Source organism: Borostomias antarcticus (assembly GCF_949987555.1).
Source record: "Borostomias antarcticus genome assembly, chromosome: 6".
Lineage (NCBI taxonomy): Eukaryota > Metazoa > Chordata > Actinopteri > Stomiiformes > Stomiidae > Borostomias > Borostomias antarcticus.
In genome coordinates, this window is record NC_140239.1 from 2,906,956 (window position 1) to 2,979,044 (window position 72,089).

The following is a 72,089-nucleotide window of genomic DNA, read 5'->3' on the forward strand; positions in this document are numbered from 1 at the left end:
ACACTCCCTTCCTCACTCAGTGAACACGGAATAGACTATTGTGTTTTTCGACAAGTTTAATAAAGCCACTGCTAATTGCCGATTCGGGAGGAGGGGCGTGTCAAATTGTTGCCTATAATTAATTAACCGTCTTTTGTAACGCTCTTTCTTTTTCTATATACTCGTCGTCACTGTAAACGAGGGCAACCTCAGTGTCCTTCGAGTTTAAATAAAGGTCATTGAATTGAATAGAATTTTCTCTTTTTTGGCGTTGCTCTTTATTCTGAGGGGCCCTATCGGTGGCCTATAAATGGCCAACAACTATTAACTATTATTATATCAACTGCAACTCGAATGATTACAACAACTGGTTATGGTTCAGGTTAATGGATAGTTATGGTTGCTGAATGTGTATTGATAGGTAGTTGAACGTTACACATCATCTATAAGGGGCCCTTCAACATGAAGTAGCAGCGTTTTTCTTTTTACTAAAACAAACAAATTGATGTTTGATGCCGTTGCTCCACGTTGTTCTATTTCCTTCTTATTGAACCCTGACACGCTGTGGCCCAATATCCGTTCCCAGAATAATTTATTATGGGCTATATCCGTTTCTCACTCTTCTCAGACGCAGTAAAACGAGCTAGCAGAATCGAATCGATGCCGCCAGTGTCTATAAAAGAGATCAATCCCGTAGCCTTCCTGTCAACACTGGTCTCCTCCTTGTCTTCTTCTCACACACACACACACACACACACACACACACACACACACACACACACACACACACACACACACACACACACACACACTCACAGTGGGGGACACTTTCTTACCCATCTGTTCCCCCTCTCCTGGTCAGATCTTTATCTTGTTTTCATTTGGTTGTATTTTGTTTCCTTCAAATTAAGCATTTATATGAAACTTTTTATGAATGTGGGATAAACCCCTTGAGATGTAACATCTCGTTTACGAGGGGTGTCCCACACAAATACACAACACAACACAAACAGGACAATCCGATGTACAACACTGACAAAACAGAAACAGCATGTGACAAGGACAACAATGAACAACCTTAGTCTCAACATGAAATAAAAACAGAAGAAGAAAGAGGATCAGTCTAAAGAGTGGGGGACACTTCTGACCTATCTGTTCTCCCTCTCCTGGTCAGATCTTTCTCTTGTGTTCGTGTGTGTGTGTGTGTGTGTGTGTGTGTGTGTGTGTGTGTGTGTGTGTGTGTGTGTGTGTGTGTGTGTGTGTGTGTGTGTGTGTGTGTGTGTGGGTGGGGCTTGGAGACAGTGAACTTAAAGAGCTGCACCCCGGGTATGAGAGAGACCTTCTCTCTAAAACTTGACAGAGGCAAGAAATTCCAGCAACCTGATTGAAGATGTGTGTGTGTGTGTGTGTGTGCGTGCGTGTGTGTGCACGTGAATGTGTGTGTGTGCGCGCGTGTGAGTGTGTGTGTGCGTGCATGCCTGTGTGCGTGTGTGGTTTCAGGCATTCCAGCAGCCTGATTGAAGATGTATGTGTGTGTGTGTGGGGGGGGTGTGTGTGTGTGGGGGTGTGTGTGTGAATGCGTGTGTGGTTTCAGGCATTCCAGCAGGCTGATTGTACTGTAGATGTGTGTGTGTGTGTGTGTGTGTGTGTGTGTGTGTGTGTGTGTGTGTGTGTGTGTGTGTGCGTGAATGCGTGTGTGGTTTCAGGCATTCCAGCAGGCTTATTGTACTGTAGATGTGTGTGCGCGTACGTGCGTGTGTGTGTGTTTGTGTGTCTGTGTGTGTGTGTGCGTGTGTGCGTGAGTGCGTGTGGTTTCAGTCATTCCAGCAGCCTGATTGTACTGTAGATGTGTGTGCGCGTACGTGCGTGCGTGTGTGTGTGTGCGTGTGTGCGTGCGTGAGTGCGTGTGGTTTCATTCCAGCAGGCTGATTGAAGATGTGTGTGTAGTTTGGTTGTCATCAAACCTCTGAGGCCAGGGAACACAGCGTCAGGATCCAGAGTCTGTCACTCCACCATCAAAGGCACCTCGTAGAGTGTGTGTGTGTGTGTGTGTGTGTGTGTGTGTGGGTGTGTGTGCCCCCTGCTGTGCACTGTGGGTGGGATGGGAGAGTACACAGGTTCAGGGCTTCTTCCTCTTCTTCTTCTTCTTCTTCCTCTTCTTCCTCCTCTTCTACTTCTTCTGCTTCTTCTTCGTGTGGGCTAGGTGTCGTGTCCTCTCCTGATGGTCCTTCGGGGGGCTGGGTGCTCCAAGGTGGAGCAGAAGGTAGATGGGGCTGTCCAGAGGGAACACCCGTAGCACCAAGATCCTTTATTTACCATTTAAGAGTTAGAACCAAAACCATAGGCTATTATCTCGGCCTTTCTTGTGTCAAAAGGTATTCAGTTATAATGTTTTATTTTTTTTACTTACTTTTTTTTTTTTTACTTACTTATTTTCCTTTTTTCTTGTTCAGGTCAACTGGAAATTAGTAATTTTGTATAGAACGTGTTGACAGATTATTTTACTGGAAATGTCAGTTTGAGCTAAATTCTGTTGAGATGATGCTTGGAAGCTCGGTGTTTCAGAAGCTTCATCTTAGCCTCTGTGCTCGGTGTGTGTCTGCTGACGTAATGACAGCATCCACGGAATACACACACACACAGAAATACACACAGAAATACACACACACACAGAAATGACAAGGTGCTACACACGTGTCCCTCAAGATCAAAGGCAGGGGAACAAAAGGGTTTCTTTCTTCTTCTTCTTTTTTTACACCTGATTACAGCGGGAACTGGCGAAAAACAAACATTTGCTTTTGGCACAACAGACGTCTTGTCCAATCCAATTCCTAAGGAAGATTAATAGCGTTCAAGTCTTTGAGACGATTCTTTATTTGATTTCCAAATGTTTGTGAGTACGTTTTCACAGCTCCCTCCCTTTCTTCCCCTGTCTCTAGATTTGAAGTAGCGAGTGACTGTTCACCCTAACCGACAGCTATCGTCATCGTTAGATCGGGGATCATTAAAGCCTCAATCTATCCATGTCTATTTAGATCTAAGGGCTGGTTCGGCTCAGGACAAATCGAACGCAGGCCTGTTATTTCTCTATCGCGTCACCGGCCATTTCACCAGGCCCTTCCAAGCTGCCAGAGAGTCACTTAAAGGGGACCAGATTGTTGATTTTCCCCAAGGACAGTTTGGGGATGGAGAATGTAAATAAAGGAACAAGGATCCACCCCCCCATCCCACCCCCCTGATGCACAAACTACCGTAATTCAATCCCTCTCACGGCTGCACTGCTTCCACAGCGCCGTGTCCTTCCTGACGTCTAAATAAAGCTTTGTGATCCAAAATCCAGACGCGTGCTGACCTCGTCTCACTCTGTGTGTCGACACGGTACAGTAAAGATACACGCGTTTTTATTAGGATGCGCTCTCAAAGCTGTGCTCTCATCCCTGTCCTGCACTCTCATCCCTGTCCTGCGCTCTCATCCCTGTCATGCGTCCTCATCCCATCCCTGTCCTGTGTTCTCATCCCTGTCCTGCGCTCTCATCCTTGTCCTGTGTTCTCATCCCTGTCCCTCGTTCTCATCCCATCCCTGTCCTGTGTTCTCATCCCTGTCCTGCGCTCTCATCCCTGTCATGCGTCCTCATCCCTGTCCTGCGCTCTCATCCCTGTCCTGCACTCTCATCCCTGTCCCTCGTTCTCATCCCATCCCTGTCCTGTGTTCTCATCCCTGTCCCTCGTTCTCATCCCATCCCTGTCCTGTGTTCTCATCCCTGTCCTGCACTCTCATCCCTGTCCCTCGTTCTCATCCCATCCCTGTCCTGTGTTCTCATCCCTGTCCCTCGTTCTCATCACATCCCTGCCATGCGCTCTCATCCCTGTCCACTAGGAGCTGGGGTCGTGACCGACACAAACGTTTCTGTTCTGACCTGTGAAGACGCTCGGTAATAGCATTAGCGTAGCGGCGTTAGCCCTGTGATCAGGCCCCTCCCCCTCTCGCCCTCCGAGCCACCAGGAGGGGATTTCAGTCGGGCTCCACGCGCACTAAGACTCGCTGCAATGCCGTCTGTCTCTGCTGTTTGTTTGTTTTTCTGTCTCTCGCTTGTTTGTTGTTGTTGTTGTTTGTTTGTTTTTTTCACGTGCGTCTCCACGCATGTGTTTCTGTATTTGTGCTGTATAGGGTTGTTTAGGAATGCATAGCATCCATCTTCAAAACAATATTGTTATCATTGGCCAATGAATATGACTGATAAATTAGGGAATTAGTGTGGTTGGTTTGGGTGAAACACAAGATAATGATATCCTCCCTGTCCACTCTGCCTGACTGACTAACAGAATCACCTCAGAGAGCACAAGAGGATTTACTGTTTGACTTCGCTGTTGTTTCTCAATATATCAAAAAGCATCGGATTACTTGTTGGTGTCAGAATCACTTCAATTCTAAAGTAGGCCTCTCATGCACAGTCCAACTAATCCACTCAAGATGGTTTACGTCAACTTCAAATGACTTCGTATACTCCCTGAGTATGCAGTATGTGTCGCTCACTGTTTGCCGGTTTAGGGGAGCACCATGTGGAAGTGGGGCCAATAGGATCAGTATTAACCCAGAGGGGCATGTGGGCCGTATGACCCTTCAAGTAAGTCAGTAAGTCATCCTTAAGCCCCCCATGCTGGACAGCAGGAGCGGAAAGTAGCCTCAGCTTGGACTTCTATCCCTGCGACGACACACTCCTATACTTACCAGGTTGTTTTTGAAGAGTACAGTTGCTATCTGATGACAATTTACTTCCACTTGTAAGCGGCCTCAATCAATCAATCAATCAAAGCTTTATTTGTAGAGCGCATTTCATACCCAGAGGCAACACAATGCGCTTTACAGAGAACAAGCCTAGGCCTAATTTTCTTTTTGCATGGCAAAAGTCTGTGAGCCAGCCATGACATCCTGACCCTGTGTCGACCTCACAATCCCTGAAACGACAAAGAGCAGCTTGACCCCTGACCCCTGCTTCCCTACGTCAGCCGGTGACGCCCGCCTGAGGTCACAGGCTGCTGACAGGCTCGTGAGTCAGACCGTTGCGGCTTCAGGTCTGTGTTGTCGGGGTCAGGGGTCACGGTGGCTTGGCAGGCCAGGCCTGGAACGGTAGGTAGCTGGCAGAGGGTACCCCCACCAACCAGTCTGCCCAACAATCTGGGCAAAGAGCATGAACGTTGGGCGATCTGGAAGAAGAGCAGATTAGGTTTGCGTGTGTCTCATTTAAGGCCAGATTAATGAAACCACTGATATGATGTGATATTGAGTCAATCAATTTTAATTAAGACCCAGGGATCCACTCCCAGGCATATATTTGGTGTACTTCTATCAAATAGGGGGGGGGGGTCTTTACTTGTTTTGTTTGGACGTCTCACAAGTGTCTCCCCCGGTGTTTTTAAACAGACCACTCGCTCGCGCTGTGTTTTCCCCTTAATAATTATGTGAGAGCATTAGTCACTGCTGTCTTGTTTTCTCCATGACCTTGGGTGATGAATTGCTTCCATTATCTCCCGATGTACTTCCCCGTGTTCATTATACGGTGTTGTGGTGTCCCGGTGGGTGTCCTGTTTGTCCGTCTGTCCCCAGGGGTGAGCGCGGGGGACGCGGAGGAGCTGTGCGTGTTCCTGCTGATCTGCGGCCTGAGACGAGTGAAGGACCCGCTCTACTTGCTGGAGGCCTTCTCAGGTATGAGGTCTGATTTAAAGGTACGGCGTCTCAACGCGGCCGCCGGGACCGTCACAGATAATCACAACAACCGCCGACTTTTTTTCCGTCGAGGCGGGTAGATGTCCTCAGGCGTGGATGACATCGCTGACGACGGTTTCTCTTTCAGAATGGCACAGCACGAACCCCCTGGCGCTGCTCATCGTCATCGGACCGAAGGTGAGAGGTCGCGACGGGATGCGAGCGGTCGTGCGGCGGTGAGGTCGACCTCGTGTGCCCGCCTGCCTAGCGCGCCGTGTGTCGTCGGCAGCACCGGGGTAGCGCGGGTCCAGGGTGAATCTAATTGGATGTAGCAGAGTTGACGGCGTTAGCGGGCGGCGTGCGGGAGTAACTGGCGGCGTGCGGAGCTGCTCGCCAGCGGAGGCGAGCGGGCCGTTCCCACGGCGACGCCCGCCCGCCAGCTCAGTGTGGCGCAGAGCGGCCGCCGCAGGAGCACCAGGACACCTGCCGGGTCAGATTACAGCCAATGGGTGGAGGTTCCGTCCCGGGGTCAGAGGTCAGCTCTGTGCCCCAGGGTCTAGGAAAGATGTGTGCCAGCTCTGAATCTCTGACACTCACACAGAGGCCGTCTTTGAGATTTCTCAGAATGTAAAGTGCACTATAAATAACCTTTATTATTATTATTATTATAATTATTATTATGTCTATAGGAAGGATGGGAAGGGAGATGATTATAGCAGCACCATTCTATAAGAGCTCTATGAACGGTCGCTGTCATTCCACTTGAAGTTCAGAAACGCAACGGCCTGCACTTATATGGCACCTTTCTACCTTAATGAAAGCGCTTCACACTGGCCTCGCATTCGCCCAATCACACACAGTCACACACCAATGGCGGCAGCTGCCATGCAAGGTGCTATCCTGCTCTTTGGGAGCAATTTAGGGTTCAGTGTCTTGCTCAAGGACACGTCGACATATGGACAGGAGGAGCCGGGAATCGAACTGCCGACCCTGCGGTTATTGGACGACCCGCTCTACCTCCTGAGCCATAGCCGCCCCGATAATTTGGTTTAAAAAAAAATAAAAAATGTATACAACCGCTATTGTAGAGACGAGAGGTTGTCCTAGCCTCTCCACTGAATTTATCGAACTGTTTCAAATTCAAATATTGATCCTGAACAAGGCACTGCAGACTAAAGACAATGTGTTGTCTACCTAACTTTACTCCGACTTTGTGTTACTTTTTGTTGGCCATGCGTCTCTAAGACAGCGGATACCTTTCTTGACAAAGGTAGAGTATGTTCTGTTTTGGAGTTGTTCAAAGGCATGTTGAGTAGAGTTGACCTGGGGCGCCCACTGTCTGCTGCTGTTTTACATGTGCTACGCTGTGCTTTGATTTCTCATCTGAGAACGAGATTCGCTGAAAGCAAAGCAGATCCGTCAGTGTTTCATGTCGACCCACATCAAATCTGTCACAGCGGTGTTGTGGTGTTTTGCTTGATCTTTCAAGATATCAAAGCAACAACACCATACCTGCCTCTCCCTTGCTGAATCAACTACTCTAGTGATTCAGTGGATTGTTATTGATAATCATAATTTAGGAGAGTAACTTTATAGCCAGGAAAGTGCTTTAGATGGTACAGTAGCCTTTTTCCATTCGGGCAATTCCCTTCTCTGAAATGCTTGTACAGCATTTCTGTATCTCATCGTTAATTACTGTAATAATTACTGTAAGTTGTTATTATCTAGTGTCCTGGAATTGAATTGTGAGATTAGTTCAGTCTTACATTCATGTGTGTGTGTGTGTGTGTGTGTGTGTGCGCGTGTGTGTACTGTATTACATTGAGTAATAGATCATATAGGCATGATTGCTATTAAAATAGCACAGATGGATGATAATCACATATTCTCTCTCTTCTGCTTTGGCAGTATTTCTGTACATGAATCCTAGATTACTCTCTTGATGTTCAGCGTTCCCTAGTCAGATATTTTTGTATTTATACACATGCATAGAACATCACATTACGATTTAGAAAAAGCACTAAGCATGAAAACAAAAGAAAAGAAAGGAACAGCTTGCTTGGCAGCGTCTTTGACCTAAATTGCTTTGCTAGGACCTTTAAGTGAAGCAGGCTAATGCATGCAAATCCCACATCACAATTAATCAGATTGGGCGCCCGCCCCACCCTGACCCCAATCTCTCAAAATACGGGATTTTGCAGAGAATGTTTTGGCCGTGTTAGAAAATACGCCCTATGATGGTTTTATCCTATGGTCCCGATTCAGCCATCGCTGGCATTATTTCATGGACGGATATCTGAAACAATGTTAAGAAAGTGACACATTTTACACAGTACACACCAGTTATTTGATCTCAAACTAAGATGTTTTTTTTCTGTTTTTTCCTGTCAGATTGATCCGGTGCTTACTGCAGAAGTAGAGGCAGTAACTAACAGGTAAAGCCGTTCCCCAAGTCTTGGTTCTGCCAAATAGATGCTTTTCTCCTGTGAGAAGCTGTCTGTTTATCCCACGTTGGACGAGAGAGCATGAACACACTTCTTCTGTCTGCTGTATTAGCAGGATGCAAATGTAAGGCTGCGCTAGATTTGTCAGGACTCTCTCATCCTCAGAGCCCATGTATGCTCAGGGAACAGGAGTTTTTCTGGAGGGAACAGGAGGTTTTCGGGAGGGAACAGGAGTTTTTCGGGAGAGAACAGGAGTTTTTCAGGAGGGAACAGGAGTTGTTCGGGAGGGAACAGGAGTTTTTGGGGAGGGAACAGGAGTTTTTGGGGAGGGAACAGGAGTTTTTGGGGAGGGAACAGGAGTTTTTGGGGAGGGAACAGGAGTTTTTCTGGAGGGAACGGGAGTTTTTCGGGAGGGAACGGGAGTTTTTCTGGAGGGAACGGGAGTTTTTCTGGAGGGAACAGGAGTTTTTCGGGAGGGAACAGGAGTTTTTCGGGAGGGAACAGGAGTTTTTCGGGAGGGAACAGGAGTTTTTTGGGAGGAAACAGGAGTTTTTTGGGAGAGAACAGGAGTTTTTCGGGAGGGAACAGGAGTTTTTCGGGAGGGAACAGGAGTTTTTCGGGAGGGAACAGGAGTTTTTCGGGAGGGAACAGGAGTTTTTCGGGAGGGAACAGGAGTTTTTCGGGAGGGAACAGGAGTTTTTCTGGAGGGAACAGGAGTTTTTCGGGAGAGAACGGGAGTTTTTCGGGAGGGAACGGGAGTTTTTCGGGAGGGAACGGGAGTTTTTCGGGAGGGAACGGGAGTTTTTCGGGAGGGAACAGGAGTTTTTCGGGAGAGAACAGGAGTTTTTCGGGAGAGAACAGGAGTTTTTTGGGAGGGAACAGGAGTTGAACAGGAGTTTTTCTGGAGGGAACAGGAGTTTTTCGGGAGGGAACAGGAGTTTTTCCGGAGGGAACAGGAGTTTTTCGGGAGGGAACAGGAGTTTTTCGGGAGGGAACAGGAGTTTTTCTGGAGGGAACAGGAGTTTTTCGGGAGGGAACAGGAGTTTTTCGGGAGGGAACAGGAGTTTTTCGGGAGGGAACAGGGCCAGCTCCCCGCACCCGTCACTCCTGCTTAGCCTCCGATGTGGTTCCTCTGCTGCTGTGTTCCTCCAGGTCAGCGGGGGTCTTCCTGGCCCAGGAGAGGAGCCAGGAGGAGCTCCACGCGGCCATGAGGAGGTCCTTCGCCGTGGTCAACAGCTCCGTCTCAGAGGGCATGTCGGCCGCCATCTTAGAGGTGAACGGGAACATGTTTGCGGGGTCGTATGGGTCTGTCTCAACAATGTCTGTATCAAGAATAGCAACAGTGTCACAAAAATTCACACAGACATACAGTAATCACTGCCCGGAAATCAAATGTATGTATTATTTAAACTATTTAAACTATTTTATGTAGTATATCATGTCACGCAAAGCTCCTCGGAGGCATAAATATTTGTGTCTTCACCTCTTGTGCTTGTACTATAGTATTATCTGACCACTTAAAGAGCAATTACAAGAACAAATGACTCGTCTACTATCCATTCCTCTCACCGAGCAAGGCTGCAGTTATGTTACCAGACGTGTGTTTTAAACACTGTAGATTAAGACAATCCACAGGAGGCTTGAACACTGATTACAATGTGAGAATGTTCTACATCCTGCCAAAGAGGTAGTAGGTCTGTACAAGCAAATACGATATGGCTTACATTACGTGTGTGTGTGTGTGTGTGTGTATGTGTTTGTGTGTGTGTGTGTGTGTGTGTGTTGCAGGCCATGGATCTGGGGGTGCCTGTCCTGGCCAGGAACATCCCCGGGAACGCAGCCGTGGTGCAGCATGAGGTCAACGGTCTGTTGTTCTCCTCCCCTGAGGTACCGAGGACAGACGTCTGTTGTTCTCCTCTCCTGAGGTACCGAGGACAGACGGTCTGTTGTTCTCCTCTTCTGAGGTACCGAGGACAAACGGTCTGTTGTTCTCCTCTCCTGAGGTACCGAGGACAGACGGTCTGTTGTTCTCCTCCCCTGAGGTACCGAGGACAGACGGTCTGTTGTTCTCCTCCCCTGAGGTACCGAGGACAGACGGTCTGTTGTTCTCCTCCCCTGAGGTACCGAGGACAGACGTCTGTTGTTCTCCTCCCCTGAGGTACCGAGGACAGACGGTCTGTTGTTCTCCTCCCCTGAGGTACCGAGGACAGACAGTCTGTTGTTCTCCTCTTCTGAGGTACCGCGGACAGACGGTCTGTTGTTCTCCTCTCCTGAGGTACCGCGGAGAGACGGTCTGTTGTTCTCCTCTCCTGAGGTACCGAGGACAGACGGTCTGTTGTTCTCCTCCCCTGAGGTACCGCGGAGAGACGGTCTGTTGTTCTCCTCTTCTGAGGTACCGAGGACAGACGTCTGTTGTTCTCCTCTTCTGAGGTACCGAGGACAGACGGTCTGTTGTTCTCCTCTCCTGAGGTACCGAGGACAGACGGTCTGTTGTTCTCCTCTTCTGAGGTACCGAGGACAGACGGTCTGTTGTTCTCCTCCCCTGAGGTACCGAGGACAGACGGTCTGTTGTTCTCCTCCCCTGAGGTACCGAGGACAGACGTCTGTTGTTCTCCTCTTCTGAGGTACCGAGGAGAGACGGTCTGTTGTTCTCCTCTCCTGAGGTACCGAGGACAGACGGTCTGTTGTTCTCCTCTCCTGAGGTACCGAGGACAGACGGTCTGTTGTTCTCCTCTCCTGAGGTACCGAGGACAGACGGTCTGTTGTTCTCCTCTTCTGAGGTACCGAGGACAGACGGTCTGTTGTTCTCCTCTCCTGAGGTACCGAGGACAGACGGTCTGTTGTTCTCCTCTCCTGAGGTACCGAGGACAGACGGTCTGTTGTTCTCCTCTCCTGAGGTACCGAGGACAGACGGTCTGTTGTTCTCCTCTTCTGAGGTACCGAGGACAGACGGTCTGTTGTTCTCCTCCCCTGAGGTACCGAGGACAGACGGTCTGTTGTTCTCCTCTCCTGAGGTACCGAGGACAGACGGTCTGTTGTTCACCTCTTCTGAGGTACCGAGGACAGACGGTCTGTTGTTCACCTCTTCTGAGGTACCGAGGACAGACGGTCTGTTGTTCTCCTCTTCTGAGGTACCGAGGACAGACAGTCTGTTGTTCTCCTCTCCTGAGGTACCGAAGACCACTGTGTCAGAGCCTCAGTCTTTTAATCAAGAGAAGACCACTGTGTCAGAACCTCAGTCTCACCATCATCAAGATTACCCTTTTGTTGTGTCCATTGGGAATATCCAAATGTGCAACATTAGCCGAAATGACAACTCAATGTTATTCATCTAATGTCGTCCAAGGTGGAGGAAGTAAGATTGTGTCTAGAGGGGTGTGGGGTTCAGTGAGCACGGTCTAGAGGGGTGTGGGGTTCAGTGAGCACGGCCGGTCCATAGGGAGCAGACTGATGACAGCCTGTCCGCTGAACTGCACAGCGATGTAATTCCCGTCAGCAGTGAGGCAAGTGCAGAAATAAAGCTCTTGGGAGGCCGGTTGAACCGAATGCTTAGAGAGGTGTGATGCCAAAAAGACCACGCAGTCGGTCCAGTAGAGGGCCGGCGAGTTTAGCCAGGCTGAGCCCAGAGGGGGGGGGGCTCTCACAGATGGCCGCCAGGACCAGGGGCCGCTAAACCCTGACCTTTGACCTCTGATGGGCTTCAATTACAACTGTCTCAGTCAAGGCTTTCTTTATTACTTTCTCTATCGCTCTATTAACTATTAACTTCTGATAAATAAAAAAGCACTTTATTTGTATAGCACCTTTCATATAATGCAGCTCAAAGTGCTTTACAACAATGAAATTGCCTGTTCAGAGTGCCTTGCATAAAAATAGTCATAAAATGAACATAAAAACAGGGACAATAAGATGGACGATAAAACCCAATAAAAATAAGATAAATTAATGTGAAATACAACGTTTTAGAAGAAATGCATCAGTAAGCAAGGGCAAAATCATAATCATAGCAGTAATTACACAAGGCAGGCGGTAGCAGTGCAATTACCTTAGACAGTATAAGGCTATTTTCAGCATTGTTTTTATTTATAAATAATTGTTTGTAGCCTACTTCAGTTATGTTTCTAAGGTGAAAAATTATGTTTTCATCACCTTGTTAATGTGGGACTTGAAGCTTAGATCCAAGCCAAGACTAAACCTCTGGTTTAATCCAAGGAGTCCGTTTCCCCACATCTCCAACAGCATATCTCTTTTTGTTTTAGGGCCAATCAGTAGGGTTTCAGTTCTGTCCTCATTTAGCTGTCAGAAATTATTGCACATCCATTTATGTATTGCTAAAAGACAGATAGTAACAGAGTTTATAGCTGCAGCATCGTTTGGCTCAGCAGAGATGTACATACGTTTCCTCCGCATAACTATGGAAACATACATGCTCCCTAATGATGTCCCTGACTGGCAGCATGTATAGTGAGAATAGTAATGGACCAAGGCAGCGTCCTTGTGCAACCCCAAAGCAGGTGTCATGTTCTCAAAGCCTCAGATAGAACCTTCTCCCTTTGATTTATGTTCTGAACCAGTTTAATACAGTCAGAAAGACCAACAGACCTTTCAGCTGGCAGGTCACTCATAACCTGACCTCTACAACTATTACAGGAGATTTACTTAATGTAGCTCATACGACTGCTTGTTTGAGCCTTCTTAGATGAAGAGCCTTTCCAGAAATGTTCCCATCGCTTGAGTGAAGCCTGGGTGCGTTCAAATTCAGCGAACGTTTGCGAACTATTTTCCGTTAGCTTTGTGTTCGCCGCAAACGTTTGCTAACAGAAGCTACCAGTCTGGAGAGGTAGTTCGCCAGTAACGGAACGAGGATCACAATGGACCCAGGCTTACTGGAGATGTGCTCCCATGGGGATTGTTGCGTTTATGCGAACTATTTGCAACGTTCATTAAAAGCCGTTCAAATGTGACCGTTTGGAGAAAACATGTTTACGACGAACGTTCGCCTCTGTTAGCTGAATTTGAACGCAGCCCAGGGCATCTGGCATCGCGTGCTACTCTGGCAGTGGCTGTACCTCAGGCCGCCCACGGGGCTGTGTCCTCCAGGAGAGATTGGCGGCTAAACACAACTGTGGGACGGCTCTTTAGGTCCGCTCTATCAAAGCCTCTTTCTCTCTCTCCAGAGAAACGACTTGCCAGAATCCCAACCAGCCGTACTACGTCTTCACCCTTGCCCAAGGATAGCTTAATTACTCCGTTTTTAATTGCTTGATACTTCTCCTCGTCTCCTCCATCTCTCCCTGGCAGCTGTTCTGTCGGCGTCATTAACTAGCAGCCTGTCGCTGTGTGTGTTCTCTCTCCCCACTCATAAGCAGAGCGGGAGGTGGCGGCAGCTACCGGAATAGGCTGCAAAGGGCCATTGAGCATTTATTTAGAACTAGTCACAGATGTCTAGCAATGCTGTGCATTTAGAATGACTATTTAGCAGTAAGAAAAGCAAACCCCCTATATATAACTTGGTAAACCTCATGACGATCATCAAGATGTTAATTCTTTAACAGGCTCTCCATTCAGAAACTTTATAAAAGTTGAGTAGAATGTTTTGTTTTTGTTAATTAACATGAAGTAGACAACAACAACAACCTGATCAAGACAATGTGAAATGATAGATGAAGGGGTGAAGAAAAAAACACTTATAAACATACAATAATTCAATACATAATACTACACAAACAGATACACACACATACACACAAATGTAACAAAAACAAAACTCTACAGACATAGAATACAATACATAATACACAAACATATACCCATCTAGGTATCCACACACACACACACACACACACACACACACACAAATGAGTGGGCGAAAGCCAGAACATGTGAAGAAAAATTACACACACACACACACATAGATAGATAGACAGACAGACAGACAGACAGACAGACAGACAGACAGACAGACAGACAGACAGACAGACAGACAGACAGACAGATAGATAGATAGATAGATAGATAGATAGACTAGTTATTATTTATTTCTCATAATAGTAAGTGGATGAACATTATATGAGTAGAATGTTTGCCTGTATCTGATCTGAGTGTTCTTGTCAGGAGTTCGTGTTCCTGTCCGAGAGGCTGCTGGAGGACGCTGATCTTCGGGGGCGCATGGTCAGGAACGGGAAGCTCTACGTCCAGGACCACCACAGCCTGGCGCAGGAGAGGGAGGCCTACCAGAGGCTGGTGGAGACCCTGCACTGACCAGACCCCCACCCCGGTCTCCAGCCTGTCTGCCCTCTCCTCCCCTCCACTGACCAGACCCCCACCCCGGTCTCCAGCCTGTCTGCCCTCTCCTCCCCTCCACTGACCAGACCCCCACCCTGACCTCCAGCCTGTCTGCCCTCTCCTCCCCTCCACTGACCAGACCCCCACCCCGACCTCCAGCCTGTCTGCCCTCTCCTCCCCTCCACTGACCAGACCCCCACCCCGACCTCCAGCCTGTCTGCCCTCTCCTCTCCTCTCCTCTCCTCTCCTCTCCTCTCCTCTCCTCTCCTCTCCTCTCCTCTCCTCTCCTCTCCTCTCCTCTCCTCTCCTCTCCTCTCCTCTCCTCTCCTCTCCTCTCCTCTCCTCTCCTCTCCTCTCCTCCCCTCCCCTCTCCTCTCTTCCCTTCCGCTCTCCTTTCAGTAAAACGCCAGCCTGGCTTGGCCTACAGTATACTGTAGCTATGCCCTTACACACACACACACACACACACACACACACACACACACACACACACACACACACACACACACACAAGCCTCTAGACCAAACGGTTGTTTACATTCACGTAACCCTAACATCAGATAGCGCTGGAAGAAGGGGGAGGTGGACGCCCCCATAAAGGGAAGAATATCTTTAATGATCCTGTTACACCCGTGTCCTTATTCCAACATTTGTCAACCTCTCAGGTTTTAAAACGACGTCTCGGAACAATTCACACAGCACAATCTAACACAATCAGCCAGCACTGTGCCACATGACCCTATCAACCAAAGATCTCATTGGTAATTGATGTGCAATAACACGAATTTGTGTTGTGCTGCTGCAGTGCTTCAATGTCTACTCACATGCTGTATTTCAGGTGCAGGAAAAACGTATCGGGCGTTTATGTATTTATGTTTTGTAATAAGAAAAGATGCTGTGCGAAACCCAATAAAACACAAATTCACCTTGGTTCGTTCTTATACGTCCTGTAAACCGCTCCAGATCCTATCTCCCGCGTTCAGCACACAGGAACCTGTGGTCACATTCATTTTTCATGAAGTGCAGGAGGACTGTCTTGCCAGGTCGCACACATTCAGAGGTTCTCTGGAAACATTATTTTGTTGTAAAGGGTAAGAGACCACGGAAGGTCAGGGTCATTTCTCTTCAGTAATAATACACACATCTGGGGGATATCTCATATTGTTTGTGTAGAGGAAACCTATGGAGGTGATACCCTTTCACTGCCCACATGCTAGGACATACAGTATCAATTACAATTGTATCAATTACCTGTATTTGGCAGTGATTGGGATGTTAAAACAAACCCAAACACACACACACACACGTGATCTACAGTGCCTCCCATTTTGTGTTGGAGGAGACGGGAGGAAGCAGGAAAGGAGCTACTCCCCCTTAATCATCAACAGGACCCCCGTAGAGAGAGTTTCAAATATCTTGGCGTCCACATTAAGGACCTGTCGTGGTCAACGCACATAGACAGTGTGGTGAGGAAAGCAGGTCAGGGACTGAACCACCTCAGACAACTGAGGAAATTCAGAGCGTCCCACCAGATTCAACTGAGCTTCTACTCATCCATGATCGAGAGCATGTGACTGGGAATATCCCCACCTGGTACAGGAACAACAGCTCTCAGGATCCAAGGCCCTACAGAGAGGGGTACGGTCAGCTGAACCTTAGAGGGGCCACTCCCTCACCTCGAGGACATCTATTCTACAAGACCAGGGCCAACAGCCTCCTGAAGGACCCCAGACACCCAGGCAACGGACTGTTCTCTCTGCTACGGTCAGGGAAGAGATACCTACACACATGGCGAGCACGGAGAGACTCAGGAAGAGCTTCTCCCCCCAGGCCATCAAGCACCTGAACGACTAGCTAGTGTAGACAGTGTCACTATACCCAGCATACACAGTGCCAAGTATCTAGTGTATATAACATCACTATAGATGTTAATTCAGATGATAATATATCTCACCCCCAGGATTATTTATTTATAGCTATAGCAAGTACATAATACACCCATGCCCCCACGGTTTTGTTTATTTATATCCATACTTATAGTATGTACATAATTCATCCATACGGTACCTTATTTTTTTATCTGATATTGTATAGATGTGTAATTTGTAAATTGTGTATGTGTAACCTATCTGTAATTGAGCACATCACAGAACCGGCAGCAGCATTTCACTGTGATTGTACACTGTACATTTACATGTGGCAAATAAAGATATTAATCTGATGTTGGCTCGGTATTTAAGCATACAGCACTTAAGGTTTGGCCAGATTGCTTCCTGGATGTATCCGGGATCGATTCTGTCTGAAAAAGTTATCTCTTGTCCGTCGTTTCCCAGTTCAATAAATCAAGCAGAGTTGAACTTCCTGTTGAAGCAACATCAGGGCCTTTTCAAGTAAACCGTTGTTATAGATGGAAACAGCGAATCTTCAGACACTTCAGTGAATACATTTTTAATGAAAAATCATATCAGATACAGTCAAAAGTCAGAATTGAAACACTGTACACAGCAAGAAGACGTACCCATTGCATATAGAGAAATCCCAAGCTGGGTTCCTCTTGCTTAATACCTTTGAGGGTTTGTTTATGTGAGGGAATAACACTGAGGACGCAAAAGGCAAAAGTACATTTTTCCATCCATGCAACAAGCACATCTGAGTCTGTGAGCTTTATATATAAAAAAGAGAGTTCTACTGGCCTGAGTCAACCTTATGAAAGCAAGGTTAGGAGAGGCATCCTCCTTCCGATTCTCTGTTCCAGGTGTATTTACATGTAAAAAGGCCTGGTCAGACACTAGCAGGGGGTCAGTGCGTAATCCCAGACGGTGAATTTGTGCCATTAACAGTTGCTTCTACCGAGGAGCGTACGAAGGCATCGAGGTGATGGAAGCCACACACGCCGCCGCGTCGGAAACAGGAAACGGCGCCTATAAAAAACGGTCCTCGGGCGCCGCGACGGACGCCCCGGCTTCCACGTCGCCACCGCCGCCCTCCTCCTCCTCCTGCCCCACCCAGCGGATGCCGTGGCCGTTCTCCTCGGGGGCGGGGCCGGGCGAGCGCTGCCGGCGGTCCAGGGACCCGAAGGTGGTGAACTGGACCCTCTTCCTCTTAGTGGTCGGCGAGCGGAGGGACTCGGAGCGGACGAGCTTGTTCCTGAGGGCGGGGATCGAGTCAGCGGCGAACGCCAGGCAGCTGGTCCTCCGGAGAGGGAGAGGGGCGGCCTTCTCCTGCCCGATGTCCATCACCGTGGCGGCGCCGCCGTCGAACGCGGGACCCCCCGGCACGTCCATCACCAGCTCGGCGTCCGTGCCCAGCCACACCCAGTCGTGCCGGTGGCCGCCGGGCTCCTGCGAGCCGTGAGAGGGGAGACGCTTGCGCCGGAACTTCACCACGTAGGAGACACAGTTCACCAGGAAGACCAGGATGGCGAGGCAGAAGACCCCCAGCAGGGCGTACATGCCGATCTCCAGGTCGGTGAGGGGCCGGACGATCGCCACGTCCTCGCCGCCACCCAGGTCCACCTCCACCTGAGCGGGGACGCCGTCGTAGTTCAGCAGGTTACCGGGAGCCTTCGCCGTGCCGCCGTCCGAACCGCCCGCCCGGTAACCGGCGCCGAGGGAGTTCCCTGTGGCCCCGCCCGCTCCTCCCGGGCCGGTTTCGCCCGGCACGGCCGACCTGGCGGTGGTGCTGACCCTGCGCATGGCGCTCTCCTCTCTCTCCGAGGCCGAGTCGGCGGGCGCCGTCTGCCCGGGGGGACGCCTCCGCCGCTTCCTCTCGCCGTCCGCCTCGTCCCCGTCGCTCCCGTAGTCGCTGCCGCTGTCCCCTCCGCCGCCGTCGAAGCGCCGACCGTTGACCTGGAACTTGACCTTGAGGCTGCCGCCGCCCACGGCCAGGGTGCTTTTGCGTTTGGACTTCTGGCAGGCTTCGCAGATGGCCATCTCCACCCTGACCAGCACACCCTGGCCCTCGCCCACCGCCACGACGGCCGGGGGCGTCCCCCTCACCGACACCACCCCCTCGTCCAGGGACGTCACCGTCACCCTGTAGTAGTTGGGGTCGTAGATGTCCAGCGGGGTCAGCGAGCCGTCACTGAACTGGACCCAGGCGCTCACCACAGCTTCCTGAGGAGACACGGGGGATTTTAATCGAACCGTACGCCGACGATCTTATTCGTTTACCGTACGACCGCGTGACGCGCTTCGGTCGCCGAGGATCTCGCCGAGCGGGAAACCGCACCTGTTTGGGGCTCTGCAGCACATCCTGTGTGGTTGCCGTGGCGAGGATGGCCCGGTTGCTTCCCGGGCTGAGCTGCAGGGACAGGGAGAGGCCGCTGACCAGCTGGACGCCCAGCTCTGTGATGGTCACCTTGTCGTCCACCACCGTCACCATCTTCTCTGCCAGGATGGAGTCCGACAACGGGGAAAACACCTACGCAGGGACAGAAGATTTCTAATGTAAATAATTATTTTATTTTTTGTATTTTTTTTATTAATTATTATTATTTTTATTTTTTTTCACTGTTTTCCTTTTTTTTATATTATGAAAATTGAAGTTGCGAAGAACCCACTCAATCTAACAAACAACAGTTTTAGTATCTCTAAATATGTCATACTTTGTCGTCAAAAGTCCATGTCCTGTGAGAAGTGTGAACAGCTCTGAATCTTTGAAGCCCTTTTTCTCTGCTTAGTGATTTCAGGCGTACCAACATTCACAGAAGCATATCCTCTTCAAATATTAGCAAATTTCACTGTACGGCGCATCATTTGAAAGCTTACAATTTACACTTTCATAATCTGTAAAAAAAAAAAATTATAATAATAATAAAAACGGAAAAATGACCTGATCAGGACTAAACCTCCAGTGGTGGTCACATTTCCACTGTAACATCTCCTTCACGGACCCTAGGGGTCAAACCTGACCTCTAATTGAGGGGGGGGGGGGGGGGGTCCAGCCAGATCACGGCTACCTGAACGGAGGTGGTCCCCACGTCCCGACCGGACAGCACCCTCCCCGCGTGCAGCCGGGCGACCAGAGGGTCCTCCACCTTCAGGAAGTAGCGCACCAGCCGGGTGACGTCCACCTGCCAGTCGGAGCCCAGCAAGCTGGCCCGGGGGTCCCGAGGGTCCGCACGCTCGGCCGTGAAGTCCGCCAGCACCCGCACCACGGCGTGCTGGAACTGGAGCATGCAGCCCTTCCCCTTCCTGTCCCCCTCCTCCTCGCTGATCCAGCCGAGCCTGGGACTGGGGGGGCGGAGACGCGCGGTATTACAGCCGCACGCTTGTCAACAAACAAACACACAAACAAACAAACGCCGCGTCCCGCTGGGCGCTAATAACGGTTTCTCTTCTTCTCTCCGTCACGTCTGTCTAGTTCTCCTGATCGGATCTCCCACTGGGATGTTGTACGATAATATTACATAATGGCATTATAACACGGCCCTCTGGGAAATGGTGTTTGAGATGGAAAACGGGCCGGCTAATTAGAGCTACGGTCTCAGCCTGGTAACTGGTAGTGTGGAAACTGGGTGAGGGTGGCAGAATAGAATAGAATGTCTTTATTGTCATTGTGCCAAGGTACAACGAAATGAAGATAGTCTCAACTTGAGTGCGCTGGACAACATACAACATCACAGTGCGCGGACAACATCACAATATACAGTACATCACACAATAAGAGCTAGGCTGCTATTTAGGCTGATGGAGGGGGGCGGATGTAGCTGCCTGCTGTACAAATAAAGTTTTTGATTTGATGCTACCTCTTGGCGACGGTGATGGGGACCCTCCAGCCCTTGATCTGGCTGAGCTCGGCGTCCGACACCTCGATCTGGAGGGGCAGCCGGGGGATCCACACGTCCATCTCCAGCTGGGCGCTCAGGTAGCTGTAGGTGAAGGTGACCTTCATCTTCACCTTGCCCTTCGTCTCCTTCCCGTTCACAAACACGTAGTCACACCTGTCCGACACCTGGACAGAGGAGGAGAGACCCGCCGTGTTAATGAAGGTTCATGATGTTTGTTGTACGGTTTGTGACCTTATCAATTACACAATAAACACGGCTCTTGTTTGTAAATGATCGTTATGTGGAGAGAGGATAATCTTTGTCCATAAATAAGAGATTTAGATCATTATCATAGCATGACTGATGAAAATAGTCATAAAGAAGAAAAAAGAGATTTGATTCGTTTTCTAATCATTTCATGACTCAGCACCACAATATAAACCGTATGTAACGTTAGAGTCCAGCGGTCCTCTGGAACTGACCTCCTAACTAAACCAACGTCCAGGACTGAGACGTATGGAGACTTTATGACTGCACATGAACTAGAGCACTTTAGTTTGCATCTTAGCTTGCACTGTGTTTATTTATTTATTTATTGCATTTTTTTCTGTCTGTTCTCTTTTATCTGTTCTGTCTCTTTTAAGCTGTTTGACAACAACATTTCCCCAGTGGGGACAATAAAGGTTTTCAATCAATCAATCAGCTTTTAGTTTCCATGCCTCCAGCCTCTGGAATAGCCTGCCAGAGAGCTTGACAAAACTGTGGAGACTTTTTAGTCTAGCTTTTGGATGCTCACTATTTTATTTCTCATAGCTTTTTACTATCCGTCTTTTTTATTCCATTTTTATTTAGTTGTGAAGCACATTGTGTTGTATGTATGTATACATGCGCTATATAAATAACATTTGACTTGATAAAGAGAGACACATTCTTAGCAAATTGTGACCCGAGCTTCAATAAGGATTCTTAATTGTTCTGTCATAATTGCACAGTGCAATCTCCACTATGGTAATAACAACAGTTATAAACAGGCTTGATGGCTGCAAGTCCATGGCTGTTATAAGTCACTGCATTGCAAATGTATGTTTCTTAAATAACACAAAGTGCAATGTTGAACATCATCCCTCGCAGCTCTGCCCATGTAAATTCATCACATTCCTCGCATAACGTTGGTGAGTCTTATAGTCGTTGAAAAAAACGTCATGCGCTCTTTGACATTCTAGAAGACAAAGTGCAGCCTCTGCCCGGACCTACAATACAAACACTCCCTGCTTTAATGAATTGTATAATTTACGGGGGCATTGAAATTCAGTTGTCACCGTTCTCCATGAGCACTGGAGGGAGTGGAGAAGAATGAGTGACTTTGATGGACGCATCAAGGATGAATGCTAATAGCAGAGGAAACCCCCCCCCCTTCCCCCCGGCCCCTGCGCTGAGAGGAGACGCAGTCAGAGAGACCGGCGATGTATCTGAGACGATCATGTGACAAGATAACCGCACGCACATAACGCATGTCAGTGACCATGAAGCTGACCTGGGATTGACCTCCTCCGTCCTGGGCTCATGGGTTGGATGGCAATAACTGGGTTCAAAGGGCAAAATCTCTATCTCTGGACAGTGACTAGACCGTTGGATTCTTCTTCTTCGTTTGGGGTTAGTTGTTATTGTCCTCCCCCCCCCCACCCAGGGTGACGCCTCACCCAGGCTCGGAGGGGTAAAAGGATAGCCCCTCGGCCCCGAGCCTGGGTGAGGCGTCACCCGGGATATACATCCAGGTACACCTCCAGGAGCCACGTCACCGTTGGACGATGTGATGTGACGTTGTCTACAGGCCTTTGTCCAGCGCGCGCTCAAATACAGTCCCTCTCTTCTCATCTTAAAGCTGCTCCACTCCGGTTCCACTCATAGCAACAGAGACGTCTCTTCATTGAGCCATTGTCAAATGACATTCAGCAAAGAATCCCTTGAAAGGTATTGAGTGCAGCTCCGTGTCTCTGTAGACAAAGCCTCAGCTTGTGGCCTGGAATATCAATCAGAGTTCTTGTAGTGAATTAAAGTAGGACCCTGCTTTGCACAGCAGAAGCGTCCCTCCCTCTCTCATCAATATGGACACACATCTACAAAGCCGCTTCATCGATGCGCACAAGAGTTTGTTTTGATCTGTTTATCACGCTGAATAAAGCCTTCGCCGTCTACAGTAGCACAGACTTTTGATGTTCTATTTGCATACGTCCGAGTCAAGACTTTATACTAAGAAGATTAGATGTGTGATTCCAGCTGATGTCTGGTCAACAAACAACTCTATGAGCTTAGAGGCAGTTAATGAAGATGTGTTAGTACACAGAGCATACAGCATCATATGTATGTCGAACAATGACTGGAGCCGATGTTTACAGTTCAGTATGAATGAAAGAATGTGGGATTGTTTTTTGGGTTTCAATTGAAACCTTGGGAAAACGCCCTCGACTTCTTGTTCCTTCGGGCAGCGCTGAAGGTTTAGCTCACATTTGTTTCGATCTATAAAGCAAACAGGCTGTTTATAGGAGGACTAAAATGCCTCGGGGTTGCAGGGTAAGTCAAAGACTCGGAGGACACTAGTAACAAACACCAGTATCCTTTCCTGAGGTCAGTTCGGGTCAGTGGTTGGTCAGAAAAGAGAAATTGATGTGAAATGTTACTGGAGTGAAAAAGAAACAGGACTTATTTGCCGTCAGCGGTCACCCAGGACACACAAACATACCACATGTAGCATTCTCAACCTCTCCACTCCAAACACTCTACTCCAAACGGTTTTGTCCTCATTTCACCTTCTCTTCATAGACGAGTTCTCGTTTATTTGGCATATTTGTTCACGCCACAGCCCTGCCACATACCCTGGTTATGATGACACCTACTGTATGTGAACAATAACCTTTTAACAACAACAACGGCTGTTGAGTCACCTCCAAACCTAGGTGTTAGACTGCCCTGTGTGTGCCTTTGAGAAGAACACCGTTTTGAACTTGAGTGTGTTTAAGTGCCAAGTGCCCGTCTTCCGAAGGTGATTTTCACGGCGTGTAATATCACCCCATTCTAAAGTTCGAGGGAATACTTGGCGTCAAGCCTACTGCACCTTCAAGACGTCTTCATCAGTAGAGTTGCAGTCGGTGAAATCGGAAACGTCAGTGACCAGTCCGTCCTCCTCCACGGCCACCGTCCTGACCGGCATCACCACCTTCTTACCGGTCAGCACCGCCGTGTTCAGAATCTCTGTGTCCTGTAGAGAGACCATCAAAATAATACAACTCTGGAGGAGTCTAGAGGTTATACCTTCTATCCAGAGGAGATACTGGTTACTGCCCACTACAGTACATATCCATCCATAGCACAGAGTTTGCCATGTTAGAGGTAAAAAGGAATTTCAACAGTTCATTTGATGAATCATAACTATTCATGGTTAATAAATACTGTATTTGCTGTTGGGACAGTGGAACAACATGTTGTCTACTTATAATAATAATAATAACAATAATAACAATAATAATAATAATTATAAGACCTCAAGGGGTCTTTAATCAGCCACACGGCAGTGACACACACACGTACACACGTGAGCAACACAGCACACACACACACAACACACAGCACACACACAACACACAACACAGCACACACATCACACAACACACAACAAACAACACACAACAAACAACACACAGCACACAACACAGCACATACACACACACAACACACAACACACACAACACACACAGGCAGCTTCAGGGGTGTCCTCCTCGCCAGGGACAGGGCTGAAGAACCTCTGTTCTTTGGCATGTGTGGGTTCTTTGGTGGAACCCTTGCGAACACAGGGAGAACGTGCAAACTCCACACAGGAAGGAGATACCCCACCAGAGATACCCCACCCGAGGACCCGACAGCACTGGGGAGAACATCCCCAGTGCCGACATCGTCCCGAGCGGGAATCGAACCCAGGACCTTCTAGCTGTGAGGCGACAGTGCTACTCTAAGTACTGTGCCACTGTGCCGCTCTGAAATACAACCCACCAAAGCTCTGAGGGACTTTAGATTAGATTACATTGAAAGAGACAGTTTGTCTACAGTCTGGGAGACTCAGATACATGAATACCAGATGCTTCATTTTGTATCCCTGGTGTAAATAGTAGTTTAATGCAAAAAGCCCAGCTGCTTGAAAACAATGGCACAAAGGCAACATACTATAACTATACTATACTATACTATACTATACTATAACTACACTATACTGTACTATACTCTCTCTTTAAGGCCTAACAATCTCTGGTATTCGTTTATTTTCAAAGCCATTATTGGTAAACTTCCACCATACATCTTGTCTCTTCTTCTTCGTGTGGGTGTCGATGTTTCTCCCCCCCCCAGGCTCGGGGCCGAGGGGCTATCCTTTAACTACCCTGAGCCTGGGTGAGGGGCTATCCTTTTACCACCCTGAGCCTGGGTGAGAGGTCACCCGGGCTATATATCCAGCACACCTCCAGGAGCCACGTCACCGTTTCGTCTTCCACAACGGTCAGGACACGCATTCCGTTGGGTGTCCGATATATCGGACAGTCCTGGATGACGCGGTCTGCGGTTTGTTCCTCGGCGCCAAACTCGTACGCTGGGACCCCAAGAATCCCTACCCTGCATGTTCTCAGCCACTGTGTTCATTCCTATGGACGGTGTGGACAGGAAGTCCCATATGGACAGGAAGTCCCATACCCACCATGACGAGAGGAGCCAGGCCCACGAAGTCCCTCTGGGTGGTGTAGATCCTCATGGCTCCCTCCATCCTCCCTCCGTCCCCGGCGCCCGGCGGCAGCTCCAGCCTCCAGCTGACCGCCTGGCTGTCCAACGCGCTGCTCAGCTCCTCCACCTCAAAGTCCATCTGGAGAACCTCCATCCAACTGCTGCCCAGCCTAGGGGAACCGAACAGAGCAGAACCTCAGTCCATCCTCATAAAGAAACAGAACCTCAGTCCATCCTCACAAAGAAACAGAACCTCAGTCCATCCTCACAAAGAAACAGAACCTCAGTCCATCCTCATAAAGAAACAGAACCTCAGTCCATCCTCACAAAGAAACAGAACCTCAGTCCATCCTCATGAAGAAACAGAACCTCAGTCCATCCTCATAAAGAAACAGAACCTCAGTCTATCCTCACAAAGAAACAGAACCTCAGTCCATCCTCACGAAGAAACAGAACCTCAGTCCATCCTCACAAAGAAACAGAACCTCAGTCCATCCTCACGAAGAAACAGAACCTCAGTCCATCCTCACAAAGAAACAGAACCTCAGTCCATCCTCACAAAGAAACAGAACCTCAGTCCATCCTCACAAAGAAACAGAACCTGTCCATCCTCATAAAGAAACAGAACCTCAGTCCATCCTCACAAAGAAACTGCTCTTTACTTTATTGAGTTTATTTGCGCAGGGACAGTGCAGACCAATCCACTGTGAGACATGAAGCATGAATACAACTGTAAATATACCAGCAATAGCAGGGTTGCTAATTTTCAGCTGCAGTCCCTGGGTTAGATGTTAAAACCTGGTAAAAAAAAACATAATATAGAAATACATTTTAGAACTAATATAATAAAAAATATATTATATATTCCTCTTCAAGGTGTTTCTGGTGTTCATATATCAGAAAAAGCCCTCAAAAAGCCCTTTCCACTGAATTAATGGGAGAAAATGATTATAGTTATTTTCCCCTGAGAGCCGACGAATGCTCTTTCCACACATTAATTTTCTGTTATGACAAATAATCACTTGCACCTGCACATGTAAAGTACAGCATGACTAAACGAGCAGGCTAGCTCATCAGCAAGCCAAATGAACACAAGGGGGTTTGCCTGCTTGTGCGACAACAGATGAATGAGATGGACTATGTCTTTGCCGTGACACCTATTCCCTGTCCCCACACATGCATGGCAATGGAGACGAGAGTTTAAAGCTTAGTTTAAAATACACAGCTCCCCCCTGCAACATTATCCGATCCTACCATCCCATAATGCCTTGAGCAGGACGTGAGATCTGCTATACAGTTGCTCTGACGAATCTGTGCCTATCAAATGAAACATCTTCACTCATCACATTGGACTTGTTGTCAGGCCTGTTTAAATCGAACGTGAGTTAGGGCCTAAACATTAGGATTGCCAAGACTGATAGGCTGCACAGGGCAGTGGGTTAAATGGGATTTTGAACAGATTTTAAAAATGTCAAAATATCCATTTTCATCCAGTTAGACCGTGACTGTATATGAGGATTCAGAAGCCTCTCTCTCTGCTGTATTCATGGGGGTTATCCAGTAGGCCCTGAAACCCACCATAGACCAGCAATACTCACCCAATATGACGACATCATCACGCACGTATGGTGCTCAACAATCACCAGATGCCTCTCACACACGTTACTGACCAACACAAAGCTTCTCATGTCCAGTCGTCATTGAGTGACTCTCTCGCAGCCTTTTAGCTCAATGCGCAATAAGTACAATCATGAGCAAAGAGCAGGGATTGGTTCTAATTGAATGATCTTAATAGACTGAGAGAAACCAAACACGCCATGGGTGCTATTCAAGTACCAAAACAAGATACGTTAAAAGAGGGTCTTTATCCCCTTAAGCATACATTAAACCAGATTTTGCTATTTTAATCTGGCCATCTGTGGAGAAATGGATTATAAAAGGACCAACCGAAACTGTTCTTTGTAAACAATGACTAATCTACAGCACAGAAAACCGGAAAACAGGGTCACCCAATACACAGTATCAGTCTCACGCATACACCTTCGGCATTCTCTCCATCACAAATCAAGTGTTTTATTTGTGACAGAAATGCCCTAATGGTGGAGATAAGTCTACAGTTCCCCAGCGTTAAGAGCGCTCAATGCAATGGAGAATAGATCCATTTGTGTGATTAAATAAACCAGTGTACTGATGATGTAACAGAAAGTATGACTCTGCATTATTTGATTTCTTCTCAGAATCAGATCAGTTTATTGCCACAGTACTGTAGTTAACATGTACTGAGGATTTGTTGAGGTCGATGGTACACACACTGATCCAATTCCTAGTACTGTAGGTGTAAACTACCATGGCAATAAACCCATGTGATCTTGGCCGGTGTCAGACGCTGATCGTCATACATAAAAGGGCCTTCAAGTTGAGCTGCTGGGGACTGGTGATAGGGGACAGGGGGCCTAAATCAAACCAAATCAATCAATCAAAGCTTTATTTGTATAGCGCATTTCATACACAGAGGCAACACTATGCGCTTTACAGAGAACAAGGGAGGTGGGCATACGACCCACCCCTACATATTCCAGAGGGAAGCAAAAAAACAGTATCACCCGGGGGCCAGAAAGGTGAGCTGTAAAAATTCTTCCCTGACCCCTCTTAACGGGACAATCGAGCAAGCTCCTAAAGCCGTGCCAAGCAACGTTTGCTTCTGTATGAGAGCAGAGATGGTCTATTAAGCCCTGGTCATGATGGCACCAGAAGGGCCCGGAATCTCTTCTGAGTGGCACATAGTGTACCTGAGAGCCTACTGTTCCTCTTTCAACTCCATTAGGATTAGTAAAGCTCCATTAAAGTGGCACAGTCACGCTTGTTTAACTTCATATTATTTGGATTAAATGCTTAAATTCTGAGTGTAGGCCTTTTTAAAACCACTGCCAGTGTTTCCATAAAAGGAATCGCTGGCATCGATGAAACACTTCACCACCGGACTGAATTCCAGCGATTTCCGTGATTAGCAGGAATTCCACAGGACGCTCGGGCGTCAACACAAGCAGGACGTTTCGAGCGATCGTAGTACGGTACGTTGTTGTTAGCATGCTCACTTTTTCCCGGGTATGTCGGACTTCCTCTGACAGACGACAGCGATGGCGCCGTCGGCTCCCTTATCAAGCGCGATGTCCCACAGTAGAGCGTTGCTGGGAGTCGCCGTGCGGAAGGACACCCCCGTCTTCACCGCCGCTCTGGAAATCAAGAGAGAAGAACAGATGTGAGGAATTTCCCACCAAGATCTGTCAACCATCTCACGGCATTCAGATATATTGTGTCTTTCTATTGTTTAAGTAAACGGGAATGTAAAAAAATACTGTAAATTGGCTCCTTTATTTATTATGATACACGGAAAATGTGTAGTGAATAAAATATTATTTGTAAAAAAAATATAAATAAATAATAATATTTAATAAGTAAAAATAATATAAATAAATACAAAGATGGACTCATAATAAAAGGGGGTCCTCGTCCTACTTGGAAACGAACCAGGATAAAGGGGGCGCAGCCGTAGTTATACATTTGGAGAAATATGACTCAACTAATGGACACCAATAACTATACACCCCTGTGTGGGCTATATGCACAACTCCAGTACTTCCTGAAATTAGACATGCTTCTCTATTTCCTGTCTTACACTATTGGATTAAATGATTATTCAGGTGTGCCTGATCATTGTGCTGCAGTCAGGCACACCTGATTAATCACTTCATCCAATAATGTAGGACAGGAAATAGAGAAGCATGTCTAATTTCAGGAAGTACTGGAGTTGTGCATATAGCCTATTCCAACCCCACTGCCAGCTGAGATAGATGACATCATAGACACCTCCCACAAGATGGATAACTGAAAAAGAAAAACAGTTCCTAATGAAAGATCCCACGATCTGTCCTGTCTTTTATGGTGTCCCTAAATCTATAGTTGATCCCCCACTCTGTGTCCAGCATAGACAGTCTGACTGAACCGCTGTCTAAATATACGGATCATTTCTTGAGGGAATATGTGCATGGCCTGCCCTCTTACTGTACCTTGGTGATACCACTGATGTCTTGAATAGCATTAAAGATGTGAAATGCCAATCAACTGATATCCTGCTGTCTCTCAATATCTTAAGCTTATATACATGTATTCCCCATAATGTCGGTCTGCAAGCCCTGTCCTACCTCCTCCAGCTTCCTCACTAGTCTAGCCCAAGTTATTAGATCTAAGAATGTCTTGAAGTATTCAGGAAACTACTACCTCCCGTCACAGGGGACCGCTATGGGTAGCGTCTTTGCCCCTTCCTCCGCCTGCCTGGTCAGGGGCTTCTGGGAAGAAAGATTTATACTCCTACCAGTAATCCCTTCCCCTCTAGGATAGGCCCATGGCGCAGGTACATAGATGAGATCCTACTGATATGGAAGGGCACTATAGAACAGCTCAAAGACTTTCTTCTCTATATGTCAACTCCACCACTATCTATTTATCAGTTACAATGGAGTCCAACACTGTTTACATTGATTTTCTGGATCTTACCATATCTAAGGGTGTTGATGATAAGCTTGAGACCACCATCTGCCGTAAACCCCTCAACAGGAACACTCAACTCAGAGCAGACAGCAACCATTCCCACCACCTTATTTGTAATGTCCCAGTCGGACAATTTTCCCGTCTAAGGAGGAGTTGTAGCTCTATCCTAGAATACAAGTCTAAAGCTACAGAACTGTCCGATCGCTTTAAGGCACGATGTGCACAAGGAGACAGTGAGTCCGCCTACAACAGAGCACTCCACACACCTCCAGACAGACCCTCCCTCCTCACTAAGAAGCCCGAACAACAGACGCCAACCCCTCTTCCACCTGGCTCCCCAACCCCAACCCCTCTTCCACCTGGCTCCCCAACCCCAACCCCCCCCCCCCCCCCCCCCCCTCCACCTGGATCCCCACCCCCCCAGGGGTTTTACAGATGTGGTAACTGTGCCCGATGCTCCAACTCCATAAACGGCAATTTCACCCACCCTCGTCCAGGAAGAAAATACAAGATCTCTTCCTTTATCAATTGCAATAGAAGTACACACGTCATATATGTATTAATTAACACATCATTCTGCAGACTTCATCAGTAGTGAAACAAACAGCGGAGTCACCGTCTAACCCCTTTCGCCGAAGGCTGAAAACTCCCCTCTTCAAGAAGCACTACCCTGACCCTTCCTCTTAGCACCTATTCCCTTTGTATTCAGCTGTTCTGTCACTACCTACATTGAATGCACTCTATAGCTGTGTTCGGAATCGCTCCCTATTCACTATATAGTGCACTATATAGGGCATCAGCCATTTTGTTTGTAGTGTCCGAATTCTCCACGGAATTTTCGTTCCCTATATAGTCCACTATTTATTACCCACAATTCACCTTGATTTCCAGGGAACAGTGCATGTACCCTACATGTTCTCCGTTCCCTAGGTAGTTCACTACATGGTGAACCCTAGGTCCATAGGGAATAGGGAGTGAGGGAACGAGGGAGCGATTACGAACACAGCTACTGTAAGTTGCTTTGGATAAAACGTGTCTGCTAAATCATTGTGACGTCATCATTACGCAGGGCTGCAGTCAATCAGCGTTTACTTTGTTCGTGGCGAAGCTCCATTCATTCACGAGAGGACCGGGGGTCACCTTCATCGAACAGAGAGGAAAAACATGACTTTGAGGCGGTTTGTCTTTGCTCTTGCTTTCTGCGTTCGTTCGCCAGACTTCTCGATTCCCGTCACGCGCGGACATTATTCATCCCGCGCTAATGGCTCGTTGGCCTGGCGGCCTCTCGTTTGTGCGTGATGAGCAGTATCAGAAGCAGCTGATCGCTTCTCCTCTCCCGGCAGATGGAGCACATGACCACTCCTGGGAGGAGAGCGCTAATGAGAGAAGCCGCCGTGCCGTTACAGGGGCCAGAGGGACAAGGAGCTCCATCCTCTATGGGGACAGAGTTGAGGGGGGTCAAAGACTCATAGAAATATTAAGTGCGAGGCACGAGAGGCGGCCAATGTCACCGAGGGAAACGGGGTCCTTGTGAGTCCTGAGTAGATAGCGAGTTGTTGGCTAAACTCGCTCCCCCGGTATAAATATGGTCAATGGTAAATGGACTGCACTTATATAGTGCTTTTAACCAAAGTGCTTTACAATTGCCTCTCATTCACCCATTCACACACACATTCGCACACACATGCACACACCAATGGTGGCAGCTGCCACGCAAGGTGCCAGCCTGCTCATTGGGAGCAACTTGGGGTTCAGTGTCTTGCCCAAGGACACTTCGACATGTGGACAGCAGGCAGGATTCGAACCGCCAGCCCTACGATCATTGGACAGCCACCCCAAATACCCACCCCTGGGTAAGCAGAAACGTATGGGTTACGCCAATCCACTCTCACCAATGCTGCCACACACTCCTTGTAGTATAGCACACGCAGGGCTGTATTAACACTACTCACTGAACACAAGGTGTTCAGCGCTAACGCTGTTAGTTACCTCCGCCCCAGCGACCGCTGACGACAGGTAATGTTTTCGTTGGTGTGCGTGTTTGTTCATTTGTTTGTTTATTAGCAGGATTTTGCAAAAACTACCAGACCAATTTTCATGAAACTTGGTGGAGGGGTGTAGCACGGGCCAACTTAGAACCCATTCAAATTTGGAGCGGATCCGAATCACGGGGCGGGTCCATGGGCCACCCTAACACGGTCGGCCATTCACCACCATTCATTTTTTGGACTCGGGAGCGAAAAATACCTCCCATCCATTGTCAATGGGGGGAATTGAAACTTAAAGCTCATGGCGTAACAAATGCAGTAATACCAAACACACCCTGCTTCTACACACAGAGACACAAAATGCATTCATGGGTTCTCTAAGCACCATTTTTAGCTTTTCATTGTATATATGAATAACCTCAGTGACATTTCGATTTTATCTGGATTCAAAGGTCCGTGGTTTATCCCTGATCCTGCAGATGAAGAGTGGTTCTGGGGGGGGGGGCAGTAAAACAGCATCGAACGCTTTACAAGTCTCTGAGGAGGCGTGATCTGTGATATGAGCACATAACTGAGCCAAAGTACTTTTGGGGGGTCGCGCCAGGACACGGAGTGAAGTAGATACACATCTCAGCTTAACTAAACAAACAATCATGGCGACTTTTCAAAGCTTATTTCTAGTCGTACAGCTTGTGATACACAACGCACGTGCAATGAGTGATGACACAGAACACACACACACACACACATGCTGAAGCGGCCCTCTGTATTTCTCTGTATGTGTGTGTGTGTGTATGTATGTGTGTGTGTGTGTGGAGCTGCTGCCACATGGAGATGACACATAACATGCCTTCACCCCTAGCACCTCTCTCTCTCCAGTCTCTCTCTCTCTCTCTCTGCCTTCACCCCTAGCACCTCTCTCCCTCATTCTCTCTCTCCCTCTCTCTCTCTCCTCTCTCTCTCTCTCTCTCTCTCTCTCTCTCTCTCTCTCTCTCTCTCTCTCTCTGCCTTCACCCCTAGCACCTCTCTCTCTCCAGTCTCTCTCTCTCTCTCTCTGCCTTGACCCCTAGCACCTCTCTCCCTCATTCTCTCTCTCTCCCTCTCTCTCCCTCTCTCTCTCTCTCTCCCTCATTCTCTCTCTCTCTCTCTCCCTCTCTCTCTCTCTCTCTCTCTGCCTTCACCCCTAGCACCTCTCTCCCTCATTCTCTCTCTCTCTCTCCCTCTCTCCCTCTCTCTCTCTCTCTCTCTGCCTTCACCCCTAGCACCTCTCTCCCTCATTCTCTCTCTCTCTCTCTCTCCCTCTCTCTCTCTCTCTCTCTCTCTCTCTCTCTGCCTTCACCCCTAGCACCTCTCTCCCTCATTCTCTCTCTCTCTCTCCCTCTCTCTCTCTCTCTCTCTCTGCCTTCACCCCTAGCACCTCTCTCTCTCCCTCACCCTCTCTCTCTTTCTATCTCTCCCTCTCTCTCTCTCCCTCTCACCCTCTCTCCCTCTCTCTCTCTCTCTTTCTCCCTCTCTCTCTCTCTCTTTCTCCCTCTCTCCCTCTCTCCCCCAGGCAAATGTGTTTGTGTCAGCCCCTCCAGTGTCATCGGGAGGTCACGTACAGTACTTGTGTCACGTGTGAGACGGTGACTCAGACACGCTGGCCCGATTCAGACGGTCCCGTCCTGCTACTGCTACAAATACCCCCCCCCCCCCTGGGTAATCTACACCCATACAGCCCCCCCTGGGTAATCTAGAGAGAGAGAGAGCGAGAGGAAGAGAGAGAGAGAGAGAGAGAGAGAGGGAGAGGGAGAGGGAGAGGGAGAGGGAGAGGGAGAGAGAGAGAGAGAGAGAGAGAGGGAGAGGGAGAGGGAGAGAGAGAGAGAGAGGGAGAGAGAGAGAGAGAGAGAGGGAGAGAGAGAGGGAGAGAGAGGGAGAGAGAGAGGGAGAGAGAGAGAGAGAGAGAGAGAGAGAGAGACAGTCACAGTCTACTGTTAGCCGAAAACAATCCCAGGACTGTCAGAACCAAAGACCCAGGGGACAGGGGGACCCTCCAGGGGACAGGAGAGGACAGGAGCAATGGTCTTTGATCAAGGGGGACACAGGGACTGAGAGAGAGAGAGATGAAAGGAGCTCGCGGGGGACACGCCTGTCCCCATCCGTCTCTCCTCAACGCAGTCCCCTCGGGGCCCGGGAAGGTCACCTTGAGGCCACCGCAGCTGTGACATTACAGCTAATGCACGGAAGGTGATAGATCAGGGACACGTCTAATAGACCCACATCAACCCCCACATCAACCCCGAAGATCACCTGTCACCAAGAGTTACAGGTCACGGCATCATTCTGACTTATAGAATATATGAATCAGAATGATGCCACGATCACATTGAACTGATGTCAGTGGCGCGCACACACACGCACACACACACACACACACACACACACACACACACACACACACACACACACACACGTTAGTCATCATCAATGTGATCATTTTCCCCGTCTGTATCTCAATATATTACCTTGATGTCGTGCCTCTCGTATTAAAGGAGAATGTTATTTTTCGACAACCTGGACCTTATTTACGGCATATTATAAGACGTTTGACTCACCGAGATCACTTTGGTGTAATTCGGAGGCCTGTAGAAGAAATTTAAAATCCAGCGCGAGCCAGTATATCCATGTAATGGCGGTGGTGGGGGCAACGAGAATGCAGCTTCTAAAAAATCTATTTTCTGCCGCGAAACAGTTGTTTTCATCAATCTGTTTTTATGAATCGATAGTTGTGCTTCCTAAAGCGAGGGCTTGTTGTGGTTTTCAAATATGTGGTCTTTAGCCTCTGTAATATGATCTTTAGAAACGTCTTTAGAAACAAATAAAGCTTCCCCACTTGCTCCAGCACGCATGCGCACCATAATCCATGTTATATGGATATAATATGCCGTAAATAAGGTCCAGGTTGTCGAAAAAGAACATTCTCCTATAAGAGATAAGTCTGTTACTGTTAATCTAGTATGTTCTAAATCCACCCAACGACAGGACGGCGTCTGTGTGTTCAGCCGGGCGCCGCAGGATTTAACCAATCACAAGCGACCGTTACAAGAGCCTTTTCTCCTCCGAGACCCCGACCGTGTTTAAGGAAGTAAACCCGTGACTGGAGAGGCGGGGTTCTTCTGAGAGGTTCGGGGCAGGAGCGGCGGCCCGTGGCTGTGGTTAGCGGGCGCTGGGGGGGTGGAGGGGAGCGGGGGGGGGGCGGGGGGAGGCAGGGGGGAGGGGCGCCAAGGCGGGGAGGACGGACGAGTCTGGAGACTGAGACTGATGGAGTGGGAGAACAGCAGTTCTCAGGTGCTGCCACTGTCTTCCATCTTGCTTTTTTGGACCGGGCGAGGCTTGAGTGGCACGCTACGAGCGCACCTCCCGCATCCAGCCCTCCCAGCTGTTCCCCCACCGCCTAGGAGGAACCATCCTCCCTCCGACACCCCCCCAGCCCATATCTGGCTCTGTGTCGTATCGCTGCCGGGACATGGGACCGACATCGAAGCCAAGCGCAGTCTGAAACAGATGCAATCCTTAATTATGCACACAAATATCCATCGCTCAGCTCCCCTCTAGTGGCCCGCCAGTCATCAATGGCGCGCGCGTCATAACTGACGAGGCGGTTTAGAGAGTTGGGAAGACTTTTCGAGCAGCGACCTAGCCAGACGGCCAGGCCAAAACAAAGAAAATAAATGAAAATAGATTTCCCGGTTTGTCGTGCAGATGAATTGCCGAAGCCCTCCTGATAAATATCGTTTTTTGTTGTTTTTATATCATCTTAATTCCATGAGGTGTTCTATTTTTTTCTGATCTGATAGAGAGCACCTGATCTGATCACCTGATCTGATAGAGATCACCTGATCTGATAGAGAGCACCTGATCTGATCACCTGATCTGATAGAGATCACCTGATCTGATAGAGAGCACCTGATCTGATCACCTGATCTGATAGAGAGCACCTGATCTGATAGAGAGCACCTGATCTGATAGAGAGCACCTGATCTGATATCACAGGGATGGATATTGTTCTGAAACAATGGCTGCTTTGATGATGTTCCAACTCAAACTATAAGCCAGCCAGCTGGCTCACCCACCACATGCTAAACAGAAAGCGATCTGATTGGTCCTCATGTACAGTAAATACACACGGGAAGCGATGACACTCAGGTCAACAGCGCCAGGGGCGGCGCAAGCACTTGGCATACAAGGCAATAGCCTAGGGCGCCGAGGCACTAGGGGCGCACAAAGCTCCGCTAGCACCCCCCCCCCCGGGGCCTTGTCGGGTCGTTTATAGGTGAAATAACCACTGATATAGCCCGTAGCATTCACCGATTGGTGGCAGCACTGTGACGAATCGCACAGCGCGCGCGCTATTTCCGATAGAGCGTAGAAGAAGAAGCAGAAAACCCCGAAACGAAGGAACAGTGAGTGAAAAATAGACTATAACAGTGGTTATCTCACCTATAAACGACCCGACAAGACCCCGACATGACAAAAGACATCGACAGGAAAGCATGGTGAGCGTCAGATTTGAAATTCGCCATTTGGAATAGTCCGGTCACCCTTTTCTATATCCTTATATACGTGACCCCAGATGAGAGGAGCGACAGCGTACCTCTGGGGTCACATCGGGGATAGTTCCCCTCCAGCACGGTAACGCGGTCTCGCTCGCGCCTCTGATCTCCGGCCGTGTCACCAGCTGCGGCCTCGGCCGGAGTCATTACAGCGTGTTTATCGCCGGCCGTTATGCACGACTTACCGGCACATTTAAACCGTGATTAAACACAGAGACAGCTGCTAAGGCCCAGAGATCACGGAGACACAGAGGACCTGTTTAAATGGACTGGCAGGTGAGGAGAGGGGGGGGGAGGGGTGGGGGGGAGGGAGGGGGGGGAGAGGCGGACAGATGAAAGCACATGTGCGCTCTTGTTAAAAAGGAGACAACGGCAGTAGAGTGATTGATTCTCTTCTTGTCCTTGGCATATGGCAGAGTGTGGACCAATCCGCTAGAGGCATCAAGACAAAGCGGAGGCCCCAACGATTTAAAGCTGCCGTAATTAAGACAGACACATATGTGTGAAGGTCTAGGGAACGGTTAAGAGGACCACCGCTTAAGGATCAATTCAGACTCGTGGGAGAGGGACCGGAAGACACCGGCATCTGTCATCTTAATTAAAGCAATCTGGCGTAAACGGTTGGCCTGGCCCTGTGGGTTAGCTACCATCAACAAAGCACCAACTGTTGTTTGTAGACCGAGGTTTATCCCGGAGGTGTGAGTGAAAAGGATGGGTTGAGCACGACTGTGGATGAAGGGAGTCAGTTACAGCAGGAAAACGGGACAATGTTCAGGTCAGCGCCCACGAATAGAATGTATAATGAAATAAAATATATATAATAAGAGTAAAATAGCCCTACTATGTTGAGGCTGATAGGGGAACTGCTGAACCGTAGCTCCAGCTAAAGTAGTCCTCTTCATATTTGACCTTCATTTGAAACTCCTTGGATTCAGGTGCGTCCATGCAAAGCTTCCCACTGAATCAGTATTACACCACCTTTTCCAGCAGGACTCAATTTGGAGGTACAGTACTTGAGTGAGTGAGTGAATGAATAATCAGTTATGACCTTCCAGGTTTGTGGGTTATCCCCCTTTCAGCGTAATGAAGTTCACCTGCAACACACACAGGCTGGGAGATGTCACGCTCACGAGCGGCACGGCGAGGAGGTCCTGGGTTCGATCCCTGCTCGGGACGATGTCGGCACTGGGAGTGTTCACCCCAGGGTGGTCAGGTACTCAGAGGGGGTATCTCCCAGGGTGGTCAGGTACTCAGGGGGGGTATCTCCCAGGGTTGTCAGGTACTCAGGTGGGGTATCTCCCAGGGTAGTCAGGTGGGGTATCTCCCAGGGTTGTCAGGTACTCAGGTAGGGTATCTCCCAGGGTGGTCAGGTACTCAGGTGGGGTATCTCCCAGGGTGGTCAGGTACTCAGGTGGGGTATCTCCCAGGGTGGTCAGGTACTCAGGTGGGGTATCTCCCCGGCCTTTCTGTGTGGAGTTAGCATGTTCTCCCCGTGTTTGCAAGGGGTTCCCTCCCAAGAACCCAATATGAAAAACATGCAGAAGAACAGATGCTCTTCAGTCCTGTCCCTGACCAGGACCTGGACTGAGCACCTGGACTTGGTCCCCGCCCGGGCGTCACTAACGAGGCTGCCCACTGCTCCTGACGAGGCTGCCCACTGCTCCTGACTGCCCCTGGAGGAGGACACTAACGAGGCTGCCCACTGCTCCTGGCTCCTCGGAGGAGGACACTAACGAGGCTGCCCACTGCTCCTGGCTGCCCCTGGAGGAGGACACTAACGAGGCTGCCCCTGGAGGAGGACACTAACGAGGCTGCCCACTGCTCCTAACGAGGCTGTCCCTGGAGGAGGACAGCTTGGACGGGAAAACGCAGAGGACCAATTCCACCGACAAACCCCACAAGTGTGTTGTGTGTTGTGTGATGTGTGTTGTGTGTTGTGTGATGTGTGTTGTGTGATATGTGTTGTGTGTTGTGTGCTGTGTGTTGTGTGATGTGTGTTGTGTGTTGTGTGATGTGTGTTGTGTGATGTGTGTTGTGTGTTGTGTGATGTGTGTTGTGTGATATGTGTTGTGTGTTGTGTGCTGTGTGTTGTGTGATGTGTGTTGTGTGTTGTGTGATGTGTGTTGTGTGATGTGTGTTGTGTGTTGTGTGTTGTGTGATGTGTGTTGTGTGTTGTGTGTTGTGTGTTGTGTGATGTGTGTTGTGTGATGTGTGTTGTGTGTTGTGTGATGTGTGTTGTGTGTTGTGTGTTGTGTGATGTGTGTTGTGTGTTGTGTGTTGTGTGATGTGTGTTGTGTGATGTGTGTTGTGTGTTGTGTGTTGTGTGATGTGTGTTGTGTGTTGTGTGATGTGTGTTGTGTTGTGTTGTGTGTTGTGTGTGTTGTGTGATGTGTGATGTGTGTTGTGTGTTGTGTGATGTGTGTTGTGTGTTGTGTGATGTGTGATGTGTGTTGTGTGTTGTGTGTTGTGTGATGTGTGATGTGTTGTGTTGTGTTGTGTTGTGTGTTGTGTGTGTTGTGTGTGTTGTGTGATGTGTGATGTGTGTTGTGTGGTGTGTGGTGTGTTGTGTGATGTGTGTTGTGTGATGTGTGTTGTGTGTTGTGTGATGTGTGTTGTGTGATGTGTGTTGTGTGTTGTGTGTTGTGTGATGTGTGTTGTGTGTTGTGTGATGTGTGTTGTGTGATGTGTGTTGTGTGTTGTGTGATGTGTGTTGTGTGTTGTGTGTTGTGTGATGTGTGTTGTGTGTTGTGTGTTGTGTGATGTGTGTTGTGTGATGTGTGTTGTGTGTTGTGTGTTGTGTGATGTGTGTTGTGTGTTGTGTGTTGTGTGATGTGTGTTGTGTGTTGTGTGTTGTGTGTTGTGTGATGTGTGTTGTGTGTTGTGTGTTGTGTGTTGTGTGATGTGTGTTGTGTGTTGTGTGATGTGTGTGTGTTGTGTGATGTGTGTTGTGTGGTGTGTGGTGTTGTGTGTTGTGTGTTGTGTGTTGTGTGATGTGTGTTGTGTTGTGTGTTGTGTGATGTGTGATGTGTGTTGTGTGTTGTGTGATGTGTGTTGTGTGTTGTGTGTTGTGTGATGTGTGATGTGTGTTGTGTGATGTGTGATGTGTGATGTGTGTTGTGTGTTGTGTTGTGTGTTGTGTGTTGTGTGTTGTGTGTGTTGTGTGATGTGTGTTGTGTGTTGTGTGTTGTGTTGTGTGTTGTGTGTTGTGTGATGTGTGATGTGTGTTGTGTGATGTGTGATGTGTGATGTGTGTTGTGTGTTGTGTGTTGTGTTGTGTGTTGTGTGTTGTGTGTTGTGTGTGTTGTGTGATGTGTGTTGTGTGTTGTGTGTTGTGTTGTGTGTTGTGTGTTGTGTGATGTGTGTTGTGTGATGTGTGATGTGTGTTGTGTGATGTGTGTTGTGTGTTGTGTGTTGTGTGATGTGTCATCGCTCACGAGTGTAATTGTGTGTCACTTGCCGTGCGGTGATAAACGACCTCTCGAGGTCTAGTAATTATTACTATACATTAGCGGTCGTGTTGAACGTGTGGATTCGTGACATTTTTCTTCCAGATATTATCAAACGGATACATTCAAACCAAAGAAATAATTGTCGCATTTCAAGAAAATGGATTATGGTTCCTCCGACAGACCATAACTCACTGGATAGACTGTGGGGAGTCTGGCAGCGGAAGAACCGCAGGCAGGAGATATATCTGCCCGAGTTAGCATTCATCTCCACTCGTCTGGTGACAGTCAGCAGAGTGTGACCAGGCTGCCTATGCATCCATCAGATGTCTAGAGTCTGATTCTGTCTCTGGCTGCAAATGAAGATAAACATTGCATTACGCTTCTAAACAAATTGCGTATTACAGTGTATAGATAGAGCAACGGCGAGATAAATCAGAGCGAGACACCGGGGACCGGCGTAGATGGACGCATTCAGATGCATCACAAACAACGGCGTGGCAACAGCGCTCTCGTTCATTTAGATGTGACGCCTCGGTACGCGAGCAGAAGCGCCCGGGGGAACACGAAGAGAGCCAGCGGACTGACAAGGGAGGAGCCTGAAGCACAGGCGTGAGAGTCGAGCGTGTCATCTCACCTCAGGTCGATTCCTGCCCCGACGATAACTGACCCCCCACCACCCCGGGCTCGGGGTGGTAAAAGGAGAGCCCCTCGGCCCCGAGCCTGGGGGGGGAGTGAGACATCTACGCCCAAACGAAGAGGAAGACTGACACCAATCTGAAGATATGTGATTCTACACTAGACTTACTGTACAACAGAATATGACATGGATGTACAGTAGATAAGGTATAATCCAATGGTACAATCCGTGTACCGTTACAGTGTGATATGTGTACTGTATCTCAGTGTTTTCAGCAATGCACTTTTGAGTGTTTTGAAGTGTTATTAAATGCATTTATTATTAGTTGCAAAGTTATAAGCTGCAGACACGGTGTTCCCAGTGTCCTGCTGTACTGCTTTCAATGAAATTAAACCAAATCCTTAATCTCTGTAATCTGCAAACAGCTCAGAACAGGTACAGTCATCATAGGAAAAAAAGGTTTTTAAATATGCTGCTCCATCGCCGTGGAATGAGTTGCAAAAGGACCTGAAATTGCCAGGATTGATCACACTGGGTGGATTAAAATCCATTTTAAAAGACTATGAAAGCAATTCTCTTGGTCAGTGCAACTGTGTTTGATAACTTGCCCTACAACTGATTCTTGCTGTGAAAGTATGTCTCTGTATTGTCTGTTATGTTTCTTTTATTGCTGTAACTTTGTTTCTGCTGCCTTCTTGGCCAGATTGTTCTTGAAAAAGAGATTTGAATCTCAATGATGCCTATCTGGGTAAATAAAGGATTTGATTTGATGCTCTACTACCGTAGTACAGCTGTAGCAGCTCCTACAGGAAAGCCCTTGGACAGAACGTCTGTCTGCTAAACAGCTGCATGTTAACTATCGTTTTCTACATCATCGCTGATGATAGAGGAATAACTCTGTGGCTTTGATGTACAGTATGATTACTATCTGGCACGAATAATACAACAGCGCTTCCAAGAAAGACAGTTAACCTCGGTCGCATTTCCTGAGAACCGCTATAATCCAAGCTAAAACCAATTTTCTCCAATATTGTCTGATTTCTAACGAGACGTGATTTGTAGACATTTCTGGCTACATTACATCAGAGAATAACTAATACCGTTACTGCCCAATCCTGCAGATTAAGCAGAAGTTTCGGAATATTAATCATGCAACCTTTTTAACTATCCACATAACAATGAAATATTATATCCAATGTCCTAGACTGCTGTCCATGCATTTCATTGTGCATCCCATTAAATATTTCCTGTATTATTATAATCATTATCTCCTAACGGAAGACTGGGGTTTACCGTAGTGTGAAGTTCTCCACGGAGGAGGAGCTGGACATGAGGATGTAGAACGAGGCGATGTCCGTCTTCTTCAGGGGTTTGGACGACGTCTGGATGACGATGGCGTTGCCGAGCTTGAGACGAGACAGGGACGAAGTTCCCTTGGGCGCCTGCAGGAGGCGCACACTCCCGATCCTCAGCATGGGGGTCACGGCGGCGTATTCGGCCCGCGACTGCTGCCCCGAGCCGCCCCAGCGGCCCCCGTCCCCGAAGGTACACCTCCCGTCGGCGCCGGGCCGGGCCTGGTAGTACAACTCCACGGTGTTGCCCTCCGCCGGGTCCGGCCTCTCCCTGCTGGAGCCCCCCGCCCCCGGGCTGAACCAGCCGGCCGCCGGCGCCAGCACCGCCATGCACGTCCCCCTCGGACCCCCCATGGCGCAGGACCCCCTCACCTCCTGGGTCTGCCAGAAGGCGTAGACCGTCACGCAGGGCAGCGGCTCCCGAGCTGGCTCCGCCCCCCCGTCCCAGTCCCTCCCCGCCACGTAGAACAGCACGCGCACCGCGGGCGCCGACGACTCCACCCGCGGCGTGAGCACGAACGACTGCACCTTCCAGCCGCGGGCGCCGGCGGCGCCGAAGAGCGGCGCGGGCCGGAGGAGGTCCGGGGGCACGGGCCGCTCCGCCGACAGAGGCCCGTAGGTGGCGCTGATCACAGGGAGCCGGCCGGCCCTGAGGATGACGAGGGGCTGGGTGTGCGTCTGCATGCTGGAGTTCCCCATGATGTCCTGACCCGCCTCCTTCAGGAACAGGAAGTCGGCGTCCTGCACCCGGTAGCTGACCGGCAGGACGACGGGGAACAGCGCTGGACTCTTGGTGCCGGCCGACACTTCCTGACTGTCCACCTCTGCAGGAAAACAAACAGGACGACCTTTGACCTTTGACAGAGACTGTACCGTAGATGTGCACACTAAAGGGGTTGTAAAAAGCAAACACAGTGGACGACACAACATGAATGCACTAGTCTCACTCTTGTAATTAGGAATTAGAGTTTTAAAGTGTAAACTGTCCATTAAAAGACCCACGGAACTAATATGAACCGATATCTGGAAAAAGTCCACTTACATAAGATGATCTGGATGGGGTATAAAAATCATTCAAATGAAAGGTTAGTATTGACCTCATACTTAATCTTAAAATACCTGTCGTCAAACTGTACTCAAGGGCACTTATATTACAAATGACTGAAGGGAAATACCTATAAAGAGTATTGGTGTCTCTGGACACCAATTTTACAGCAGGGGTTGTAAAATAGCAGACGGAGGACCAGACAAAACCCCTGCCCTGATATCCATGCTAAATGGACGGCACTTATATAGCGCTTTTATCCAAAGCGCTTTACAATGGCCTCTCATTCACCCATTCACACACACATTCACACACCAATGGCGGAAGCTGCCATGCAATGCAAGGTGCTAACCTGCTCACTGGGAGCAATTTGAGGTTCAGTGTCTTTGCCCAAGGACACTTCGACATAGGACAGGCGGGATTCGAACCGCCGACCCTACGATCGTCGGACGACCCGCTCTACCACTGAGCCACGGCCGCCAAAGTCGCCCAAAGTCACACCTGCGAGTGCTAATGAGCCATGACGGTTATCAAAAGTGGAGGACTGCCTGTCCAACGGGGGTAAAGGTCAGGAGAATGTGTTTACCAAGATGCTCCATCTGCAGCATGATCGTCTTTCACAGACAAAGCATCTGGTATCAAAGTGATTTCAGTAGCGTAACGCGTTCTGTGGCCGTACCACAAAGCAATGGAACATCTGCATCCAAGCCATGTGTCATGCGTGAATTACCAGACTCCAGATGAAAGCATTAGTCAAATGCGATTATCCACAAACATCCTGTAATTTACATTACGGTATATTGACATAATAACACATTAGCTCACGCTGTATGCTGACATAATATCACATCGGCTTACTAGACGTCATTTTAATGCTTAAACATTAGACATCGTATTTTGTCTAAAGCAGAACAGGACAGTGTGACCTTTTCTGCGTGATTGGGTTTGGAGTACCGAGGGACAACGACAACAACAACACCAACACCAACACCAACAACAAGAGTATTCTCTGATCTGGTCTAAACACGTAGTCACTTTAGAAATGAAGGCCTACATCTACCCTGATTGAGTGTCCGTTTTGATGAGATTACACAGATTATGGCAGATGACCTTGGCCTGCACGGTCAACGTCGAGGCCCAGCACACTGCTCTTTCCTGGGCAGTATCAACGCTGGGGAGACCAGCAAGCTGGTGAGGAAGACCAGCCATGAGACTGTAGTCACTGACTGTACAACGGTGCCTGAGACCCCCCGACCACATCTCCTCTCCACTTCCATCCCCAGACTCCCCCCCCCCCCCCCCCCTACCCTGTCACTTTACACTGAAATAGTTCTTTATTTTACTTAATATGTGTCACCTGTTTATTACTATTATTATTATTATTATTATTATTATTGTTGTTGTTGTTATTGTCACACTGTTGATGGCTGATGTAACACCTACCCCCCCCCAGGGATTAATAAAGTGTAATATTATTTTGTCAATCTGAGACTAATTGGTTTACTTGGGGAGGTAGAGAAAAAAGAACAAATAATGTTTTCCAGAGATGATCTCATACTCTATAGAACTCGCGGCCCACATTAGCTTTATGAAAGAAGTATATTTGATTACAGATGAAAATCACTTGCTTTAGCTATAACTGCAGCTAGAGCTGTATTATTAAAATCATGATTTATTTATTTACTATTCCGTGTCCCGTTTCCATTTCAAGTCCAAACTGTTTAAAATGACCATAACTTTCTATCCTGTTAGTCAGACACGTTTTCACTCCTTTTATGAAATGATTACAAAAGACACCAGAGATAGTAGCACATCATACATCAAGCTGTTGATGGCTGTTTTTCTTCCCCGTCGAGGGGGGCTTGGGGCTTTGGTAAATCTAACTGGGCCTTGTCCCTCATGGTCTGTGCTGTTTGACAGGTCTCTACATCATCCCCACGGCTGCTTTTATCACTGCGTCGCCACCTGGGGACGAGCTGGAGAGGTTTACACAGCCCTGCTGACGACGCACTAACCCAAGGAAAAACACTCACACACATCTTCTTCTGTTTTTTTCACACAGACATGAGTCTGAATCATGTTTCACTGGGTAGGAGGAGGCTGGGGCCGAGGCTGGGGCAGGGGCCGGGGCCGGGGCTGTGGATGAGACCAGGAACAGAGGCAGTTCCCCTGTTGTCCCATTTCTGAACGATGACAGATGTGCTGTTTAATACCAGAGCTGGCAGCAGCCCCTGCAGCTGGGAACAAACTCTGGCCTCCCACCTCCATGGGGGACGCAGGCTGTCACTGAGGCGATATGGGACCTCACATGCCACCGAGGTGATACAGGACCTCACATGCCACCGAGGTGATACAGGACCTCACATGCCACCGAGGCGATACAGGACCTCACATGCCACCGAGGCGATACAGGACCTCACATGCCACTGAGGTGATACAGGACCTCACATGCCACTGAGGCGATAGGGGACCTCACATGCCACCGAGGTGATACAGGACCTCACATGCCACTGAGGTGATACAGGACCTCACATGCCACTGAGGTGATAGGGGACCTCACATGCCACTGAGGCGATAGGGGACCTCACATGCCACCGAGGTGATACAGGACCTCACATGCCACTGAGGTGATACAGGACCTCACATGCCACCGAGGTGATACAGGACCTCACATGCCACTGAGGTGATAGGGGACCTCACATGCCACTGAGGCGATAGGGGACCTCACATGCCACTGAGGCGATACAGGACCTCACATGCCACCGAGCGATACAGGACCTCACATGCCACTGAGGCGATAGGGGACCTCACATGCCACCGAGGCGATACAGGACCTTACATGCCACTGAGGTGATAGGGGACCTCACATGCCACTGAGGCGATAGGGGACCTCACATGCCACTGAGGTGATAGGGGACCTCACATGCCACTGAGGCGATAGGGGACCTCACATGCCACCGAGGCGATACAGGACCTCACATGCCACTGAGGCGATATGGGACCTCACATGCCACCGAGGTGATACAGGACCTCACATGCCACTGAGGCGATACAGGACCTCACATGCCACTGAGGCGATATGGGACCTCACATGCCACCGAGGCGATACAGGACCTCACATGCCACTGCCCCTGTCGTCAGCTGGGTAGGAGTGGCATGATCGTCTGCACTCCTCTGGATAGTTTCAAAAGCCTCAAATCTACAAAGACGACAGTAAAATTGGAATGAAAAGTTTCTGCTGATGCGAGTGCCACAGAACCCTGTTCCAGTCTGGTCGGTACGCACTGAGGATCTATTGTAAAGGGAGCTGCGATCCACCTACTCTTAATCCTTAGGAACCTTCTTCATGATGGAAGCTTTATTCAGATCATACAAAAGAAGCCAAATCTCTTTAAAAGCTCTTTCTGCCACTCAAATCACTGGATAGACCCATATGGAAATCATAAATCCTGACAAGCATTGTTCATTCTCAATATGAATAATTTTCCTTTTCATTAAGGTGTACTTTGGTCTACTAATGTAATATTACAAGAAAACATACGCCATAAATAAAATGTATTTAAGCAATAAGCCACTTGAGGCCGTTGGTTACAGTAGATTGTAGAACAGCTAGGGGGCGTTGTTAGGCACGATGCGAAGCAGTTTCTACTGTAGCTGTTCTAAAATCACTGTAACCCACGGCCTCTAGTGGTTTATTGCTTTTATACAACGGTTACTAAAATGGTAAGATTTCGCAAAATAAACGCACAACAACAAAAATGTATTGAAAACAAAACACAATTCTTCCGCCAAGCAATATAGTTCCTCAAGCTGCAAATAATTGCCAAGCAACACAGGAATACAAGCTAGCACTAATCACCTAGTGCTACAACCAAAACATGCCAGACTTGACGTTGATAGCAGCTAGCTAGCCAGCCAGCCATGAATGATACTGTTCTGCTTGTTTTCTGTGCAACATATAAACGGATCAGTTGTCAAAACGAAATGGCAACAAACCATATACCAGGCTACGCTATTTCGACTGCCTTTTGCAATATAGGGCTATGAACGAATCAACAGGGGAGGGGCAGGGGGCAAGATGTAGCGATACTTGTGGATTTTTGCAGCCGAAAACAGAGCAGCGATGCGGCATAATTCCTGATGAGACGCGCTCGACTCGACCTGGGCTGGAGAAAGCACACCTGGGCTGGAGAAAGCACACCTGGGCTGGAGAAAGCACACCTGGGCTGGAGAAAGCACACCTGGGCTGGAGAAAGCACACCTGGGCTGGAGAAAGCACACCTGGGCTGGAGAAAGCACACCTGGGCTGGAGAAAGCACACCTGGGGCCTGGAAGCTTGGGCGCTAGGGGCGGAGCCTGCTGGGCGGGGCTATGATAATGCTCATCCATCTACGTCACCAAAAACGCCAGTAACAACACGGAAAACTCTGAAAATCCGATTGGCTTGCTGAAGGGTGGAGCTTCCAGGGCAGGAGAAAGTGTGCCGACAATGTATGTATATCAACTTCATACTGTATGAAGTTGATATACATACAGTTGACAATGTATATCAACTTCTGTACATTGGTAGGACCATCAGAGACCTACATGTATATGATAAACACATTAAAAAGTGATTTAGCATGTGCGGTGCCCTTTAACAACGGCTTCCGGCCAATCAGAATCAAGGACCGGAACCACCCTTCGTATAATATCCAAATATATTATCCTAATGGACTCATTTTCTTTCAAATTATGCTGGTTTCAGTATGTAGGTTTATTTGTCTAATAATGGAATGTTAATTATGCACGAAGCTAGATGTAGCTGTGCCTTTTTTCCTCGTTGAAAACGAGGCCTATAGCCTATTAAAATGCCATATGGCTTAATTCCCTCTAAGTCTAAAATTATTCATTTTAGAATGGAAATAATCCATGCTCTTTCTTAAAATCTACTTTGTACTCAGACTTCTGTGCCAAGAATTGCTAATTACATAGAGCTCTGTGGATTCTACCGTGCAGTAATGAGATCACCATGTGACTCCCTATGAAGTGATCTGACTTGACTTGCTACAGATCTCATGTTACTCATGTAACGTCTCACGTTACTCCACACTGGAGAACAATGGAACGGAGTCCATTTCTGAGGGTCTAGACATCTCCGCGTTACATTCTACAGGCCGTTACCGCACAGATTCCACTTTCTTGTCAGTCGTTGCTTCTAGGCGCATAGACCTGCTGGCCTGGCGACAAAACCCAACAGAAGAGAGGTGGCCAGGGTTTACCAGGCTGGGACATGTCCCCTTCTCAGGGTAGAAGTCAGGAACTAAGCACTTGAGGGCCAAATCTCTTCTAATAGCGTAATTGGTCTGTTCTCAATAAGAGCCTCGTCATACCGTCTCTAATGTAGATGAGCAGAAATCATACCAGGAGGTATTAGTGCGAGAGAGTTGTGCCAATCAGAGAATTGATAAGAATCGCTACACCCAAAGAGAATCCTACAGCTGCTTTAAAAAATCTGTTTTTATCAGGATTTCATCCCTTCATCCCGTCAGTTTATTAATAATTCATAGCCTGGAAACGTCCATCTCAGAGGAAGTCAAAAAGCTTTCCATTAATCCTGCTATTGCATTATGCATTACGCTCCTCCAACTGAGGTGCACACCCAGGAGCCGTCTGGACCAAACTTGATGGGACACCATACAAATGGAAATGTCAATTGTGTGTTCATTTCATGAGTGGAATCAAATGAACATCCCATACTGGCAGACAGAATAGGATTCCAGAGGCACTGATGAGAAGGTTATGAACGGGCGGTATCCCACCCATTCAAACATATGTACACAATAATGAGGTGTGACCAACTGTATTGCATGGTTAATCAGTAGCACAGACTGTACATTAAGCAGTAGTTCACGAGAGGGAGTTGTGTTGTCTTGCTTCATATGGTCAAACCTGAACCTGTCCCCCCCACACAGCTCACTCATCTGAAGCCTAGTCTTTCAGACTGAGGGGGGGGTATTCCATTGGGTGAGGAATTGTGCACAGCGGGACCACATACTGTAGTATTACTGATTAAGAAACCATATTAGTTTTGCTTCTGATGGGCACAGTATAATTGAGTTAAAACGGTATATAAATACTGTTGGTAGCCTATTGAGCTTCATCAAAGTTTTTACTTAACCAGAGGTAGGCTATACCATTTGAACAGGTAAGATTAATATGAAACCACCAGAATTGTAACCCTAATGGTTATTTCGAAATCATTCAGTCACTATTCAATCTCCCTATTCAGTCTCGTTTATTCTACAACTACGTTCTATTGATCATTGAATTCGACATACCTTGTGTGGCAACTGTGACAATCGTCGCTAGAAGTATGTGTAAAATCCTCCAGGTATAGTAGAAGCTCATCTTGGCACCCTGCAGTAAGCGGCTCTCACTTCATTCCATGGAAGTTCCCGGTCACGGAGTAGTGGTGTTAAAGTGAAGAGGAGCTCTCTCTGTCCATCCCCGCCACTCCTGCTGGACAAAATCACACCTGTCGGAAAACAATTCTCGTAGTTAAATCAACCCAGCGACTTCCCATGCGTAAAAGTCGTGCGTAATGAGTTATCGTCTCCGGCAATATTCCAGCATTGATGTTCGATGCGACCAACAGTTTTTATTTTACTTTTATTTGTGTTCCATACACCGCAGTATTAACTCAAATAGTTTGATTCCAAGCACTTGCGTATGACAAACTCCATCAGGTTCAGACAAATCCCGCGCAACCCTTCGTAGAACTCAACTCAACTTCGACCAACGTTGGGACAGTGTTGCGGTTGTGCCAGATCACTGACCGCTTTGTGCGCAATCTCCAGGCCACTAAGCCCATCATCTCACTGGCCTCTACTAGGCAGCCCATCATCTCACTGGCCTCTACTAGGCTACTTCATCCGGTCAGTCTCGGGCAGTCTCTACAGGATTTGACGGTCTCTAATCGCAATGACATTCAATTCTTCTCAGCGTGAGAACAGATAGTGGCTGAATAGCGGCCTTTTGACATGCTATAATGATGTAAGGCTTTAATGCCCCACAATAATTAGCAACTTGTAGACTAATCCGCGCAAAAACGAGTAGCCTATAGTTTTAAACAAGTCATAGTAGCTATTGTAAATAATAGTATAATACCGCATTCCAGAAACCATCCACCAATAAAGGTCACTTGTGTCATCATCATTTTTGACTAATATAACTTTACTCAGATGCAAGCCTACTTAAACATCAATGTCCCTATTCTAGTTGGCTTGTAGCCTAGACCTAATCGTCTCATCTGTAGTTCATTACTCTCTACTCTAGTGCGCATCTAGGTAAACGAGGCTGCAGGTGGTGGAATTCTAGCGCCCTCTGATGGATGGATCTGGAAAGGCATTTTTGTTTGCGTCTGCGTCCTCAGTTCACCCACCGCTTTGTCTCTGGATCCCAAAAACAAGACCCACTTGATGCTGACACCCTGCATCAAACAATCGCTTATTTATCGCTGCCTGCCAGATAAGCAGCGCTGGACTTGCTCAATTCACTCCTCCACACAGACACGCCATTTTCTTTAGGAGAGATGGGTGTGAATGGGGAGCAGCCGGTGGCCTGGTGTACCGTAGCAGCAGAAAGGATCAAATAAGTGTGGTCTGCGGCCATGGTAATGACTTCTGTAGCAGACTTCACAGGCTCCAGAGTCGGGGAGAACCCTGAGTCTTGCTGAGCTGCGCCCGGCGCTGTGGTGCAGAGATAAGCTGGGCTGATGGGGTTGAGCTACTGCAGCCGAAGGGACATTTACAGAAGATCCTCTCCTATGTACAGTACCTCTCCCAGCACTATAGAGGACATAACTACACAAAGCTTTAAATGACCTCAGAGAAAAAAAGTTAATCTGGAAACATGCTCGCGCCAACAAATGCATACAATGATTTGCAGGGAAGTGTAACCGAGTGAAATGTGGAGTGGTGAAATTCCCTCTTCGAAGGAGCACTGACAGTCCCTCCAAGAGGGACGTCCCTATTGGCACAACTGTCAGCGCTTCCGCCTCACAAACGGTAGAGATTGTCGAACGTGGGTTCGAATGCGGCCCCGGGGCAAGCCCTTAACATGGGTTACATTGGTGCCGTGACCCAGATGTCCAGTCGTGTGGAGTGAGTTTAGAGGGGTGAGTGTAACCAAGTGAAATGGGGAGTAGCTGGTGAAAGTCACTCCTCAAAGGAGCGCTGACAGTCCCTCCAAGATGGACGTCCCTATTGGCGTAACGGTCGGTGTTTCAGCCTCAAACGGGAGAGCTTGTCGAACGTGGGTTCGAATCCCACCCTGGGCAAACAACTTCACAAACACACACACAAATACGGTTAAAAAAGTGGTCTAAATCTATATTTGATAATATGATTAATTACTTATTAGTGATTATTATAATTATTGAATTTAAGCACATGACAAAGGGTACACTGGTAAGTCCAAACTCTATTGTACACTGGGAGACTCGGTGTATATATTGAGTAAATTGCCTTGTGCCTTTCTTTTCATTACTTATATTGTATTTTTTATTTGCACTGTTCTTTGTATTGCATCTGCATTGCCATGTCTTTGCACTGTCCTGTCCTGTCCTGCACCCTGTCGTCTTCATCAGCGTATGCCATTACCCTGGTCAAATTCCTAGTATGTGTGAACCATGTACACGGCGAATAAACGGATCTTGAATCTTGAGAGAAGAGAAAGAACATAGACAGACAACAGGGCCTGGGGGTACTCACCTCAAACGGGGATGTGAAAGCAGGAAAGCAGAGATCTGCCACATTTCTAATGGTGGCCGTAAAGCTGTGATGAATGTGAATGCCATGAGGGAGAGAATGTGATCTCAGTGTGTGTGTCGTCGCTCTCGCTGACGGAGGGAGCTCACGCTGAAGTGGGCCTATCCACTCACCTTGTGTTCAAATTCTCATTTCCATTCCACTATCAGAGAAGGTGCATTGCCTTTCCAGAGTGCTTTATGTGCTCATTCATTCACAGGCAAGATTGAATGCAGTGTCTCGTTACTGTAGGCTGTGAATCACCATCCTCTCACCCAATGTGATCAAACTATCTACAAGAGGAAAAAAACATGAACTTATTAATGGTCTTTTGTCTCTTTAGAATAATTGCCCAATCATGGCCACTGTGATTAGTTGTTAATGCTAGGTTTAGCTTCTCTGCAACTTCCTACAGTAGGCTAACCCTCTTCCTAGAGTAGGCTAACCCTAATACTAGAGTAGGTTAACCCTAATACTATAGTAGGCTAACCCTAATACTAGAGTAGGTTAACCCTCTTCCTAGAGTAGGTTAACCGTCTTCCTACTGTACAGTAGGCTAACCCTAATACTAGAGTAGGCTAACCCTAATACTAGAGTAGGCTAACCCTAATACTAGAGTAGGCTAACCCTCTTCCTATAGTAGGCTAACCCTAATACTAGAGTAGGCTAACCCTAATACTATAGTAGGCTAACCCTAATACTAGAGTAGGCTAACCCTAATACTAGAGTAGACTAACCCTAATACTAGAGTAGGCTAACCCTAATACTAGAGTAGGCTAACCCTCTTACTAGAGTAGGCTAACCCTAATACTAGAGTAGGCTAACCCTAATACTAGAGTAGGCTAACTCTCTTCCTAGAGTAGGCTAACCGTCTTCCTACTGTACAGTAGGCTAACCCTAATACTAGGGTAGGCTAACCCTCTTCCTACAGTAGACTAAGGAAGATCTTGTTCAAATTCTTTATCTCCAGTGTGCGTGCGTGTGTGCGTGACCTCTCCTGCCGTACCTCCCTGTAATCTGCTATTTGCTCCATTCCACACCTCAGCGCAGAGAGGGTTTTGGAGCTAGATGGGACTCCATGACGAGAACTGTCATCTTCCCTATGTATAAGAAGCTGCCAGTACACTGCTAATCCCTAGAGTGAGCCTGTACGGTACCACAGAGAAATAAGACGCACCAAGGAACCAAGGCCCTGCGACCGGGATACCCTCTCTCTAGGAAGAGGGTTAGCCTAGCAGGGATACCCTCTCTCACACACACGTACACACACGCACATACATACAGTACACACACACACACACACATTAGGCCTCACCCAGACTGACCAAGAGGATGAGACATGGTCTCCAAGCCTTGGTGGGAGCAGTAGTGGTCAACCATGGTGACACCGGATGAAGGTGCCAACTTTGACGTCACCATGACTTTGACATGCTTCCATGGTACTGGAACAGCAATGCCATTTCCCCCTACTTCAGTTAGAAAATGTGAAACACGAAGTTGGTACAAGTAGGTAAGTGGGTTCACTGGGAGATTAGGGCGTACCAGAAAAATAGCAACATAAGGACATAGTTTGACTGATTATCCCACAGTAGAACAAGAACACCACTTGTTATGAATGGCCAGTGACAATGAGATTTCCTCCGTACTATGGGTGCCATTACCTTCGAGTTGTGTCTGAATTGCAGGCTAGCCTGGCAACATGCACTAACAAACAAGATTCATGATCCATTATCTCTCTGGTGTCTGCTGTTAAACTCATCGTGACTGGGCTCATGTTTATGTAAGCGTCGCTGGCGCCATGACAGCTATGACAGTGATGACAGTGAATTATGTCTGTAACGCAGTAGGCTACAGTGGCTGCATAGTCATAGTCTGACAGGTCAGACAGGACGAAAATACGTTTTTCTCATGACAGTTAACACTGTCATATTAATACATGAGGAGAAACCCAAATTCACCACTAACGCACCAACTAGCGCAGATTCCCACGAGTGAAAGGGGACCAAGATTAAAGTCGCACTGAAACACACGTTTGAGATCATCTAACTTCCGTAGTTTGACGTATTTCCGACGCAAACAAGCTATGAGGGTGGGACATACGTTTAGAGGAATTTGATTGGAACATTGATAAGTGGACGGGTTTTAAGAACTTTAGACAGATTCGATAGAAGGATAGCGTTGATTGACGGGTGGATGTCGTGAGATTATTGGCCTAAAATCTAAGGTACCTGTTGTCGTCATTGCACGTGACCTACCGTTTTCCAGGAAGTAAGAAATTATATACTTTGATATAAGATTACAACAAAAGTAGAATTTTTTAAATTATTTGGCATACATCGTTGAATAGGTGAACACTATGACCAATTATGTGAACCAAAATGGGACAGAATGCTTTTTTCATTTCAGTGCGACTTTAAAGGCACTGTTTGACCTTGACGCCAGACTGTTGAAGAGAGGCACGGTAGCCTATATAACAGGGGTGTTACAGGCATCTTCCATAATTGACCTTAATACTGTATCGTCCCAGAGGTCGTTATGAGAGTGCTATATGATGACTAGGTCAGGGTACATGTAGACTGCAAGTCCCTGGTTGCGGCAATGACCCGGCCGCAGCTTCACACACTCACAGCTGAAAGGTGTGGAGGAGGGGGGGGGGGGCAGAGGGGGAGGGGGGGGGCATCGATCAATAATACATGAGAGCAATCTTCTCGACGTGAGTTAATAAAAAGAGTGCCGGAATCTTGGACTTCAGGCAGGCGCAAACAGATTTCCCCTGTGAGCCGAAAGCTTCGCTGCTGCTCATTCACCATGGCTGGCAATCCCAACTGTCAGTAAAACGGCAGCAGCTCCGGAAATAGCTCTGGAGATTGCCCCAAAATTTTTCTGACAGTCTGACCTCTGATGAAGCTTATCTTATACATCAAATTGAGAGTGTAGCCTACTCCAGCGTCTGTCCGCACTAAAAGTCTACCACTACTGGTTGGAAAGGTCATGAAGTGTTTGGGTTATTTAGGACGACCCTTTCCGGATCTCCGCCATGTCATTATTTCTCATGATGGATGGATGCCGTGATGCGGCCGCTGCTGATGGCTGCCGCAGGTCTGGAGGTATCGTGATGTCTGCATTCTAAGTGTACAGTTTTTTCCATCAGACTGCTACAGGGTCTGAAACTGGCAGACAGATGAGAGGTTTTTCTCCGGCGCGCTCCGGGGGGAGACAGCCAGCTGTGACGGAGGGAGTGGCGAGCGCCCGGCCCACCCGTGGAGACATCTATGGATGCGCCGCGATGTCCCACTGCTTCAAGATGGCCGACAGATGATGTATATTTGGACAGGGTGAGAGCAGACGGACGATTTCTGCTAAATATGCAAGCTCCCCATGGGGTTCTGAATGCTGAGGTGGGTGGATTCGCGTCAGATAATCATGGATATTTTTTTGAGGAGGAGACAGAGCCAGGCTCATGTGGGTTTCGTCATTCTCCTTTATTTTTTTTAATTTATTTATTTATTTATTTATTTATTTATTTATTTATTTATTTATTTATTTATTTATTTATTTATTTATTTATTTATTTATTGTATTTTTGTATTATTTATTTATTTATTTATTTAATCTAAAAGACAGTAGTAGACAGGCTGACTGTAAACATCAAACTTGCTCATTTCAAATCCCCTGGTCCTGCTTTCCAACAGTCGAGACCGTCGACAGCTCAGATATGGACAGCTCCTGGAATTACCTATTGTAACAAGCACTGCCCAGGTCCAGAGGATTAAAGAGACAATTCCTGCACAAAATCATTCCGTTTTCATCTCCAGAGTGGCTTAAGCAGAGGCCAAAGGGTGGATGTCAGAGCTTGACCTTAATTTATGTATATTTCCATCCTGCATGCTCACCCTAGTGTGACATGCAGGCTGGGCAGCTACTCATCCATGTTATTAGATTTTTCTCACTCAGGACTGATGTCTGTGTGCACATTCTGGCAAACAGCATCTGTCAATCATGGCAATAAGCTAATGCACAGAATATGACAGTATGGATTAGCGAAGCACTACAACATATAATCATAAAGATGTGTTCAAACACTTGTAAATGATGATTACGCTTAACCCCAGTCAACACACACTCACAAACACACACCTTTGTGAGTTTGTGCTGCCACCTAGTGCCAATCGAATGCACTGCAACATTGCTCTGCCTGATATCTACCGGTATAAAGCCTGCAGATGTTTAAAGACATTTTCTTTCTTTCTTTCTTTCTTTCTTTCTTTCTTTCTTTCTTTCTTTCTTTCTTTCTTTCTTTCTTTCTCTTTCTTTCTTTCTTTCTTTCTTTCTTTCTTTCTTACTTTCTTTCTTTCTTTCTCTTTCTTTCTTTCTTTCTTTCTTTCTTACTTACAATAGTTTGTCTGTGTTGTTGTATGAATGACTCTACTGCAAACCAAATCTACCTTCGGGTACTAATAAAGTGAACTGAGCTGAAGTGAGCTGAATATCCCCGGCTCCACCCAGGTGTCCGGACACGGTGAGAGGTGCTGTGTCCTCCGCAGGGCCTGGTGTCCTGTAGGACACGGTGAGAGGTGCTGTGTCCTCCGCAGGGCCTGGTGTCCTGTAGGACACGGTGAGAGGTGCTGTGTCCTCCGCAGGGCCTGGTGTCCTGTAGGACACGGTGAGAGGTGCTGTGTCCTCCGCAGGGCCTGGTGTCCTGTAGGACACGGTGAGAGGTGCTGTGTCCTCCGCAGGGCCTGGTGTCCTGTAGGGCTGCAGACAGTGATGTATGAACGCCCCGTGGTGCTACAGTGAGGTGGGAGGGAGGGAGAGAGAGAGAGACAGAGAGAGACAGACAGAGAGAGAAAGACAGAGAGAGAGAGAGAGACAGACAGAGAGAGAGAGAGAAAGAGACAGAGAGAGAAAGACAGGGAGAGACAGAGAGACAGAAAGAGAGACAGAGAGAGAGAGATAGAGGGAGAGAGAGAGAAAGAGAGAGAGGGAGAGAGACAGAGCGAGGGGGGGAGAGACAGACACAGAGAGAGAGAGACAGAGAGAGGGAGAGAGAGACAGACACAGAGAGAGGGAGAGAGAGAGATCCCTGAGCGATGGATGACCAGGGAACAGAGATGATGCCGGAACCCCACACACTGTCATCTGTCAGCGGGCTGCCCAGGTGAACCAGGGAACAGAGGAGATGAGCATGGCTGAGATTTAGAGCCCCCCTCTCATTACTCCCTCCCAGACCATCACTCATACTGCTGACCTCTGCTGGGGTCAGAGAGTTGGGGATGTGTGAATATAATAATACATGAAGAGGACAGGGTATCAGATTAGGGGCTAAACAGACAAGGGTGAACTGATGATACTACAAGAGGGAGTGAGCAAGAGAGAATTTAACCAGGGTGCATTCTGGTTAGTGCTTCCCAGAAGCCATCACTGCAGGAAGAGCCTCTGGAAACTAGCTATGAAATTCGTGGATGATTCATGATCAGCTATTCAGACACAGTTGGATTCACCCATGTTTTGTGGCGCTTGACTCCAGACTAGCGCGCGCATGCTTCAATTACAGCGAGTCTAACACAAATCATCATCCCCCGATGTCAAACGCCATGACAAGCCATGACAAATCAGACACGTTGCAAACATGAACTGCTTCTGAAACAAAAAGCTGAGCAGCTCAACAGCATGCGCTTAAATGAAGTGTAGCAGGCTCGTGGGTGGCGAGGCCCACACTGGCTCCCAGTTCTTCGGATCGAGTTCAAAGTCCTGGTGTTTACCCACCGAGCTCTTCACGGACGGACCCCGGCCTACATCTCAGAACTTTTACACCCTCACTCTCTGAGTCGGTCTCTGAGGTCATCCGACCAGGGTCTCCTGGCGGTGCCCCGGACCAGACTAAAAACTCAGGGTGACAGAGCATTTGAGGCGGTGGCGCCAAGACTCTGGAACGCTCTTCCCCAGGCCCTGAGAGAGCCATCCACTGAACTCATGTTCAAAAAACTTCTTAAGACACACATGTTCAGGCAGGCCTTCGGCCATCTATAACGCCTTGCTGCTCGCAATGTTGTTGTTTTATCTGTTCTGTGTCGTTTTAATCTTGTCTCGTGTTGTATTGCCATTTTAATTTATTACTGTAAAGCACTCTGTGCATCCGTGCTGTGAAGAGCGCTATATAAATAAAGCTTACTTACTTACTTACTTACTTACTTACTTACACAGGGTTGTTCTCTCTGGCTATAGCGAACTGACACATCACAGCGCCCATGACAGAGAGAGGGGAGCGTGAGACAGCGAGGCCGTCTGGACTCAGTGGAGCTGACAGGTACGTACCACTAATCTGATGTGATTTATTTCCACGCAGGCTTGGCTGCGGACAGCTACTGGGCAGGTCCATTTGGTGTTGTGGAGGCGGGGTCCACAGATTGATGGAGGCTGGGGACGATCATGTTCTCCACGCTCTCTGTGAAATGGCCGATTAATACCCATTATTGCACGGCTCTCTGAAATACTCGATTCGTTTTGGACAATCGCGCATTCTACCGGTGAATTATTTCTTGATAATTCACCGGCTTGGAGCAATAATCACCGCTGCCAAGGACAACACGTTATATGTCCATGGGCGACAGTTGGAGGTTGTCTGAAAGTTGCTGAACGTTCTAAACATAACGGTTGACTTTTGGAGAAAGTTGCTGAACGTTCTAAACATAACGGTTGACTTTTGGAAAACGCCGATATTACCCAGGCACGCGGAACCAAGCGTTGCTACCCACTGAGCAAAGACACGTCTAAAATACGTCTTTTAGATGTCTTTTTTGTCTTTTTCGGACGTCCAAAGACATCCAATTAGGAGCCAGAATGAAAGTTTATTTTAGATGTTCAGATATTGAACCCGTTTTGCACGTCCACAGACGTCTTAGAGGGGTCCAAGCCAGACGTGTGAATATTGAGGGGTCCAGCAGACGAACACACGGGGTTCAGGACCAGGACGTTATTAGGACGTGATCTGAACGTCTCCCTGACGTTGCGTGTTTGCTGGGTAGGGACGCGTTGCTGGGACTCGTAGCTGAAGCTAATAGATAATTGGCTCCAATTTGAAGATATATTAGAGAAATCTCACAATAAAAGCAGCTTTACCAGCTCGGTTTTGACTCGAGAGACCTAGTGGGGAGGACTGGCTTTTTGGGTTTCTCAACTATGGGCCCAAAACAGTTGAAGGCCCCATATTGCATGGAGTAGGCCTACTCAGCCCCTCTAAAGTACTACAGATAAACACTCATTTAAAAAGTATCATGATAGTTTATTTCTTGTGACTTGTTATTGACATGAATGACTAAGCCCTTTGACTAGGCCTATGCCACAAGAAATGAAACTCTAGCAACGTGATAGTTTTAGGAACTACCTTTCTTGGCAGCGTTCAGTCAAATCAATAAGACACTGAAATAGTCGGTATGTATCCCATAAATGTTTCCCGATGATGTAACCGTTTTATAAAAGCAATAACTCATTCGAGAGTTGTGGTATATGGCCAATATACCACGGGTTGTATAGTATATATGTTACGGTCAATACCTCGGCTGCACCTCATGCCTGTGACCACAGCACAACCCGTGGTATATTGGCCATATACCACACCCACTCATGAGTTATTGCTTCAGCATACACAGGGGTGTGCGTGCGTGCGTGCGTGTGTGTGTGTGTGTGTGTGTGTGTGCTGCCGTAGCAACAGCCAGACCGGGTCCCCAGGGCCCAGGTAGGGGTCCTCTCTGCCAGGAGATTGCCTGCTGATGGAGAGGACTCTGAGTGCAGTCATGCACAGTCTGCATCGTATTTCATGCATCCAATTTCATACTCAACCACTTCCTTAGAAGAACTACATAATGGAGTAGGAACCCCCCCCCCCCCCCCCCCCCCCCAATCAATACAAACATGACTGTGGTTGCTCATAGAGTCCATCACACACACACACACACACAAATATATATAGAACCACTAGATGGCGATAAGAGATAGAATACAAGTGAAGAATGGTAAATGGACTGCACTTATAGTATAGTACCTTTATATAGCACTTCACAATGCCCCCATTCACAAACACACATTCACACAACAATGGCGGCAAGCTGCCATGCAAGGTGCTAGCCTGCTCACGGGGAGCAATTTGGGATTCATTGTCTTTGCTCAAGGACACTTTGACATGCAGGCAGGCAGGCCGGGCTTCGGACCAGCCGACCCAGGGGTCACCGGATGACCCGCTCTGCTCTACCTCCTGAGTGACAGGCCTCCGTCTCCCCTGGCTGCGAGAGTGTTGGGTGGACTATAAAAGAGAGAGACGGAGAGGAGGAGGGGGCGGCGGCACACTCTCTCTGTTATTATTAACCATAACAATAGAGCAGGTCTGCTATCTGCCGTCTGCTTCAACCCCCCCCCCCCCCCCCCCCCCCCCCCCCGGCTCCTCCTCCCCAAGCCCACTCAGCCCACCCCCACACTCTGCTCTGGTAGGTCAAGCCGAGCAGGTCCACGGCCCAGCCCCTAAGAACTCTCAGCTCTGATGTGGTCAAAGAGCGGCCCGTTGGGTTAAAATCCCCCCCGGTCTCGGACACGCCACCCAGACCACCACCCGGGCCCAAACCCAGCCAGCCCCCCTCCATCCAAGCGCTCCCGTTCACCTCTCTCCTCCATGGTCACTCATCCCTTCATCCATGCTCATGGATCTCTACCAGGATTAGGGCGATCTCCCCTCTGGTTACGTTAGCAGACGGATATATCCTCCAGGTACAGCCCTGTCCTCCACCCTCTGACAGGGCGAGTTATGAGCCTCTGAAGTCTTCACATCTTACGAGTGTCACGCTCAACTCCAGACAGGACCTCTTTGATTTGACAGAGAGATGTTCTCGAAAACAGGAGGGGCTGAAACACCAAAGAGATCGAGAAATCCCTCTTTAAAAGTACCTGTGTAAAAAAAAAAAGGGTAATAAAACACTTGCTAAATCTTTTCCTGGCAGAGCGCCCGAGACACACCTCAATTATTGTTGCTACTGTTGAGTAATTCCCCCAGCTTTCCACAACTATTATTATACACCTGTGTGTGCTTCTAGAAAGTACCGTGTGATTCATGACTGTTCTAATGAGGACTATAACAAGAGTCTGTTCCAGTCACCTCATCCCATCCATCAGTCTGCCCTAACGCTCACCTCTTTCATTTGGAAGATTCCAGATCTCCACTCACCTTTCAGGCTGTTTAGAATGATAATTTCACCTGTTTGTCTGTGTGAAAACATGAAAGCTTTGTCTCCGGACTCCTGGGTCCTATCTACTAGTGCTCATGTGAATGTGCTGTGTTTCACCAGTAGAGAGCGCCAGTGAGCTGGCTGCTCCACAGAAAGAGGAGGGCTGGAAGGGTACATTACAAACAGAGAAAGTGTGTGTGTGTGTGTGTGTGTGAGAGAGAGAGAGAGAGAGAGATAGAGGGGGGGGGGGGAGAGAGAGAAAGGGAGCAAGTGAGAGAGGGGGAGAGAGAGAGGGAGGGAGAGAGAGAGGGAGAGAGGGGGAGAGAGAGAGAGAGGGAGAGAGAAAGAGGGAGAGAGAGAGAGGGGGAGAGAGAGAGAGAGAGAGAGGGAGAGAGAGGGAGAGAGAGAGAGGGGGAGAGAGAGAGGGGGAGAGAGAGGGAGAGAGAGAGAGGGGGAGAGAGAGAGAGGGGAGAGAGTGTGAGAGAGAAAGATAGAGAGAGGGAGAGAGTGAGAGGGAGAGAGAGAGAGCGCGAGAGAGAGAGAGGGAGAGAGAGAGGGAGAGAGAGAGAGAGAGAGAGAGAGAGAGGGAGAGAGAGAGAGAGGCTGATCTGACCTCCCGTTCCCCTCTGCCTCAGCCTGTCAGCAGGTAGGGCCTTATCTCCGGCCGGCTGAATTGAGGCATTGAGCCTCACACACTTGACCTTGTCATTATCTTGTACCTGGCTTTGTTTCCAATCTCCTTTCTACCTTTTGTGTTTCCTCCCGCACTGTTTGAACACAGATAAGTAGGCTACAGTCTGGGCCCTCTGCTCTGTGTCTGGGCAAACCCCCCCACTTTCATTCTCACCTTCTCCATCCTCTTCTCTCACTCTGTTCTTTATGTCTCTCTGTTCTCTCTCTCTCTCTCTCTCTCTCTCTCTCTCTCTGAATACAGGATGTGACCTATAGGTCATCCTTCCATAGTATCAGTAATTTACACCCTAGCAGTCATTGGACACAAGAGGTTGTTTGAAATTGCCTTTATATGCGAAGCCTGTATGACTGTTAACCCTTTTAATACCACCAGTCACAATTGTCACACTTCTAGAAGCAGGCAGGGACAGGGAATACTGTCTGTCCCATCTCATATTCCATACGCTGAATTTGAGCTTTTGCCCTCGGGCAGACGGTATAAAGCGCCCAATTGGAAATTAATCCGTTTCAAATATTAATTTGTGCCGAACTCAATCAGAATTTTGAATGGTGTTAAGTGAGGTTGTATAGGGATTGTCCAATGGGTCAAGGGTTTTTTTTCACTGGGGTACGTGCAATATGGTTTATGTGAAATATATGTACTATGTGCAATATGTGTGTTTTCTGTTTCTGTATAGAGGCGATCTATATATGCGCAGTATTGAGTTCGAGACAAATTTCCCTAAGGGGACAATAAAGTATATTGTATCGTATCGTAAGCTCTAAAAGTGTGGTAGTTGGCTTTCGGCCACAAAAAAAAAAACTTTTAAAAGATACAATAGGTTGTCTCCTTTGAATTGTACCAATGTCATGTGACTAGTGTGAATCGTCACATGTCCAGGCCAGTCTACTTCCTGCTTGCACATCTGGAAGGAGATGTCTGCCCCAAACCGCCACAAAAAGAATATTAAAGGGTCTACTACTGATATGTAATGAGAATTATATGCTTGTATGCATATTTTGATCATAAGAGGTGTAAATGTAACCATGGTCACAATTGTGACCGCTAGCATAACACATAGTCAAAATTCAAGGGTTTTGGCTGTTTATTTATATATTTTTCTACACAGGTTAAACTATCAGAAGTCTTGGACCTCCTAGACTTAGGTGAACCCCAAGTGCCGTGTGCAGCATCACAGTCATTCTTACAGTTGAAAAAGATGAAAGTGGCTGTTATAGGGATTGCTCTGATAGAGAGTACCACGGTGAAACAGGCCGTTTGCCATTTAGACTGCTGGATGGTGATGCAGGGGTGAACTACCTGGAGGATGAGGAGGATATTCACCTGATATCCCCAAACCAGCCCCCAAACACCACTATCAACGCAGCTTCACAACGACACTGACGACTAGCACTTAGCACTACCTATTAGAGTAAGAACTTAGTCAATTCTAGTTCCGTCTGTAGATCCAAGTCCCTTATAGAAGTTAAAAGCAAGTTACTGTGCCTTAAATGTATATATATATACTCATCTTCTGGCAACAATGTTAGTGCTCACTTTTTATTGTATACATTTTATGTATTTATTTTTGGGGTAAATTACTGCCAGTTTTTATTTTATGAGTTCAAACATTTAGAGCTCTACTGTTAACTCAAATTTATTGACGCTGTTTTATGAGACTGCGAAATAACTATTGTCACTGTTAGTACCACAGAGTATGGATTGACCTACTACCTTTTGCATTGTTTTAAGGTCCAGTATATGTCTGCCTGCACTCAGATTTATGCTTTTCTGTCATTGATAGTAGACTACAGTATGCAGTGCCCTAGTACTATGTTCCTGTAAGTTCATTAAAGTTGAGTTGTGTTACTTGAAAAATAGTAAGCAGTTCTGAACACACATCTCACCATGCCTAGGTGTTATATGTTGCACATTATTGTTATTCTGATAGTTTAAATGTGTAAATGGGTCAAATTGATCAACTTCTGTAAATTTTGACTGTGCTGTTTCCTACCGGTTACAATTGTGACTGAGGATAAAACCTAAATGTTGAAAAAATACATACGATTTATGTGTTAGGGAGGTTTAAGGAGTAAAATGCATGCACTTACTTAGCAAGGAAGATTTTAAGCAGTAGTTGTAGTACAGTATGCTACATATTTGACCGTACCATGTCCTCATCAGAATCACCAAAGGGATGAGCATGGTGCTTTGGGAAGAAGTCCTCTCCTACCCAGAGACGTGGTTGGATTTCAAAGTCCTCTTTTTTTTTTTAATAGGAGGAGTGATATTTGGGGCATATGCTACACATGAAGTGAACCAGTCTATCTGTCCATCAAAAAGTTCTTACACAGCACTAGGAATGGTGGTGTTTCCCTTTGATTTTAATGCTAAGAGCATAATTTATGTAAGATGTTTGAATGGCTTTTTTTGTAAGAATAGATTAAAGGAAATTCCTTGTTTGAGGACACAAAAAAAAGTGCGTGCAAAGCAATGTTTTTTTTATTTTATCTCCGGGGGCTGTGATAGGGCTGACGAATGGGGCGGCCTCAAATGATGATTAGTTCAAGCCATTTACTAAGCGATCAAACAAGCTTGCCAATGAAGGCCATCCCTAGAGTTTGTTCTTTTTTTTGTGGGGGAAGGGGGGGGGGTGAATATGAAAGGCCTCATCATGACAGTCACTTGTCACAATGTGGCAGGCGGCCTCCCCATCAGCGCCGGCGGCCTTCCCATCAGCCCCGGCCTTCTCCCGGAGCAAGAACCCGAGCACGTCAAACCCCGTGGGATGATGATGGGATGATGAGACTCCTTTCATCCGCGTGTTGAGTGTGACACTCCCCCGTCCTGTGATGACACTCGGGACCTCGAGGCTGCGCGGTCGCCCCGGACGCTCCCGCCCGCCCCTCGGACACGACGCCGTCCGGACGCCAGCCCCTCGACGGTCAGCGTCCGATTAGGTGGGGGCGCACGTCCGCCCCTCTCTCACACACACACAGGAGGACACTGGAGAGCCCTGTGCAGTCGTGTGGCTCTCTGGTATTTTGGGAGGTGATGATGGCTACTATCAGAGGTTTGGGGGGGGGGGTGTTGTAGGAGAATGTCGTCTCACTTCTCTCCTCTCTACATCCATGTAGGCCCACGTTCCACCGGCCTCCAGATAAGAGGCCACGGAAGGTCCGGCCCCCAGATAAGAGGCCGGGGAAGGTCTGCGGTCGTGGAGCCAGTCTGCCTCCTTCCTCCCCCTCACATGTGTACTCTCTCAAAGTCACAAAGGAGGGTCTCTGTTTAATCTACGATACTATCCACACACACACTGAACACCCCCTTTATACACACACACACACACACACAAACGGAACCAGTACTAACGGAAGCACACACACACACACAGAGTAACGCCCAACGTGTCACAACACAGCCTGAAAAGAAACATTGTTCGCGGCTCTCTCTAAGCCCACAACGCGTTCGCATTGAAATTCATCCACCATCCATCCCTGTTCAACGTTACACAATCGGACAGGTGGATTGATAATCTAATACGTCAATGTTTTTTTTCCCCCCTCATCTTCCTCTCACTTTTCAAACACCTGACATCCTGTTTTCAATGGCCGCCGCGTTAGCTTAGAGCGCGCTGCGCCCTGGCGTGCTGTGTGCCTGCCTCGCCCGCCCTCCTGAGAGAGAGAGAGTGAGAGAGAGAGGCGGGTATTGTTTTCATGACAGAGATCAATGGGTGGGTGAATGTGCTTTAATTCTGCTGGAGCTGCTCTCCCAGGCTAATAAATGCAAGCCTCCCTGCTGACTCGTCTGTCGTGCTGAGCCCAGCGGGCGGTCGCTCTTTTTGTGTTCCTGTGCCCAAATTATGGAACCATCAATACTCTCCCTGGAACCAGTCAATAGAGGTGCGCTTTGTGGCTGAGGGAGAGAACAACTTCAAGGCTAATCTGCGAGAGAAAAAAGAGAGATAAGCCCTGACACATTTACCAAATAAGATCAGGATCTGCAACCGCATTCAGGAATAAATATGTAGTCGTATTCTTCTATCGGAGGTATGCATGTGTAGTAAAACGCACGCTATCCCCCAAAAAAATTGTACGCCCAAATGTACATCCTAAATGTTGTACCAAATGTATGGTCTTGTACTTATTGTTAGTTAACTAATTAAAATCTAAAATAAACCAAGTCTGAATCATTATCCTTTACCATCATTTACTGTGCCTTGCTTTGCCTAAGTGAACTATTCATTCATATTAAGACCAATTTCACCTTCATGCACTGATGAACAGTACAGAATGCAGACGCCCCGGAGAGAGGATAATCCACTCTGAGATGGGGAATACTGAACAGCCTCAAAGGCACGTCTGATATCCACAACCTAATCTGTTTTAATAGAATGGACTTTATATAATGGCCATTTATAAGGGCATATTGGCCTACAGTATAATGTGAATCCTAAAAACTAGAAGTTTGTGGAAGATCTTAGGCTATAGACTGCGGCAACTGTGTTCGACTCTGCTGTACGTGGAATCAAGTGAATTATTAAGCATCCGGCTTCAAACGGCTTGTAAAACTCTGTCCTCAAAATGGGAAACTTCTTTCTCTCTCGCTCCTTTCTCTCTCTCTCTCTCTCTCTCTCTGTCTCTCTTTCTCTCTCTCTGTCTTTTATTTTCCGTTGGCTTCTCCCATATCAAGTTGTCTTCAGATTTTCAAACGGCTTGGAAGAATAAGAGTTCCCCGAGCTTGTTCTTCAGATGTGCCACCTTGCAGCGCGGCTGCGCCTGCGCAGGAGCGGGATAACTCAGATATGCTAATGAGCCAGCGGGGTGGCTCCGAGCGCGGCTTACCCCCGCTTTAAATAGACAGCTGCCTTCTCCCTCTCTTTTCATGCCCCCCCCCCCCCACTCTCACCCTCCCTCTCTCGTTCCCACTCCACAGTAAGAGCAGGTTGAAATTTAATAACCATTTAATTTCTGCTAATTAGATAGAGGGAGTAATTAGTAAAGCCAGCTCGTGAAATATGCCGGACAAAAAAAAACGAAGAAAAAAAAACAAACAAAAAACGAGTGCGTCGGCGGCGGCGCGTTCGGGGGGCTCGTAAAACCGAGGCCCGTGCTCGGGTCGGGAGCGCCGTGATGATATCATGCACAATGCGAGGGGGACGGAGATAATGGCAGCGGCGGCGGTGGCGCCCGGCTTCCCCCCTCCCCTCGGTAAAGTGGCCCTCGGTGTCGGGGGGGGGGGCTGTTCTCTAAGCCCCCCGGACCCCGCGTCCACCGCTGCTATCTATTCTCCCCAGCCAGAGCCATGCTGCGCAGGAATCCTGGGTGATTGGGTTTCTTTCAGGGGCCTTGTAGTCGGCCATAAATCGTAGGGGTGGTGGTGGGGGGAGGGGGGGGGGGGGTTCTGCCCCTCGCTCTCGCCCCCTAACCCTGGCTCCAGCTGGCAGGGGACGATTGTTGGGGGGGCCGAGGTCACCGCGGGGTCGCTCTCTGTGGTGCGTCTTAACTGCCCCTAGCCTCTTTTCTCTCCACCTTCCTCGCCAACCTCTCCCCCTCTTTTCTCCCTGTCCCCCGGCGGGGGTTGCTAGGGCTTGGTATTTGGGCTTTTTTTTTTTTTTTTAAGACCGTGTTGTAATTACACAGGAGCCCCGGTCCCCCGCGCCCCCTTCGGGTCGCTCTCCTGGGTTTTTATCACTCCTGATTGGTGGTAAGGGAGCGACGCCGGGGCCATCTCACCCCTGACAACAGGCCTTTGTGCCCCCTGTTCGCTGAGTACACACAGAGCCGATTCACTCACGGGGACTAACCTTTCCAGGGGAGGGCGGACCGGGGAGACCACCACCACGGCCCCTCAGAAGGGGGGGGCTGGGAGCTCCAGAGAAACGACGGGGGGGGTCATGGAGAGAGTTCGGACGGGACTTGGTGCCGTGGAGAACGGGATAGAATCTGATAAGTTCCTGTTACAGTGTGCGTCTGCGCGGCCGACGCGTGGAAAACAAGTCGCGGCAGGTTCGGGCCGCGTTTCTGTCTCCTGTCAGGGCCCGGGGCGGCCCGGTGTCGAGGGAAGTCCTTGTTTACGGTCTTCACCGCCGCACGCCACGGAGAGCGGATCAGACGGACCAAAGAGGCCCGCCTGTGGGTGGGTGAACATCAGCCGAAACATCTGGGCCCATAAACCAGCCGGGATCAAATAGTGACAATGAAAACAGAACATACAATGAAAGCAAACAACACTTCCATTAGACAATAAATAGGACGACTAGCCCTCCAGTCGTAGTGTGGTCAGCAGTTTTCTAAATCTACAGCAAGGGGGTCAGGGCCTAATGAATGTTTGTGAGCACAATGTGCGTCAGTCTAGTACATATATGCAGGCTTTAAACAAATGTGTTAGGAGAATAATGAACAATGAGTTTTCTGTACTTTAGTCCATTCAAACATTGCACAACGGAGTCTTTGAGTGTTGGAGTTCTCGTAAACTCTGAATCCTTGCGTGTCTTCATAGCAACATTGTGTTGAGCCCACTTCCACATCACTGAGCTGAACGGCATTCAGCAGAGTGGAGAAGACACAGCGGTACGTCCACGTCTGAGCTACAGGGGCTTCTCAACAGACTCGACTACGACGTTGTCCAGAACCGAGCGATTATACCGTCCGTTTGTCCGCGTCGCCGTTTCCTCCTACGGAGAGAAACGCTTTCTGTTCACGATTCGACGTTTCACTCACACAGATCAAAGGAAAAAGGGGGCTGAGATAACGCAAAAACAGACGTGTGTGTGTGTGTGTGTGTGTATAGAGTGTAGCCCTATAGGAGCCTGTCGCCACATCTTTCATGTGGATGGAAAAATGCCACAAACTGTGCATTGTTCCCTATGAAATAAGATGCAGGTTTGAGAGAGCCATTGTTCTATTTCCGTTTGTTTGAATCTCTTCTGTGGCGTGTTGGCTCCCTCTCCGGCGCCGTTCCGACTTCTGACGAACAGCATCTGCATCAGGGACGCCTCTTCCTCCCGGGGGGGGGGACAAAGTAACAGAACCGAGTAGAATACCTTCAAATCAACAGGATGGCATTAATTGTTTGCCCCCCAACTGAAGCATGTTCCTGGATGCTCGACGGGAGTCCAGTGATCGTTTAAACGGTCCGACTTAGTGGGCGCCGGTGATGGGGGATGAAGCGTCTGGCACTGAACAAAATCGTCGGATATAAACCGCACACGCCCTCAAGAGCACAGGCCTGTCCATCTAAATGAGCGCATTATTGCGTCGCGGCAACACGTTGTGGTGCAACTCTCTCTGGCGTGTCTATGCCGCATCTTGTACAAAAAAAACAACGCGTGCGTCCTTGACGTCACGGGCTGAGTTCGTTGCCGAGCCTCTCAAACGCCGCCATTACCCAACACTTGTGATTTTGTCCATACAACAGATAATATGTCGCTTTTTAAAATTGTACCATATTTTCAGTCGAGAAAGTAACTATGTGGATTCTTAATATGTGGTCAGTTTATCAAAATAACCCAATTTGAACCCCCTTTTCAGATATCGCTGGCCCTCTAGGGTTTTCTAGGCTCTAATCATTGCCGTCGTTGGCCAACCGGCTATATATGACAACTGATCCGATTTGTATCGGGATATAAACAATCGTAAAAATAAGCTTAAATGTTTAATCTAGCTAGCTACCTACTGCTTGCTTGCTAGCTAGCTGACGTTCGTTAGCTAACAAGCAAGCCTTTTGGTTTAGCTACAGTAGATAACGTTCAACTATGATGTGTCTAGCTCTCCAGAGAGAGCTTCTTCTTCTGTAGATGTAGCTACTTCCGGTTGTAACGCAGCGCAAACGCAACGCAAAAGTTGAAATATTTTAACGCATTGCCGCACCCTGACGGATACCAGCGCAATGCAGAGCAGTTCAACGCATCAACGCAGTGGCCTCATAGAGATTAATGACTTCCGGCACAATGCAATAATGTGCAAGGGGCGTTACCCATGCTTACGGCACAACAAACACCAAGTGTCACTTCCTGGGTAGACTGGAGAAGACGAGAGAGGTAGGAGACGGTGGCTGCGTTCCGAATCGCCTACTACCCTACTATATAGTATGCCAAAACAGAATGTAGTATGTCCCAATACATAGTATGCCACATGCAGTATGGCAAAAGTACCAGGATGACCTACTACATCCGGTCGTATTTTGCAGTATGCAAGCCAGCAGGCTTTTCTGGCTATTCTGACCCACAATCCTTTGCGCAGCGGTAATGTGCGTCACATGCGCGAGTTGACAGCTGTAGACGAATGTCGCGTTATGGACAGCGACGGATGTGGGCACATTTCAAGGCGCAATGTTATGACAAGGTAGTATGTCCCAATTGGATGCCTACTGCTTGCAAAGTACGTACTTTCTAAGGGCAGCTGTAGTAGGTACTGGTAGTAAGAAGTAGAAGTATGCGATTCGGAACGCAGCCCGAGTATAGAGATCAAAGTTAAATATTTTGCCTTGCGTGACGACCTGCCACGACCCGCCACGCACAACTGAAATGAGTAGGCCTATTGCGGAAACAAGTTTGACAGGGGACTCCTTGATAAACGATCGACTTCGCTAGCTCACGTCATGTCAACCCTGAACCAAATGTCAACAACACTAGTAAACAAACACCATCCGGGCAGCCGAGTGGAACGACGACCGCAGCAGGCTGGCTTTGTTCCCCGGGACTTCCTGCCCCACGCCGTTACCGCCTCTGTCTGCTTTGTCAGTTTAACGGCCGCTCACGGCGGCTCTGACGTCTGCATGAAAGCGGCTCGCCAAAAGGTGCTAATGGAAACGTCCTGACCCTGAAACACCAACCCCTCTGTCCCAAACACCAAGAGAGGGGGAGGGAGGGAGAGAGAGAGAGAGAGATTGAACAGAGAGCCATAAAGAAGAGTGAGAGAAGAGGATGGAGAAGGTGAGAAGGACAGACTGAGGAGGAGGGGGGGGGGGTTAGTTGTTTGCCCCGACACAGAGCAGAGGGTCGCGGTGGTGAAAACATGTCCTGTCCTTCGCAGTGAGGGTCGGAGAGGATAGGGGACCGGGGTGTCACTCACCACAGGAGAGACGCCGACAGGGCTGCGTCATCTGGCTGAGGAGGTGACAAGTGTTGTCTTTCACTCCTGCCGGCCCGTTTGAACTCCGGGCTGCCCGCTGTCCTCTTGTTTAGACAGCTAACAGTCTGCCCCGTCCACTCCTACCTGGACCGTCAACAACGCCTGACACGCTGTTCAAAGGGGGGCGACAGAAGTTGTGTTTACTCCTTTTGGTCTCTCTCTCGGGAGATTGAAAGCGAAGATTTACCTCAACATCTGTAGCGGAGATGAAACAGAATAATAATTGGATGCAATCATGCGGAAGTCTGCAAGTTCTCCTTGTCAGGCTCCACGCACACTTGGATGCAGTTGCCGTTTGGCATCGAACCGGATCAAGGAATAACAGTTGTGAGTGGCTTCAAGGACACAATGGGGCACATTTTAAAACAGCGTTTGCATGAAACATGTCACACATAGAACGCCCCCGAGATGGCCCATATTCACTAGTCAGCTAATAGAACTATCTTCCCTCACCGTGAGCTGTTTCCATGTATTCGCTTTAGTGGGTCATGAGGGAAACTTTGAAGATATTCAAAGCTCAGACCTGCCTTTGGCTTCCACACTCAAACTATGCATACAGCGTGAATACCAACAGACATAAATGAGCAGAGACAAACACAAAGACGCGCAAATGATCTTTGAACGTTCAATACACTCACTTTCTTAGCCTCAGTCAGTGACTTCATACAAGTGGTACCACCCTCAAAATCACTCTCAAATCCTTCTACAAAAGATGTTTGTGAATGGGTGGGTGTGTGTACACAGTGTGTTTTAGTGTGTGTGTGTGTGTGTGTGTGTGTGTGTGTGTGTGTGTGTGTGTGTGTGTGTGTGTGTGTGTGTGCGTGTGTGTGTGTACGTGCGCACGTGTGTTTGCTCTCTTTAACGACATCCTCTTACTCTCATGAGAAAAGGCATCGAAATAAAGAAGGGGAAATAAAATGAAAGAGCAGAGAGAGAGAGAGAGAGAGAGAGAAAGACGAGTGCGTATTGTTTCCTATGCTGTTTAATCAGACGCACAACAGCCATTCCCCAAAGATCCCTTTACTTCAGAGGTAAAACCCTGCATTTCAAACAGGCAGCGTGAAGCATGGCGTTCAAACCGCTCTGAATAGGCCACGCACCCCTGTGTCCCATCTCTTCCTGTCTTCTGATAGACTCAAATGTTCAGTATAAGAGAAACAACAGATGCTGGTGCTTCGATCGTAGACCAGTCTGTTGTGGGTAGGGTGTCCTGAAAGGGTTCTTGTTGTGCCTGACCCACACGGTGTGGTTCAACATGCTTTGTCTAATTCACCCAGGTGCAAACTATGAAATAGCTGGTTATATCATTCCATGGACCCGGCACTTCATAAGATAACACAAAGACAGTGAGGACACTTATTTCGAGAGCTGTGAAAACACGGCCCAGGTGTGTATTCCATTAGAGCACTGGCAACAGCTGTCATACTGTCAAAAGTTAGCATATAACAAGAAGGTATTTCCGTAATATTGTAATTTTCCAGCGCACATATCTATTGCTGTCTCTTCAAGTGTCTTGGGGTAGCTCTTCAGACTTTGCTTCCAATGTGACATCTCGGAACAATGATACTCCATGTTTCTCAGGTTGTAGTGCAGATCACTTTTCGGAAATTGTTTAAAAACCTTCGCGCCTGGAGGTTATACTGTTACAGGGCAGATGGACCACAAGCTCCATCACGCACACGCTCCTGTGTTCTGCTGAGGAGAATGATAGGTTATTTAGCGCTGTT

At 48.1% G+C, this 72,089-nt stretch overlaps 2 protein-coding genes across 2 annotated transcripts in view; one reads left to right on the plus strand and one right to left on the minus strand.

The window, feature by feature from the left end:
- Nucleotides 1-14,498, plus strand: part of glt1d1 (glycosyltransferase 1 domain containing 1) — a gene marked incomplete at its 5' end in the record, with an annotated part of 19,200 nt that extends 4,702 nt beyond the window's left edge. The window contains 6 exons of the mRNA XM_084440246.1: nucleotides 5,585-5,683; nucleotides 5,832-5,881; nucleotides 8,075-8,118; nucleotides 9,280-9,400; nucleotides 9,916-10,014; nucleotides 14,242-14,498. Coding sequence (XP_084296372.1) covers nucleotides 5,585-5,683; nucleotides 5,832-5,881; nucleotides 8,075-8,118; nucleotides 9,280-9,400; nucleotides 9,916-10,014; nucleotides 14,242-14,388 — 560 coding nt within the window. The 3' untranslated portion in view covers nucleotides 14,389-14,498. The remainder of the gene's footprint in view (nucleotides 1-5,584; nucleotides 5,684-5,831; nucleotides 5,882-8,074; nucleotides 8,119-9,279; nucleotides 9,401-9,915; nucleotides 10,015-14,241) is intronic.
- A 2,835-nt stretch (nucleotides 14,499-17,333) lies between these two features.
- Nucleotides 17,334-48,944, minus strand: LOC311310177 (transmembrane protein 132D; the record flags this gene model as incomplete). The annotated part of the gene is made up of 9 exons (XM_084439601.1): nucleotides 17,334-18,527; nucleotides 18,643-18,834; nucleotides 19,373-19,640; nucleotides 20,162-20,367; nucleotides 23,295-23,438; nucleotides 24,921-25,113; nucleotides 28,039-28,176; nucleotides 41,451-42,333; nucleotides 48,875-48,944. The coding sequence occupies 9 exons, from the start codon at nucleotides 48,942-48,944 to the stop codon at nucleotides 17,334-17,336; spliced, it is 3,288 nt and encodes a 1,095-aa protein (XP_084295727.1).
- Nucleotides 48,945-72,089: the final 23,145 nt, after the last annotated feature.